This window comes from Myxocyprinus asiaticus, chromosome 9 (assembly GCF_019703515.2).
Source record: "Myxocyprinus asiaticus isolate MX2 ecotype Aquarium Trade chromosome 9, UBuf_Myxa_2, whole genome shotgun sequence".
NCBI classification, from domain to species: Eukaryota; Metazoa; Chordata; class Actinopteri; order Cypriniformes; family Catostomidae; genus Myxocyprinus; species Myxocyprinus asiaticus.
Window position 1 is genome coordinate 33,875,564 of NC_059352.1, and position 56,238 is coordinate 33,931,801.

Sequence of the window (56,238 nt, forward strand, 5' to 3'; positions counted from 1 at the left end):
ATCTCCGTAGACCAGGAGGCTCGACGCTGGCAGTTGTTGAGCCGCGAGCTGGGCTTCCCCGGACAATAGTGGGATCAATCGGGCTGCCCATTGGCCGAGCGGCCAGCCCCAGATCTCGGCGGTCCGCTCAAACAAATCCAGGAAAGCCTCGGGGTCGTCCGCCGCCCACATTTTCTGTAATGCTGGTGGGGGTAACGGCGTGGGTGTGTCTGGGGTCGCGGCTGAGGATGCCCCCTGGCTGAGGAGGCTCCGGATCGCCTGCCGGTCCTCGGCTTGAGCATGCATGAGCTCGACAAACCGGCGGTCTTGATCTTGTCGGAGCTCAAGCAGCGTTTGTTGGTGGTTCTGATGTAGGCTGGCGAGGGCTTGGAGGATCTCCGCCAACTGGGAGGACTCTACGGGACAACCTCCATCCATCTTCGACCCAAACTTCAATCCCGGGTTTTGGCACCAGTGTAAAAGATGACGTGAGAAGCAGTTTTCCTTCTTCAGGTGAGGCTTTATTTCCCCTCTTCCTCGACACCACTTTACAGTTTACCTTTATACACTGTCTAAACACTAACACACACTGCTTCCACAAATAAACTCTCACTACTAGGAAATCCTTGCTCTGGCTCGGCTCTGTCATATCCAGTCTCTCTCTCAACCGAGTGTTGTGTCGCTCTATTTATGCCGCTCTCCCCGTGCTCACTGAAATTAGAGACATGTGTTAGACATAATTTAGCTCAGGTGTAAGCGCCCTTACCGCTTTCTCTCTCCGGAGAGATGCTTGACCACATCCCCGCTGCCACATAGCTATTTTTAGTTATTTTTAAAATAAATGTGATTTTTTTATGATTGAAAGTTTACTTTTCTAACTCCTCATACACTGTTCATCAGACTCGGATAATTATTCTCTGTGCATATAAAAATAGAAAGAATGCTTTCCTAACAGCATTGAGATTGTAATGAAAACAAACATTTGTCAAAACAAACACGAAGGACCTCTAAATATAAGAATATGGATGATGGGAATATTTTCAGTTGAGAATTCCTAAAGTATGATTCTTACCATGCATTTAATCATACTTTGAAGCTCACTGGCTGTTATAGTTGTTAATGATAGATATTATGTAGGACTAACACTGCAACTGAGTAATGTAGTAAGTGTATAATTTGCCATCTCTAAATCAATACACATAACAAAGGGGAAACAAAGCCTATATGAATGTGTTAGGCAGTCACTGCCCATGTCTGAATAGAGGGTAGGGTGCGAGACTGAAACAAGACACTTCTAGAATGGTAAATAAAATCTGTGCTCCAATTATCAGTCAAAAGAGTCTCCTGTACAAACGCCATTATACAACATGCACACTCCAACTGGAGCAAAAAAATAAATAAAATTCTCCAACTTCCTTGTGAAAATGTAGGATACAGTAAACGTTGGTGATGAAAATGTTGAAAAGAGATTTTATTTAGGATACTCCATCAGAAAGCTGCAAATATGGCTGCAGCAACTGTTTACTCTGATACAAGAAAGTTGCAATATAAATGATCTTTCTTGGTGTAGCTAAACAGTGAAGTTCCTGGTTGTTACCATATTTCTTGAATGTCAACTCACCTCTTCACAAAAGAGCACAGGCCCTCGAGACTTCTCATAAATCTCTCTCTCTCTCTCCCACCCTCTCTTTATTTATCATCTAATAAACCACACCGATCATACTGATTAAGATTCCTATGACTCTCAAAAACATGTATATACATACATGCATCATGCATGTCTTGTATTATATGTAATATATATTTCTGTAGTCACTAGTTGTCCTGAAGTCCATGGTTAGTATATGTGTTCTGCCAGTGTGAGGTTGATCCTGTGGAGGGCGCTGTGGTGCTCAGGGTGTTTTTGAGTCAAATGCTGAAGAACAGAGTAGATCTGAGATCAGAGCACAGAGATATATACTGATGGTATTAGCATGATTAATCTTGTTTATTGATTCCTAAAATCACTAGCTTCTGCTTTTCTCTTCTTTGCCCAACTGGTTTCAGTTCAGCTACTAATGATAATACGAAACTAGCAATGTTGTCATAAGCTGCTCATTTATTGTCATTTAACTTTCAGTTTTATTTCCACAGTTCAGAAGCTATTACAGCCATATAGATGCCTCTCAACCCTCATCATCATTTTCAGTAACTGAAGTGCTTGTGAAGTGAATATTGGGTCTGCAGCAAACTTTGCATACAAGCCAAAGGCCATATAAACATAACATAATATATACACATATATATATATATATATATATATATATGTGTGTGTGTGTGTGTGTAAATGCTTTACTTGTGTGCCAAAATAATGTAATGCATTTTAATTATCTGTATTATTATTTTTTAGAACATGTATAATTTATAATTTAAATATAAATATTTATCATTATTTAATCATTATATAATGAATTATTGTTATTTGAGGGGCTTTCTAAGCAACTATTTATGTATGCGATTAATTGTGATTAATTTGATTAATTAATCAGCATACCATGTAATTAATTCGATTAAACATTTTTATCGATTGACAGCCCTAATATACTGTATATATATATATATAAGACATTATTTCTTGGCTGTTTTTTTTTTTTCTAGCATTGTTTTGTACTCTGCTTAAAGGTGCTGTAAGCAATTGTTTCATGGAAAAGTATGCAAAAAAATGTCCTACTCCCTGAAAGATATTAATGAAATACTTGTCATAAGAAATCTCACCTGTCTCTGTGACAGCTCTAGACTCTGTAAACAGCTAGTAAAAATGTGTCAGCGGGCTGCAGACAATGGCACTTTCGACCCGTCAATCATTTTGCGCGTTCTTATAGTATTGTAGTTGCAGTGAATTATTAAGGCTTACTGCCATTTTTAAGCCATGTTGTTCATAACAGTTGTCTTTTGAGGGTGCTATTTTGCTGCTGTTGTTTTAGACAACCGTTTCTGCATGATGCCAGTCTCAACAAAGCACATTTGTTATCTTTGGAGTGCAGGGTTTTGGAAAGAGGGGGCATGGCTCAGTCTCGTGGAAGCAGAACGGCTGAAATTGCTTACAGCACCTTTAATCACATTTATCAGAGGATCTTAAGTGGAAGTTATGCTGACCATTTTCAATCGTTCCCCTTGTTTCTGTTTAGCCAGCTCCAGTGCTGCATCTCCACTTGCCACAGAACTGTACTGTCCCTCCTTAAAAGCCTGCAGATGTTTGGCCCGAGACTGCAGGGTGATCAGACGAGACAAGTTCTGCAGGAGAAGGGCAGAGTACCACTGTTGATTCCACAACATCGGTGCACAGTTACAAAACACACACTAAACTCAGATGATTGGAATGTATTTCTTATTTCTAGATGTAGAGGTGTGGAATTAAATCAGGGTGTGGAACAAGTTTATGTGTGTGTGTGGCATTTTGTCCACTATTGAAGGAAGCATCTGTGTGGTGTATGCTGTGATGTAGAGTATGTGTGTGTGTGTGTGTGTGTGTGTACTGACTCTCTTTTGTCTCCTGTAGTGTACTGAGGTCCTGGGTGAGAATATCTCTGGAATTCTGCATGTCACTGAGATGCATCTGTTTGTCTCTGAGACTGGAGGTCAAAGAACGCTGCTTTTCCTCCAGCTGAGCTATGACACTATCACACTCTTCTGCTTGCTAAACACACTCACACACACACACACACACACACATGTTGGTACGGTTATTCTTATGAGGACTCTCCATAGACATAATGATTTTTATCCTGTACGAACTATAGATTCTATACCCTAACCCTACCCCTAAACCTAACCCTCACAAAAAAAATTCTGCATTTTTAAGTTTTCAAAAAAACATTGTTTAGTATGTTTTTTAAGTGATTTTAATTAGGGGGACACCAGAAATGTCCTCATAAACCACATTTATAGCATAATACCCTTGTAATTACCAGTTTGTAACCTAAAAAAATGTCCTCGTAAACCACCCAAACCCCCCCCCCACCACCACCACCACCCACACACATGCAATTACAGTATTCACACACAGCATAAGCTTTAAAACTGCAAGTGTGTTAATTATACTGGCCACAAAGATCTACATAGTGACAGCTTTTAAGTATGGACACCCCCTTTATTGTGCAAATGTCTCCAAAATATATAAATCGCAACAGTTTAGTGCCAGAAGTAAAAATTAGAGGTCGACTGATAATGGATTTTGTATATACTGATAACTAAGGTGGTGGAAAAGGCTGATAACTGATTAATTGGCCAATAGTTTGTTACAACAGTCCAAAATGAATACAATTTCAGATGTAGTTTATTTTTCAACCAAAATCCCAATAATAATCAGAAAAATAGAAGATTGGGTGCATAATGTGAGACTTTTAACACTAAACAAGCCTGAAACACACCAGGGACTCTTATTTTGAAATTATGGAGATTTGGCTCCGTTACAATGCTCTATATTTAATATTTACCAGATTAAGCTTTTTATAGCCTATATATTATTATTATTCACACAATATATGAAGTTAGGGGCACGATGTACACTCACTAAACACTTTATTAGCAACACCTGTACAACTACTTTATTCATGTGATTATCTAATCAACCTATCGTGTGCCAGCAGTGCAATGCATAAAATCATGCAGATACGGGTCAGGAGTTTCAGTTAATGTTAACATTAACCATCTGAATGGGAAAAAATGTGATCTCGTGATTTCAACCGTGGCATGATTGTTGTTTGATTATTATCATAACTGCTGATCTCCTGGGATTTTCATGAACAACAGTCTCTAGAGTTTACTTAGAATGGTGCCAAAAACATCCAGTGAGTGTCAGTTCTGTGGACAGAAACACCTTGTTGATGAGAGAGATCAACAGAGAATGGCCAGACTGGTTGAGGTGACAAAGGCTTCTTTAACTCAGGTAACCACTCTGTACAATTGTAGTGAGCAGAATAGCATCTCAGAATGCACAAACATGTCAATATCGCACCTTGAGGCGGATGGGCTACAGCAGAAGACTACGTTATTAGGACCATAGTGTTCCTAATAAAGTGCTCAGTGAGTGTATGTGCTGACGAGGGATGTTTTAATATAGTCTCATTTTTCTTTGCATGCCCTCACTTCAATTTAAAAAACCTAATTATCAGAGGAACACAGGGGAATAAAAAAGTTCCAAAAAGCAACTATCGGCACCGTTTAATTGGTCAAACCGATATATCGGTCTACCTCTAGTAAAAATCCCATTTATTTTCTCCTAAAAAACTGCTTTTTGATAACAACATTTTTATATACAGACCTACTGTCTGCTACAAAGTTGTAAATCAATGGTACTGTCATCAGACTGCATTATTTCAACAAAAAAAATTTAAAAACCATTTAATAGCGTAATTCCTGGTTAAGAACTACACTACCCATGATACTGAGGGGGCAAATTCACCCATCTGAGAGTCGCAGCAAACAAACCGCAGCAAAAGACCCAAGCAGCGGCCGGCCACTCCCATGATGCAGTGTGAATGACGTAATCGAGTGTCCCTACAACTACTTATATATTTGTATATTAATATTTTGTAGTAAAATTATAATATGCTTTTATACTTATTTTCAACAACTTTAAATCAATAGTTTAATATTTTTTCATCGTTTTTTAATTTGATTGCTTCATTCGCAATGCTTCATAAAATTGTAGTTCATGCCCTCAATAAAGACGTTAAGTACATGGTTGTAATGATGGAGCAGGTGTGGTATGATTAGGATTCATGTGCAGATTTATTGTAAACAACAGAGTATATATATATATATATATATATATTAATAACAGTCCAGGGTAATAATCCAAAACAGTAGAAACATGCATAGGTCGGTACACAGGAAAATCAGTCCAAAGGGGTTTATAATCCAATATCGGAAAACAGCCGAGAGATCAAAGCACAGAGAGATCAGTCCAATAAATACATCAAAACCAAATCGCAAGGCCGAATAAACTGAATCCAAAACACAGCAGGGTCAAACACAGAAGATATAAGTCATATACTAAATGCTCAGAATGCTTGCCAGGGCAGAACAATACTTCGCACTGATCCTATAGTGTTCAGTGCTTAAATAGTCCACAGGTGATTAAACTAAGGAGAAACAGGTCTGACAGTTTTAGAATTCGTGTGAAGGAGCCCTCTGGTGGCATTCAGGAGAAGCGACTCGTTCCAAGGGTGTAACAGAGCCCCCCCCCGCTGCGAGCGGCTCCTGACGCGAGGAAGCTGTCTGCGTTGAGGTCTACCTCGAGCTCAGGGAGCAGGACAATCAGGATGATCTCGGTGGAATTCCATGATGAGGGTTGGATCCAGGATATCCTCGGTGGTGACCCAAGAACGCTCCTCCGGTCCATAACCCTCCCAGTCCACCAGATATTGCAAAACACGACCCCAACGTCTCGAGTCTAGATGCTTGTGAACTTTGAATGCCTTCTCGACATCAGTCATCAGGGGGAGTGGTCTCTGGTTGTGAGTCTCGTCGTTCCCCCTCGGACCACCAGCAGGTTTAAGCAAGGACACATGAAACGTAGGAGAAACATGATAATTAGTCGGGAGCTGAAGTCTATAGGAAACTGGAGTAATCTGTTTTATAATTTTGAATGGACCAACATACCTTGGACTCAGTTTTGTACATGGGAGACGAAGACGAAGATCCCAAGTAGAGAGCCAAACCCATTGTCCAGGTTGGTAATCGGGGTTTGGTCGACGACGGCGATCGACCTGTAACTTTTGGCGACGTACAGCCCTTTGAAGGTGAACATGAGCTAAATCCCATACAGCCTCACTGTGATGCATCTACAGTGCATTCGGAAAGTATTCACAGCGCTTCACTTTTTCCACATTTTGTTATTTTACAGCCTTATTCCAAAATGGATTAAATTCATTATTTTCCTCAAAATTCTACAAACAATACCCCATAATGACAACGTGAAAGAGGTTTGTTTGAAATCTTTGCAAATGTATTAAAAATAAAAAACGGAAAAAAAAATCACATGTACATAAGTATTCACAGCCTTTGCTCAATACTTTGTTGAAGCACCTTTGGCACCAATTACAGCCTGAAGTCTTTTTGAGTATGATGCTACAAGCTTGGCACACCAATTCTTGGGCAGTTTCTTCCATTCTTCTTTGCAGGACCTCTCAAGCTCTATCAGGTTGGGTGGGGAGCGTTGGTGCACAGTCATTTCCAGATCTCTCCAGAGATATTCACTCGGGTTCAAGTCTGGGCTCTGGCTGGGCCACTCAAGGACATTCACAGAGTTGTCCCGTAGCCACTCCTTTGTTATCTTGGCTGTGTGCTTAGGGTCGTTGTCTTGTTGGAAGATGAACCTTCACCCCAGTCTGAGGTCCAGAGCGCTCTGTAGCAGGTTTTCATCAAGGATGTCTCTGTACATTGCTGTATTCATCTTTCCCTCGATCCTGACTAGTCTCCCAGACATGACGCTTGCCATTCAGGCCAAAGAGTTCAATCTTTGTTTCTCATGGTCTGAGAGTCCTTCAGGTGCCTTTTGGCAAACTCCAGGCAGGCTGTCATGTGCCTTTTACTGAGGAGTGGCTTCCGTCTGACCACTCTACCATACAGGCCTGATTGGTGAAGTGCTGCAGAGATGGTTGTTCTTCTGGAAGGTTCTCCTCTCTCCACAGAGAAACGCTGGAGCTCTGTCAGAGTGACCATTGGGTTCTTGGTCACCTCGCTGACTAAGGCCCTTCTCCCCCGATCGCTCAGTTTGGCCAGGCGGCCAGCTCTAGGAAGAGTCCTGTTGGTTCCAAACTTCTTCCATTTATGGATGATGGAGGCCACTGTGCTCATTGGGACCTTAAATGCTGCAGAAACTTTTCTGTACCCTTCCCCATATCTGTGCCTCGATACAATCCTGTCTCGGAGGACTACAGACAATTCCTTGGACTTCATGCCTTGGTTTGTGCTCTGACATGCACTGTTAACTGTGGGACCTTATATAGACAGGTTTGTGCCTTTCCAAATCATGTCCAATCAACTGAATTTACCACAGGTGGACTCCAATCAAGTTGTAGAAACATCTCAAGGATGATCAGTGGAAACAGGATGCACCTGAGCTCAATTTTGAGTGTCATGGCAAAGGCTGTGAATACTTATGTATGTGGCCACTGTGCTAATTGGGACCATCAATGCTGCAGAAATTTTTCTGTACCCTTCCCCAGATCTGTGCCTCGATACAATCCTGTCTCGGAGGTCTACAGACAATTCCTTGGACTTCATGCCTTGGTTTGTGCTCTGACATGCACTGTTAACTGTGGGACCTTATATAGACAGGTGTGTGCCTTTCCAAATCATGTCCAATCAACTGAATTTATCACAGGTGGACTCCAATCAAGTTGTAGAAACATCTCAAGGATGATCAGTGGAAACAGGATGCACCTGAGCTTAATTTTGAGTGTCATGGCAAAGGCTGTGAATACTTATGTACGATATTTTTTTTTTTTTTTTTTTATAAATTTGCAAAGATTTCAAACAAACTTCTTTCACGTTGTCATTATGGGGTATTGTTTGTAGAATTTTGAGGAAAATAATTAATTTAATCCATTTTGGAATAAGGCTGTAACATAACAAAATGTGGAAAAAGTGAAGCGCTGTGAATACTTTCCGGATGCACTGTAATCATCCACCGCAGGAACATCTGAAGGTTCACCAGCCCATGGAAATAATGGAGGTTGAAAACCCAAAATACATTTAAAGGGAGTTGTGCCAGTAGAAGGTTTGTGGAGGGAATTCTGGGCATACTCTGCCCAAGGTAGATATTGACTCCATTCAGACTGACTGTGATGACAGTAAGAGCGTAGAAATCTTTCTAGTTCCTGATTGAGACATTCCGTCTGACCATTTGACTGAGGGTGATACCCAGAAGTGAGACTCACATTGACATTTAACTGTTTGAAAATAAGTGGGATGTGAATTGTGAACCTCGGTCCGAAACAATGTCTTCAAGTAGTCCATACAATCTGAATACAAATTGGAATAATAACTCTGCAGGCCTTGGAAAAACGATCAACCACTGTAAGTATGACAGTGTTTCCTTGAGACATGGGTAGGTCTATAACAAAGTCTAAAGCTATATGAGACCAAGGGCATTGAGGTATCGGTAGAGGTTGAAGCAGACCAGCAGGTGCTGACTTAGATGATTTTGAGATAGCACATACCTCACAGCTGTGGACGAAAGTACTTGTATCCTGCACCAGAGTGTTCCACCAGAACTGATTCTGAAGAAGTTTGATGGTGGCCTGAATGCCAGGATGGCTGGAACACAGGGAAGAATGGACCCAGTGTATCACACGAGGTCATACGATCACTGGTACATAGATCTTGTGAGAAGGACAATCGTTTGGGGGTGGGTGTGTGGTATTGTCTCATGAAATCTCCATGATCTTCCATCGAACAGGAGCAACCATGACTGAGGAAGGAAGAATCGTCTCACTGGTATGAACTTCGTTGGCTTTCTCATGAATTCAAGAAAGTGCATCCACTTTAATATTCTTGGATCCAGGACGGTAAGAAATGCTGAAATCAAATCTTGTGAAAAATAATGCCCACCTAGCTTGGCGAGGGTTCAGTCTTTTGGCTACATGGATGTATTCCAGGTTGCGGTGATCCGTGAGAACTTGGAAGGGTTGTCTTGCTCCCTCTAACCAATGGCGCCATTCCTCGAAGGCTGCCTTCATGGCCAATAATTCTCGATTGCCCACATCATAGTTCCGTTCTGCAGATGAGAGTTTGCGAGAAAAGAATGCACATGGAAAAAACTTGGCTGGAGAGCCATGGCGTTGAGAAAGTATCGCTCCTATGCCTGTATCCAAGGCATCTACTTCTAAAACAAAAGGTAGAGATGGATCGGGATGCCGGAGAATGGGAGCTATAGTGAAACATTTCTTTAATTCCTTGAAAGCCCTCTCAGCCTCTGCATTCCATTTTAGCTTCTTAGTAGCCCTCCGGAGGATCAACGTGAGAGGTGCTGCTATAGAACTGAAATTTCTGATAAATTGTCTGTAAAAGTTGGAGAATCCAAGAAATCTTTGAAGTTATTTTACTGTAGTTGGTAGTGGCCAATCAAGAACAGCTTGGACTTTAGATTCTTCCATAGCTACCCCATCTGGACTTAGAATATACCCTAGAAAGGCAATGGTTGTCTTGTGGAACTCACACTTCTCTGCTTTGGCGTAGAGCTGATGTTGAATCAGACGTTGTAGTACCGCTAGGACATGTTTGATGTGTTCCTCCAATGTTGATGAAAAAATTCTAAATATCATCCATGTAGACAATGACCCACCTGTATAGCATGTCTCTAAAGACCTCATTAACAAAAGTTTGGAATACTGAAGGACAGCTGGATAGCCCAAAGGGCATTACCTGGTACTCATAGTGTCCGGTATTGGTAGAGAACGCAGTTTTCCACTCGTCTCCCTCCCGGATTCGAATGAGATTATAGGCGTTACATAAGTCTAGTTTGGTGTAGATCTTTGCTAAATGAAGCAATTCAAGAGCTGCGGGTACTAGCGGAAGAGGGTATCGAAACTTGACTGTTACATCATTTAATCCACGGTAATCAATACAGGGTCGAAGTCCTCCATCTTTTTTTTTCACAAAGAAGAAGCCTGCACTGACAGGGGAAGTGGATGGACGGATTAAACTTTTGCTAATGACTCCTCAGTGTACTCCTCCGTGGCCTTAGATTCTGGTTCTAACAGAGGGTAGATGCGTCCCTGAGGTGGAGTACTGCCAGGCAGAAGATCTATACCACAGTCACAAGAATGGTGAGGTCGAAGTTGAGTGGCCTTGATTTTGCTAAATACCTCAGTGAGATCATTGTATTCAGCAAGAAGTCCAGGCAAAGTATTATGTAATGATGGAGCAGAAGTGGTATGATTAGGATCCATGTGCAGATTATTGTAAACAACAGAGGATATATATATAAATAACATTCCAGGGTAATAATCCAAAACAGCAGAAACATGTATAGGTCAGTACACAGGAAAATCAGTCCAAAGTGGTTTATAATCCAATATCGGAAAATAGGCAAGAGATCAAAGCACAGATTGATCAGTCCAATAAATACATCAAATCCAAATCGCAAGGCCGAATAAACTGAATCCAAAACACAGCAGGGTCAAACACAGAAGATATAAGTCATATAATAAATGCTCAGAATGCTTGCCAGGGCAGAACAATACTTCGCTGATCCTATAGTGTTCAGTGCTTAAATAATCCACAGGTGATTAAACTAAGGAGAAACTTTTAGGAGAGAGTTTTAGAATTTGGGTGAAGGAGCCCTCTGGTGAAGTTCAGAAGAAGCGACTCGTTCCAAGGGTTTAACAACGGTCTTGTACCTTTGTCTTTTTGTCCGATTTTGAAAAATGTATTTGCTTCAAAACTCGGAGCTGGTTGAACTGGATTATGGCTTAGAAGTATTTTATCAAGGATTCTATGAAATCCCTATGGAAAAAAATTAATGGGAAAAATACTTCCTGAACCAAGGCTCTGAAGCACTGAAAAATGTGGAGGGCAGTGTTGCGCTCTATTGCTCTAGTTACATCAACTACCTCCCTCCAGCCATTTTAAACCTGTGAAAATCACTGTAAATGCCCAATTCATCTTTCTCCATTGCTTACAATGTTTACACAAGGATGTTTTTTTAATGCTTACTTCATCTGTTGTTTGTATATATAGTATATATATATATATATATATATATATATATATATATATATATATATATATATATGTATTCATTATCCCTCATGTCTATTTATTGTCTAACATTGTGCTGCTGTGTTGTTGTAAATATTACGTATGTTTCTTAACCCTTAAATGCATGGGTGTTTCACCAAACATACCTTGGGTCTTTAGCGACCAGGCACGTTTATCTATCACAAATAGATCTGCAAAATGCCCAGATAGTATAAATATAATATAAAAATATAAATAAAAGACAAATGGAAAATTATTGAACAGAATATATTCTGATACATTTTGATATCTAATTTTTCATATATCAAAGAGATGATGCAACAAATCACAGAACAATTCAAGATTAAAATCCACACTGAAATTTCATGAGATGCAACTGGCTGTCAAACACATATTGAGCTACACATAACATATAAGCTATACACAAAAGCTACACATATTTATTTTCTCAGGCACTTATTGAGTGTAAATAGATGCACAACTTACATAATTTTGGTAGTACACCCAAATGACAATAGCCAAATCATACTGTTCATGTGTTGTACTTGCTATAGTTTACTTTCCACATAGCCTCTTCATCAAGTAGCAATGCAAAATGTAAATCAAGTCATACACTGAAACAACAGAGCCGCCTTTAATAAGAAATAGTATGTTTAATATGTATGTGTATGCGCATATGGGATACAGATATCGTGCAGAAAATCAAACTGATATAATAGTAATTTGTATGAATATAGTACTCATTTGTCTTGTAATAAACCAAAAAATAGATATCCTGTGGTAGTAACTTATATGCATATGAAATAATCAAAAATATGATTTATGAAGCGCAATTTTAAAACATATATTTTTTGCATTTTTGGCTTCTTTTTTGTTTGTTACACTATTCATAAAAGAAAGGTTGAGGAATACTAAAGAGGTGTGGGCATTACTCTACAAAATGGATGAGGTATGATGTCCCGGGTCACTAAAGACCTGAAGTATGCATTTAAGGATTATATCTTAAATGAAGCACCATGGTTTATTGGTAAGGGCATTTTGTTTTTGTCTCTGCTAAGAGAAAAATGACAATAAAACTGACTTTGACTTAAATCCTAAGCTATTTAAACCAGTGATAATTGGTATGCATACATACATACACACAAACCTTCTTAGTTTGGAGAATCTTTCGGCGGAGGCTCTGGAGAGTGTTGTAGTAGTCATTGTGTGTGGGCTGCTTACGGTCGGACCGTGCTAGAGCCTCACTCCAAACAACGATTGTCTCACGCCTGGCAACCACTGACTCCATGTCTCTCAACAACCGCTCTTGTTGCTTCATCAGTTGAGCATAACGAACCTGCACACACACACACACAAACACACAAATAATGGCCATTTAGTTTAAAACCACAGCTGGATCTACTTCCACAAACACACTTTATATATCCTGCACAAAGACACACACCTCCTTGCAGTGAATCTCTGCTCTCATGGTCCGTATGTCTCCTTATCCGATGTCTGAGTCTATGGCAGAGCGAGTCTCTCTCATCAACTGGGTTCTCGTCTCCCACAGCATGATCTGACGCCTTGACCACATCATGATTACACACACACACACACACACACACACACACACACAAAACAACAAAAGCAGCAAAACAGCCCCATCCATTAACTCCAAATAGTTAATATTAATATTAGCTGTTATATTGATTAATTAAGGTACAATACATTACATCAATACATTATTGTACAGTACTGGGTTGTATATATATATATATATATATATATATATATATATATATATATATATATATATATATATATATATGAGTGTGCATGTGTGTATACAGCTGGATCTCCAAAACTAGTGACTCACCTCTCTAGACAGCAATTTTAAAGTTTTAGGTACTGGCTGAAAATTGCTGTCTAGGTATGCAAAAATTCAAAAGGGTCTTTGTAAGGATTAGGTTCAGTTTCATTAGCTAAGTATAAAAACAACATAAGTCAATGATAAGTTATCTCTGTGTGTGTGTGTGTGTGTGTGTGTGTGTGTGTGTATCTGGGCAGGTTTGGGTGGTTTACGAGGAAATTATTTTAGGTTACAAACTGGTAATTACAAGGGTATTATGCTATAAATGTGGTTTATGAGGACATTTCTAGAGTCCCCATTATTCAAATAGCTTAAAAAACATACTAAACAATGTTTTTTTGATAATTAAAAAATGTAGAAAGTATTTTATGAGGGTTAGGTTTAGGGGTGGGGTTAGAGGATAGAATCTATAGTTCATACAGTATAAAAAGCATTATGTCTATGGAGAGTCCTCATAAAGACAGCCGCACCAACATGTGTGTAGGCCTGTCACGATAACTACTTTTGTTGGACGATATATTGTCCCAGAAATAATTGCGATAAAACATAGTCATTTTAAGACCAATTTATGCCTCTGATATAATGATAATATAATAGAATAATGCAAGTACACCCTTTCAAAGAACAATGAACTTTTAATTCTTTTTTATGATTAACATTTTTATTGATTCCACAAAGACAAAGAAAAACAAAACATATATACATTGAATCAACATTTAACTCCCACTACTACCACTCCCCCTCACCAATCAAGAACCCCACCCCGACCCCAAACGAACAACCCAGTTGTCTTACATAAGTACACACACACACACACACACACACACACACACACACACACACACACACACACACAGAGAGAGAGAGAATAAAAATAACTAAATAATAATAATTATATATATATATATATATATATATATATATATATATATATATATATATATATATATATATATAGATAGATAGATATTTGTTGAAGGTCACCTCACAATCCACTCTGACCAGCAGAAAGGGAACTTATCAATACATAATTTTGGGTTCAGCCATATGCTCGAGGCAGCATTCAAATAAATGTCCGAATTAAACACTCTGGACACTTTTGTCCATACCGAGTGCAAATGCGAGATAACGGGGTGTAACTTAGCTTTTCCGGTTTCTTTGATAGAAAGGCTTTGCAATGGCGAAATAGGGGCAAGAACTTCCTGTTCAATACAAAACCAGGGAGGGGCTCTCTCAGGTGGAAGTAACCAATGAGCCAAATGTCTGAGACCGAATGCATAATAATAAAACAAAATCTTGGGTAGGCCTAGACCACTTTGTCAATCGGCCTATGTAATTTGTTGAAACGCAATCTGGGACGTTTACCATTCCAAATGAAGGACTTCACTATACTATCAAATTGCTTGAAATAAGAGAGGGGGACATCTACAGGGACAGACTGTAGCAGGTAGTTGAATTTTGGAATACAATTCATTTTAATAACATTAAACTTCCCTAACATAGATAAATGTAATGAAGCCCACCTGTCCACATCGTTCGAAAAACTTTTTATTAAAAGGTCAAAATTAACTCTTAACTAAATAGCACAAATTTACCGGGAATAAAATGCCCAAATACTTGATGCCCTGTTTGGGCCACTGGAAGGTGCCCGGTTGAAAAGCCATTACTGGGCAGTACGTTGTCAGAGCCAAAGCTTCGGATTTAGACCAACTGACTCTGTATCCTGAGAACTTAGAGAAGGAATTAATAATCCTGTGGAGGCAAGGCATAGATCTAATGGGGTCGGAGACAAATAATAAAATATAATCTGCGTAGAGCAAAAGCTTATGCGCCACCCCTCCCACCATCACCCTTGGAAAATCATCAAACCTTTCTTATCGCTGCTGCGGTTGCCCCTACCCAGAGTAAAATAATCTGAAATTAATCCATTTGTTTGTACCGCCGCTACCGGGTGTCTATAAAGTAACTTAATCCATTCAATAAAAGTATTTCCGAACCCGTATATTTCTAAAATCTTAAAAACATAATCCCATTTTACCATATCAAACACCACCTCCACGTGACGCGTGACCTTACCAAAGAGCTTACGTCATCCCTCTCATGAGCGCGCGTCACAGAGATGTACGGAAGCGAACATTTGTAGTTAAAAAGTATACAACTATTGTTTTGTTTCTAAAAATAATACATTTTTTATATGACAAATTGTATTTGTCGACTGGAGTCATGTGGATTATTCTGATGCACCCTAAATATGCATTTTGGACCATCAAAAAATGGAGTACATTCAATTGCATTGTTTAAAGGAGGAGGCTTGAAATAAAATCCTAAAAATCTTAAATTCTGTTTTGATGAAGAAAGAAACTCAGATACATCTTGGATGACCTGAGGGTAAATTATCAGCAAATTTAAATTTTTGGGTGAACTATTCCTTTAAGCATTGTAATGTGCTTCATTCACTTGTCTGAGTAAAAAAGTTACTTGTCCAGAAAGAAAAAAGACATTTTTTTTTTTTTTTTTTGCTGTTGTGTTTTCTAAAATTAGCAGTAAAAATGAATTTTGAATGTTAACAAAATGCATTAAAATTCTAACGAATCCTGAGAAAGTACCCTGTTTATTTAATACTGTATGTGGGTCATTGACAAATAACATAACTGTGAACTTTAATCAAGATTGAAGATTTATCAACATTTGAAAATTAATCAACAACACCACACCTTTATACTTAACATGTCCTCTCTAGAAACATGTCTTACATCCCTGAAAAAACATAGAGACATTTGGCATGTCCCAGCAGGGTATCAAATGTCAGACGGAACATCCCACCAAAGAAATCATAATATTCATGACATAAAAATTATTAGTATTTGTTAAAATTACTTTTACCTCAACAAATATATATATTTTAAATATTTAAATAATAAAATTGAATCAGGTGAAAGGAAAATATGTTACTACTTTTTACTTGATGGTTGTATGACCTGACATTTTAGTTATTAAATAAAAAAATTGGATGTGTTCAAAATCTTTGGTTTGTTCAAAACCACATGAAACAAACAGAAATATAGTATAGTATTACAGTTCTAAGATTTTTTTTTTTATTTTTAGATTATGCAGATTTTCCATTTTCATTATGGAGAACCTTATTTTTGACTGACCCATGTATTTTAAAGACAGATAATATATTTTCATTTTATGTATATTGTTTATATTATAGTGTTTATATTACCATTTTATTTTTATGTTAGTATATTATTACACATTAAAATTGACTGATTCACATGGCAGAGAATACCTGTATAGGTCAGAAAGAGCTCCAGAGAGATGAAGATGAGAGATGTAACAGGTGTTTAAACGTTTCTCTTCATCCTGCAGCAGGTAGCATTACACAAAGCATTTTTGCTATTTCTGCAGTTCTTGTCAAAGGTGTTGTATTATGACTTATGACAGAGGCTGCAAACCTGGATCGTTCCGACGTTACGCGCTTGCAACATTGACAGCTTTGTTGTTTATAAATATCGCATCGCTCTCTTAACACAGGCGCCGTACAATGACATTCACATGTCGGAAAAATGCGTCCACTTCGCGCGCTCACACAAAATTCAACAAGTGCTGCTGCACGAGAGAGAGAGAGACAGAGAAGGATGCGCAAAAGCGGATTTCCTATATGGAAATGTTTTTTAAATAAGCGATACAGGCATACGCTAAATCACAAATAAACCCGGTATTTTTTTTATCATTATTAAGGTTTCAATCAGGTAACTTGTCCAGTCGGGCAAGTCAAATTCAATTTGCGCTTGCAAAAATCCATTTGTCCCGGACGAGTCCTGAGTTGTATTGCCACTTTTTGTTGTCACTGTTTTTAAACAAAGTCGACATACCAGCTCATTCACGTTAATGGGCTCTCCTCTCTCATTCGGCTTAAAGCCAAAATGTTCCCACACAGGAGCTCTGGAATGCGGCTTTGACACCAAGTCTATTTGGACTTGTTCTTCCAAACTTTCTGGCTGGAATTACGCAGTCGTCGGGAAAAACACCTATTAAAACACCTATTAGCCTCGAGTAACACGTAATCTTCACCTGTCTGCTGTGTGTGTGTGTGTGTGTGGGGGGGGGGGGGGGGAGCTGCCTGAACCCCTCCTTCGACACAGATTGGACGAGAGCACAGACGCAGCGCAACTGGCTAAAACGTTGGTGACATTCATTCTTATGTAAACAAACACGCAAGTAAACACAATGGGCAACATCGAGGTCAGCAAAAACTATCAAGGTCGTGTCCATATATCATACGATAAGTCGATAGCGTAATTATCGAGACAGGCCTATCATGTGTATGTGTGTTTGAAGTATTTGACTCACTCTGCTTCCACTAGGCTGTTGATGAGTCTCTCTTTCTCTTCGTTAACCCTCTCCAGCCTCAGCTGAGTCGCAACCAACTCTCTCTCAGCCTCCTACAAACATGTACACATACACACACATGCACGGGCACACACATAGAACAATATGTATTTTAACCAATACATAATGAAAGTGAGAGAGGGAATTAATACATGTCTGGTTGTGTCTAGACTGTATTTGGTACTTCTACCCTGGATATCTGCTTAAAACAAACAACAGTAAGCTGAAAGATTGATATATTAGCCTTTAGAATGTTCATTGATAAATATTCTATCATATTGTATCCATAATATCCATAAATGTATATCAGGGTTCCCACTCTTATGAAGGCACAATTTTCCAGGACATTTCCAGGACATTTTATGTGCCCAACAGGTGTAATATTTCAGCAAAAACACATGCGTCTATTTCAATTGAGCTTTTAGTTAGGCATTTCTGATGGTAGTTTCTCACATCCAGATAAGCAATTTGCTATATGGCCCAGCGTGATTATTAATCCCCGTAAAGCTGTGATTTAATTAAATAAATACATAGTCTGTATGTGCTGCTCACTTCAGAATGCTCTGCTCTTTGTCATCTCAAACACACAAAAGAGCGCATGTGAAATTCATGATGAGGTGTTTTCAGTGTATGAACGGCCAGTTTAACACATTAATTTTGAAGCATGCATCACTTTTTTTTAAAGAATTTAGCAGTTTAATTATAACACTAGGACATATCCCAATTTCAATTGGATTAATTGTGCATTCAAACATTAATTTTTGTCCAAATATGTCATATTTGCAATTCCTGCATTTTAAAGCTAATTTTTATGACTAGATTCCATGATTCAATCCTTGTTTTCCACATACTACAAGTGGTAACTGTAGTGTAAGCAGACTCCAATTGTTGAATTATTGAATTCACATCCCAAGGTGTGAAGGCCGAATCACCACGATACCAATTTAGGATGTGAATTCGTTAAAAAATAATCAGTGGTCCAACCATCAACATTGTCTAAAGTTTATAACTCAAATGTTTTTGTGGTAAACACAACAGCAATGTTGGAACAAAAAAAAATGTATACTTAAACTATTTAATCGGAGCAAAGCAGAGATGACAGCAGATGAGCAGAGAATGTCTGTGACAGGGATTCGTTCATGACAGTTGTTTCACAATGCGTAGCCGCCAGCAGTGACAAAACACTACGAATTTGTGTATTTGACTCCTATTCCGAGTCACGATCATTACCACAGTTTTTGTACCTTGTTAGCAAAACAGTCAAACAGTTCTATTATATTAAAATATTTTCCAGGACAAGTATTTTTTCCATGTACTTTTCTATGTCTGTAAAACTGCATTGCAAAATTCCAGGATTTCCAAGATGTGTGGGAACCCTGGTATATAACTTAATTTTTGGTGTTATAGTGTAGGATACATAGTACTGTTCATAATATGTTGTATTTTGCATTACTATCTATACTATCATTATACTATCTACACACAGAAAGACGGAAAGGGATATAAACCACCCTCTGTGGAAAAAACATGCATCAAAAAATGTAAAAATGCACATTAAAAATGAAAAATGAACCTTAGAACAAATAAAGAAAGAAAGAAAGAAAGAATATTTTAAAATATATGTGGATAAGTACAAACCCTTATCTCTACACTATTAAGCTACAAAGTGTTTAGTGCCTCACCTTGAGTCTCTGTCTAAACTCGGTCTCCATCAGACTGTTGCTCTGCTGCATTGCTTGATTCAGATCACTGTTCTTATTGAGCAGAGAGTTCAGTTTCACCATGTCTGCCATAAGAACCCTGGTCTGTTTATCCAGATCTGCCTGTTCACGCTGATCCTGCTCCATCTCATCTGATACAAACATACAAAAACATGGAACACAGACACACAAAGAGTATATGCACAGAAAGTTATCAGTATTTCATATATTAGTCATCTGCAAAGTAATTGTCATCGTATAGCTAGATTAATTTTATTATGTAAAAAGGGGAAAACGACTTGGCAGATGAATTGCACTTAAAGCTGCTGTAAGCAATTTTTTGAAATACCACACATAAAATGTCCTGTCTACCAGAGAGATATCACTAAAATAGTTGTCCAGAGAAAACATTTGTGACACCTCTTGGCCCTGTAAACAGTATAAAAGAATCTGAGCGTGACTCTTTGGTGTGAGTTTGGGGTGGGACTGCCAGTTTGAAAGAACAATGGAAGACAGTCATAAACAGCCATTATTTTTTTGGTGTCACTAGTGGCACCTTTGAGTACATCCAAAAAACTATCAGAGTGTGTGTATATGTGTGATGTGTGGTACATACTCTCTCTTCTGATCTTGCTCTGTTGCAGTATTGTGAGTTCTGTGCGTAGGGTCTGTGCAGAGGAGCTGTGGGCCTGTTTTTCCTGGGTGAATCTCACTAGCTCCGCAAAATAGCCACAACTGCTGCTGCTCTTTAATCTCAGCACCAACTTCCTCTAGCTCCTTGGACAGAGTGGCGGCATGGATTTCCAGAGGACCCAGGTCTTCATCCTACTCTCAAACACACACAAACACATTTGAAACAGCCAAACCAGTTTAAGCTTTTAAATCTTGATGTATGATACTTTGAATATAATACTGATAGATAGAATTACTAACTGGCATCATGAGAGATAAGGGATGTTTATTTTTTTACTCAAACCATCCATACATAAAAGATGAACTCAGTACTTTTTTTGGTTTATGTTGCGCTGGCACCTAGTGGTGTAGATTCAGCATCAGGCAAGCAAAAGTTCTCAGTTTTGCAGTCTAATTTGTAGTCAGGCCTGATTCATTTATTCCATTAGTAAAAGCATCCAAATAAAAGGGATTATCAAGACAAAGCCTGTAATATTCAGCTGGTCATATGATATCAACATGCCACGCTCATGAAGCAGGTGTTGTTGGCTTGTTTCTTGCTCAAGTTCAGCATGTGGCGGAGCCAGGGACTTCAGATGTGTTGCCACCTCTTGGCCTTCCAGGGTTACTCCATTGATCTCATTGTCCAACTTAGTTAACTGTGCCTCCTGAGAAATCAAATACAAACACACTCTTCTTTATCCTTAGGAAACGATTATAACCTATAATTCTGACAACAATTTGTATTGAGTTGTTGTTAGGGTAACCACTATTGTTAATTATTATGTAATTTTTTGGTGATTAATCCTGACTATTTCATCGATAACTGAGAGCATCCCACCTTTTCTCTCCTGTGTGCTGCAGTTTTATCAGTCAGTCATCATGAGTACTTTGCTGCATTATTGTGTGTAAGCTGTTCTCGTAGTTTGTTCATGATCTGATCTTCCAAGTCCAAACACACTGCAGACTCCATCTCCATCTTCTTCCTGAGAGTCTTAAGCTCAGACTGACGCACCTCACACTCCTGAAAGAAAGAGAGAAAAAGACACCTCATATGGGTGAATGTGGGACTAGTTCTGTTAGGGTGCTTTTACACTATAGAAATTGGTGTGGACTACTGGAGTCTAGCTTTGTTCACACAACAGGGAAAATTAGATTTTTTCTCAAATCTGAGTATTAAACTTGCTGTTCAAACGGCAAGTATGGCCAGATCAGATTTTTTTTCTGTTCAGACTGCAGTCGCTTTTGCTAGTTGTCAAAGTAACTATGCAAACTTGCATATGTTCATCATGCGTGAGAGTTTAGCAATGGAAGTTTTGCCATTGATTATGTTTTTCATTTAGGCAGTATTAAAAAATAAGCACATTTGTCAGAATCAGTGGCTTAAATAAAGGGAGAGGTGGCTTATGCTATGTTTGATGCTGCTATGGGTTGACAACTGTCCCGTTTTAGCCTGGAAATTAAGACTATGGGCAGCGAAACATCCAGTATTGAAGCGCTCAAAATGCTCAAGCATCCTGTATTTGCATGAGACATACACAACCTTATCGCGTTATGATGGCTCACAACCAGTGTGGGTTACTGTACCTTACGGATCTCTTTGGGTGGGTGACGCGAATGTCTGTGTGTTTTTTTAAGAGGTTTGCACTGCTTTGGCTGTCCTGTAACTTTTCAGCTGTCCTTTTCGCCTTCCCCCTCGATTGTCGATTTTTATTTTTATAACGATCCTACAATGTGACCATCATTATTGTTTTCCCTTTAAAGTGTCCTGTTAAAGCATAATTTTTGCCGTTAGGAATGCAGTAGATGTCTTACGTCGCAAAACCTGATATAACAACCCGTCAGACTACGAAAACCTAAACGGATTTGAGTTTTTTCTGCCTGTGTGAACATAGCCTTTGACATCAGATCTGGTTCATTTGCTTGGTGTAAAAGTGCTTTTCTGAACTCAGGTAAGCACCAGCGAACCACACCTGAGTCCACTAGAAAAGCTTCATGTGAACTCCAGTATGGTTCACAATAAGTATGAAAGAAATCGGCCTAACTTGCGAAAGTGAACCACTATTCTGCCCAGCAAAGCAAAACTCATTTTGTCAAAATGTAGTTATGACCATAGTGAGGTGTTCTGAATATGATCTGTATTCTGACAGACAGGTGTATACTCAAAATCAGAGAAAAGGAGTGAGATTATTTTTTAATCCACATTTGGCTGGACAATAAAAAAGCACATTTTCTCAATTCCAGGCATAATAAAAAAAAATTGCATGCTTTTGGTCTTAATTGTTATAGTATTATGCATTTCTCATTGTTGATTGTTTTAGCATAATTGTCTTGTCTTAGAATAATTTGACCAAGGAAGTTGTTCCTTGTGGTTAAAATGTACTTGTTTAACCACACCTGAGTAGTGCATTTATACTACACACCTGCATACCTAAAGAACATATTATTAACATATTAATAACTTTATTCATGGTTGAGAAGTGTGATCCTTATCCAATTGAGTATATGCTGAATTGGTATAAAAAATATGGGAATTTGGATGCAGCAAACATGAAAAGAAACCCCTGGGGGAAGGGAGGTGGAATCAAACTCGCGTTCGGTTCAAGCAATCGAACCAAGTATGAAAGCAGTCTTAGATCTTTGAAACCCAGAGTAGCCACTCAGGGAAATTACCCATGACTGGCTCATTAACCTGCACAAAGATCAGCTATGAACAATAAAATAAATGAAAAATTTTGAAATATTTATCCAGTAAGCTGATGTAAATGAGGTACCACATGCAGTGTGCTGAGGGTTTTCTCCGTCTCCTGCAACATTCGGGTGTATGTGCTGTATTGGGCCTGCAGGACCTCCCGATGGTTCTGGGATTGTGTGATGAGTTGGCGTGAAGTGATACAGTCAGTCTGGGCCCAGTTCAAATGCAGAGTCAGATGCTCATTCTGCTCCTCCTCCTGTGTGATGGACTTTTTATAGCCCTCAATCTCTGTTTCCAAAGAGCACATCTGATCATTGGCCAATCAATACAAGTCAATATTGCTGTCTGTGTTAAACATATACACACACACAAGCACACACACACACACACACACACTATGAGCATCATATTCACCTTAGCTCCTCCTGCAAGGCAGTGTAAGCTTCGTCCCATCATCAACAGGCTACTGTTCCACTGCTGAAGTAACTGTTTACGCTCGACAGACACTGAGTCCAGTTCTAGATGTGCCTACACACACACACACAGAGACATGGGTGCCACATGTATATTGGTATGATGGCATCTTCTGTGTGATGGTAGAAATGTGTCAACCAGTAGAGGTTTCACTGCACTGTTTATACTGTGTGGTAGATACATTTACGTTGTACAAAGGGCATAACTGCTTTACCTTATTTACATGTTTGAGTGACAAAGAACCTTGGAGTAATGCAAAAATACAGAGCGGGATGTCTCCCAAACAAATGAGGTCAAGAAACATATTATGGGGTGTTGTTAGACACAATGTGAATTGGAGTTTAGTTGTTTACAGCTGCCGAGCAATATTGAAACTTGCCATATTAACACAGAATTCAACTAATTGAATATATATGGACAGTGCAGTCACAGGTGTGCATAAATCTCCTATGTTACAATGCATTCAAATGTGGCTCATCTAATCAGAATTTAGAATAGGAAGTATGTGTTATATAATATTAGTTTTACTGTTTTGAGTATTTTCTTTTTAACAGTCAGACTCTTCCATGAAAGACATACAGTATTATTCATTTTCTATATATAATCTCATCTTTTGGTTTATGTCCATCAAGTTCCAAATAAAATAAAAAATAATCAAATAATGTGAAGTGCCTTTCATTAGAAAAGTATTACATTTTGGAGTGACTATTTGCACTAGGTGTAAATAGCACTTGCCACACAACAGGGCTATTTGTACTCCAATAGTCTGGTGGAAACACAAATTAAAGTTAAACTGCGCCCCCAAGTGTCGCTGCAATAGCGCAGTGTCTATAGACCTGTGGATGAGATTCACTTCTCCCCTTTGTTCCACTTTTTCCCATCCTGTCTCCTCTCTCCACTCTTAATATTTCCTTTAATACTACTTATAATAATAAATAAAAATTAATTTAAAGGTTTATTTTTTTATTTTATTTTTTATTTTGGACATGATGGAGAGTAGAGAGAAAGGTTTGATGAGGGTAAAATAAACCATGCTTTTACTATATTAATATTTGTAGTAACTATGCTTTTTGGTCATAGTTTTAATGCAATTAACCATGGTGTTACCACAGTAATATGGTGTTAATATAATAACCATATTTAATTGTGTGGTTTACAATGATTTTATGGTTACTGTGTTAAAAACACAGTAAATGTTTGTAAGGTAAGGTTAGGTTTAGGGGTAGGGGTAGGGGTTGGTGTAGGGTGTCTTTGGGACTCTTAATTAACACAATAAACACACTGCAGTGATGCCCCATATACTGTATGTTAGTATTTAATTTGGAGTGTAAACAGCATCTATCGCTATTTGCACTTATTGTCTATATTAACTGGAATATCCAAAAATAGGCATTACATGTGGTTATTTAATATACAAGCCATTTTTTCATTTAATTACAGACTAAAATAACTATCGTAATTTATGCTGTAACCCTGATATTAAATTACTCATTCCGTTATAAGATTTTGTTTATACCATTAATTCCTACAAGCCATTATTATTATTAGGAGCCAAGGAATTATTTAAAATCTGACTCCTTTTAATGTGAATTCACATTGAAAAATTGAAAAGTGTCAGTGCATAGTTGATGGTTAGACATGAGTGTTCAGTAGAGGCTTCTAACCTCCAAAAGACCTTCCTTTGCAGCCTTTGTCTCCTCAGTCTGAGCGATGATCTGAACTTCATAAAGAGAGATCCGCTCTGAGAGCTTCTCCACGTGCTTGGTCAAGCGCACCACATAAAGATCCTGAGAAAGAGTTGAATGAATATGAATATTAGAATAAGATTCATGGCACTGGGGAGAATTGATTTGACTGATTTGATAATTTCCTTGAAAATGTTCCACATTAAATTAGCAAAACTAGCATTTTCTGGTTTAATTAATCATACCAGAATGCATAAAATCATGAATGTAAGCTAAAATATCAAAACACATTGCTACATTTGACCATACAGTATATAGACCACATAGCTCCACCTGCTGGTGTGTATGCTCCTCTGCCTGTGTTCTCTCCCTTTGGGCCTTTTGTGATGCGTTTATAACGGCTTTGATGTCTGAGCGCAGGTCAGTGTTGGCCTCCAGCATGTAGAGCAGATTCAAGGCCAGGCTGTCCACCTAAGACTGTAATTCCGAAACTATAAAGAGAGCACAGGTGGTCATGGCAAGAAACAGTGAATTCCTCAGCTCTCTTAATCTTGGTCATTGTCTACTTTCATTTTTGCAGATTTTCTGATAGACAGATGGAGCAGCATAGCTATTTGAGAGATCAGCACTAATGAAAACAGGGGATGAAGGAGTAAAAATTTAGTTACGTTTGACAGCACCTAATGTGGCCGAAACATACTGAATGGCTGCAGCTATCATTCAGTAAACACATGAATACCTTGAAAGCTTTAGGCCTTATTCAGGGTCTGATGCTGTTTGCGAGAGGTTCATCCTCTCTTCTGTATGGTTCCCACACTTTCTGACCTATACATTTTTTTTAAAGAGGCCCTATTATGCTTTTTGGGATTTTACATTTCCTTTAGTGTGTAATATAGCTGTTTGTGCATGTAAAAGGTCTGCAAAGTTACAAAGAACAAAGTCCACGCCAAAGGGAGTTACACTCTCCCACAGAAAACACTGCTCCTGAACTGCCTGAAATGCCTGGTTTGCAGTCCAGCCATTACTTCTGTGACTTAGCTATGTCACTATGTAACACATTTGCATAATGCCCACCTAAGGGCTACTTCGGTTATGGTAAGGGGCATTACATTTCCGACACATGCTCTAAGTGGTTGACCAATCACAACAGACTGGGCCAGCTGACCAATCAGAGCAGACTGGGCTTTTTGGAAAGGGGGGCTTTAAAGAGACAGGACCTAAAACAGAGCATTTCAGACAGAGGGTGAAAAGAGGTGCTGCCGCAACGTACAATATGACAAAATGAATGTGTTTTCTGAACATTAAAGCATGTAAACCTATTCTAGTAGACCCCCAAAATAAAATTATGAACCTGTAAATGAGCATAATATGGGCTCTTTAAAAAAATGCATACACTATAAAAAAAATTCTAACTTTTCTGTGACTTTTTAAGATTACCAAGCCTGGAAATCACAATTTTAAAACAGTGTAGTTCTCACCTTGTGTACATTGTTTGTTGGCCTGACTTGCAGTGGCTTGGTACTGATTCTTCACCCCATCAAGTTGACCTTGGGCCTGTCTCCACTGGGCAGCAGCCTGGGCACTGGCCTCCTGACTGGCCTCCAGAGAGGCCTGAAGTCTAGCCAACATCTCCTGCACCATGTACACATCTTCAGCAAGTTCCTGACGCCTCTGGAACTCAGCCTTCTCTACTACCATCTGCGGCAGAGCAGCTATGATCAGTACCCTTTACATCTGTTTGTGTGTGGGTGTGATGTGTCTTTTCAATGCAGACTGGAATCTCTTCATTAAAGGCTGATGGGTACAAAATGGTAAAAAGAACATCGGGTCTGGGTCCATACATCAAACCAAGGTATTGTTAATATTACCTGTGATGGTAAATACTAAACTGTCAAAAAAAAACAAAAAACAAAAAAAAAACAAAACAAAAAAACACTGAAAATAAAGGTATTAAGTCACTGCTTTAGATAAAGTACATTTAACAGGTTTACACACATACTCGGGATCCAGCACCACAAGTTCTTCCTCATTCTCCTCTTCTTCTCTGACTCTCACTTCTGCATCACTGCTGCTGAGCTCCAGATGTAGGCAGTGTTGGGGTAGCACAGATAACCTCCTGTTGTCTAAAGGCAAATTTAAAGTATAATAAGTGAATATTTGGAGTAAATCCTTCCACGTGCCTTATTTACAAATTCTCTTCGACTGAAAGAATGAATGAGTGTGTGAAGCTGATATTCTGTGATGATAAAGAAAAACTGAAACCTTAAAAGGCACAAAATGTGGTTATGATTTACAACAGACTAAATGTTTAGGATCTGTAACAGACAAAAACAGTATTGCCATGTGATTCTGAATTTTAATCCAAACTGACAAGTTACTCTATTTTATTCTCAGTTGTACATGACACACACTAGAGTTGACCAACAGCACTGGTCCACTGGTCCCAGTCCGATCAATGCCTCCGCCAGTCTGATGACTCCATCGATCCAGCCTATGAGAAAATCATTAAAAACAAACACTCTCAAACTTAAATCTTTAATAAAACACTTCAGTTCATATGGTCTGCCCTTATTGTTTATAAAAAGGGAAAAGCACTGAAATCAACTTTGAAACCATATACATGAAAGGCTATAGTATTATAATTAGCACTATACAGTATGTAGTTTTAAACGTTTGAAAATGAAATGTTCGGGTGAAGCTCTAGACCTCTTGAGGCACAGTGAGTTCAGTATCTTCATCAGGAAGGTGAGGAGTCTCTTCCTGCCTGTTCATCTGATCCTCATGCAGACCTCCATTACTCTCCATCTCTCTAAAATAAATAAATGAAAATAAATAAATACACAGATTTTTAAAATAAACGTAAGTAAACCAAACAAGATAAAACATTATTAAATTGTTGACATTATCACCTGTCTCTCTCGCCTTCGCGTCAGAGCTGTAATGAACCAATGTTTTTCCCTCTTTCTCAGTTCTCGTTGAATTAGCAAATCACACAAGAAAGTTCGTCAACTCAATCAATTTACACTATTATATGTCATTAAACAAACTTTTCTGTGTTATTTCTTCAACCTTACCGCAGCGCGAGAACTGCGGTGTTTTCTTCGCTTCTCTTTTGCTAGGAGACGCCACTCTTCCGCACGCGCTCCGCTGTACAAGACAAAATACACAAAATGAAAAATCTAGTTATACATATAATATTATTTTAAAGGAACTGAGAATTCTTTATTGTTTTCGTTAAGGTTTTTAAATATATTTTTTTAAAGATAGGAGAAGCGTTTAAAGATATATTTAGCTGCGCGTCCTACCACACAGTAGATGGCGATGTTGTGCTTGTAGTGGGCTTCAGCGCGCGTGTGGAAGAAGCTGAAGCAGGTTTGCGCGAATCAAATGGAGGATGTGATTATAATTCTGGGGGTCAGTATGTTTAAACATAGATTAATTTTCTTTTTTCTTCCACTCAATACCTTATGTTTACATTTATTTTGTTTTCGGGTTTACAGACCATTTGCTTTTCTTTTTTTTTTTTTGCTTTTTTAATTGGTCTGAGTGCTTGAATATGTTTAGAGAGCTGCTTCATCAGTGTTTTTAAAGCTCTGTTGTGCTGCATATTTTTAAATACTCAGAAAATCATATGACACGTGAAGATGTAGTGTGTATAGCCTATGTCACCGTGTTGTAGGACACCATGACGCTTCATGCTACTCTAACAAAAAGTAGTGTTTTTGGACATGGTACCTTAGTAGTGCAATGCACCATATTGATTATTTGTTTTCTTTTTTTAAACATGTATCCTGATAATTCCATTTAAGTATTAATACTATGGTATATGAATATGGTACTCATTCAATGCCATGTTATTACCAGCTAATACCAGCAACGTAGTCTGTACCATGGTATAGCCATATTACGTTTTTGTCAGGGTATGATTTTTGTTTTTGAAAAAAGTGCATTTTCTTTCTTGTGTTTTTGTTAATCTCCAGAGAAGATGAAGGTAAAAATTAAGCAGTGGAATGGTGTGGCATCCTGGTTGTGGGTGGCCAATGATGAAAACTGTGGCATTTGCCGAGCACCATTCAACGGCTGCTGCCCAGACTGTGAGTGACCTGATCTGACTTTATCATGGAAAAAGACAAGACTTCCATCTGCACCTGAACATCTTTCTAATCTAATGAAACCCTAATTCTCTTGCCACTGCCATATTCACCGATCAGCCACAACATTAAAACCACCTGCCTAATATTGTGTAGGTCCCTCTCCTGCTGCCAAAACAGCGCCAACCCGCATCTCAGACTAGCATTTTGATATTATATTCTTCTCACCACAATTGTACAGAGTATCTGAGATACCGTAGACTTTGTCAGTTCGAACCAGTCTGGCCATTCTCTGTTGACCTCTCATCAACAAGGCATTTCCATCCACAGAACTGCACAGAACCATCCTGAGTAAATTCTAGAGACTGTTGTGCGTGAAAATCCCGGGAGATCAGCAGTTACAGAAATACTCAAATCAACCTATCTGCCACCAACAATCATACATGCAATTATCTAATCAGCCAGCAGTGCAGTGCATAAAATCGTGCAGTGCATAAAATCATGCAGATACGGGTCAGGAGCTTCAGTTAATGTTCATATCAGAATGGGGGGAAAATGTGATCTCTGTGATTTGGAGAATGGCATGATTGTTGGTGGCAGATGGGCTGATTTGAGTATTTCTGTAACTGCTGATCTCCTGGGATTTTCACACACAACAGTCTCTAGAATTTACTCCAAATGGTGCCAAAAGCAAAAAACATCCAGTGAGCGGCAGTTCTGCAGACAGAAATGCCTTGTTGATGAGAGAGGTCAACAGAGGATGGCCAGACTGGTTTGAACTGACAAAAACTACGGTAACTCAGATACTCTGTACAATTGTGGTGAGAAGAATATAATATCAAAATGCTAGTCTGAGATGCGGGTTGGCGCTGTTTTGGCAGCAGGAGAGGGACCTACACAATATTAGGCAGGTGGTTTTAATGTTGTGGCTGATCGGTGTATATACTATATGTATGTTTTGTTTTCCAGAGTGTTTGTACACATACTCTCTGGTTTTATTAGGTAAGGTCCCAGGAGACGACTGTCCGCTAGTCTGGGGTCAGTGCTCTCATTGTTTCCACATGCACTGTATCCTGAAGTGGCTGAACTCCCAGCAGGTGCAGCAGCAGTGCCCCATGTGCCGTCAGGAGTGGAAGTTTAAAGAGTAAGCTCAGTTGTCAGGCACCACACTCAGATTTTCACAATTAAGTTAGTTTTTAAAATGTATCTGGATGATTTATAATAATTGATGTTCTTTCATTCAGGGGAGACACTTCTTGAAGAGGTTAAATAAGTACACAATCAGCTTTTATTTGTCTTGTTTTTACACAATAAAATGTGACATCCTAATAAAAGTACAGCTTCATGATTACATATACTAAAAAATGAAATACAATTTAAAAAAAAATGACATGGTAAGGTTTTGTGCTAAATTGCTAACTATAGAAATAACATAACTGCTCTACATTCCAAAGGACACTATTTTTAGTTATTAACACTGCAAAGAATGACAGGTTACTGGACATTGTCCATGCTCAGCATTTGTGCATATCTTAAATTAGGGACTATACTGTCATGAACATGAAACTCAAGCTTAATCATTAAGTTTATCAAACCATTTAAAAATTAGATTTAAAATAGATAATCCACTAAATCCTTTACATTCATTACTAACATGGCAGGTATGACTAGTCTTTTAGCTTTGAAGTCTGAAATGTAATTAACTTTCTAAATGTGATATGCATATTTATCAAGATATATTAATATTTCATTGATTTGCCTTGATTGTCTATAAGTCATATGGGAATTCTTGATGAGGTTTGTTAACGTATTAAACGTATTAATTCCAACACCAAAATTGTTGCTGGTGTTGAAGTCAATGCTAATTTTAAATTAAAATTTTGACTACTGTTTATAAATTAATCCCTAACAGAGGCACCACTCATTCCTAAACAGTGTATTACCAATTTAAAAAAAGACATTTAAATTCTTACCTATCAGACATGTGTAGGTTGCAACCATCTGACAAACTACAAAAACAAGATTGGTAGAACTATGTAATATTTGGATATGTAGTTTATGCAACCATCTGAGAGAGTGGGGTAAAATGAGCCATCTTGTATTTCAGTTGTCCTCTAGGCAAAGTGAAATGAAATTACTTTTTTTTTTATTTATTTTTTTTTGGCCAGGCAGTGTATATATCTAGGATAAATTAAAACACTTTAAATATACAGCTCAACCTACCCATGGGCACATCTTACCCCACTCTCCCCTTTACTGTATGTTTTCTGCATCAAAGGCCTGCAACATCTGAAACTAACGTACTGCAGGAAAATACTGCGTTATTTTTTTTTGGCTGTTACATTAATCATTTTGATGGGCTGGTTTAAAAAAAAAAATGTCCCATCACATGCATTTCGACATGCATATGCTGAGTTAAGTATGCCGTAAGAGAAAAGTATGGAATTAATAATAATAATAAAAATAAAAAAAAAAAACCTTTCTAAATTTGGAACATCATTTGTCCTTAACTGAAGCAAAGTTGGCATCAGTGAACAATGCTGATCACTTGAATATAGATAAGGATCAGTGGCAAGTAAAAGGACTTTACCCGTTAATAACAAGTGCACCAGGCAAGAGGTTAATGCTGTATAAGTCTATATGTTGGATAGCAAAGCTCTGATCCACTGGTTTCATAAAGACTTTTTGGAGTCTTGTGTGTTTTTCCTCTTGACATCATTCAAGTCCACTGCTGTAAAAGCTGAAAGATGGAAACATACTGAATTATAAAGCACGCATTCATATTTTTTTCCCAACACTGTTTCAGGTGAGTCTTTAAGAAAATGACTTTCAGAAAATGTAAACCTACAAGTTTTTAGTTTACCCAAACACAATGTTTATTATTTTTCTCTCTAAACTGTACCTATTCTGAGAAAGGTAAGTTGAACATACAGGTCAGTGCAGGGTTTGGTGTCCTCTCCACATACTTCTGAGGTCCCTGGTTACTGTTTTCATTTCCCTGGCAGGTTTGCATTTCTCTCATGACACACTGCCAAGCTGTAAACCAAGACAATAAAAACTAAATTATAATTTCCAACTTAAAACCTCTTAAAAACAGGATATTTATTAATTCCCTGATTTAATGCTGTTTTAAATCAAGTAGGCTTTTCAGTGACATTACAGGAAAGATTTCCTGTGTTAATTAAGCACATTACTTACTGTAATGAATAAATCGCACATTTTCCTTATGTGCTGGTGTGAGTAGTTCCTCAGTGTTTGTTGGGGAACAGGCTCCAGAGGTCTGCTTGTAATTCTGAACCATCCTTCAGACTGGAGAACTGCACACAACAACTTAAAATACACATGCAATACTTTACTCTGATTTATCATTATGATGACATTTAGGTGACAGAATAAGCAATCGGAGAAATAATGAGAGATGCCAGTTAATCTTAATTATGTGTTGTTGTTTACTAGTACACTGCTCTCGAGGAAGCCTTTTCAAGCACAAACTTTTGACAATTGGTTTAGCTAAAAACTTGAAAATGTAGCAGTTAAGTTTTCTTAAAACTTTTTTAAGTCTATTTTTAAGTGGAATATGAAAACTCTTATCTTCAGGACTTATTCAAATATTTAATTAGTCGAGCTGCTCGGCTATAACAGCCAACTGGGTAGTTATCTAAAACTATTCGTCGAACGCTGTTTGTAAGATACTCACACAAACAAAAACATATTTTCCCGTCATACAGCAAATATTATTTCATACTGTCTTTCAACATGGCGAAATAGTTTCGCGAAAGCAATCCGGCTAGCTTGGCAAGCTAACGTCAATAACAGAAACCCATGCGGTTAAACAAACCACAACAGAACTACAGCAAAACTGACGTAAATTTATTGTTACTAAAATATATTTTGAACCATATTAGTTAAACATTTCCAGAATTTTGGGACTTACAAAGTGGCCTTGAAATCCTTTGTGCTAACCCGATTGAGGCTCAGCAAAACTGTTCACAAGAGCGAGCAGAGCCAGCTGTGTTTTGCTACGCCTTGTGTAAAGGATTTCACTGGGCAGTGTTTATGTTCTATAAGAAATATGTGTATGGAGATGGAATTGTTGCATATTAACAAACAAATGGAAAGAGATTCACAAATAGAAAGCTGGTACATAAATAAAGTGAATTCACAAATAAATAAAATAAGATTTGCAAATGTAAAAAATATTTACAAATATATTTTGAACTCATAAACAACTCTGTCCAGCATTCATTTGTGAATTGCTTCCTGTGCATTTGCGGATCGCTATACAGCTTTATAGATTTTGAAACAAATCTAGCGTCAAGACATGCACACAAATCTACAAATAGGTGGACTCCACCCATCCTCTACTCAAGCTAATCAGATAACAGCCACATTACTTGGACCAATCATAGCACATTCTATCTTCAACCAATCACGCTTCGTTTTACTATTAGGGCAGGACCAGAGTCACAGCTCTCATGAGCATGGAATCAAGCACACACAGGCTGTCTCGTTTGGAAGGCTGCATACTCTGGAGGTCGCATTTGTCAGCCGCATACGTCATTGAGGCTGTCTCGTTTCATAAAAGGGAGTAGGACACTTCGAATGCAGCCTTCGAATGCGACCTTCTTTCACGGGAATTAGGAGGATGCATGAGGTGTATCCTTCATGGGCTCTCACAACCCACAATTCTTTGCTTCAACGGAAATGTCTAAAAAAAAAAAATAACACCAATTTGCCTGTAAATATGATGTTCAAACTCAAGTAATGTTAATTCTCAAATTGAAGTACCTCAGAAGATGGGTGCAGAGTATATTTATAATTATATTAATATATAATTAAAATAAAGTATTAAACTAAAAGTACACCGGTAAAATCTATTTTCTTTTCTTTCTACATCATTATAACTCTCCAAAAATGTACCTCATGCATTCCCTTCCAGAGGGACTTTGTTCCCTTCTTACTCAAAGCAGTTGCACTTGTTAAAGAGACCGTCGGAGGTCATTTACTCACCCTCATGTTTTTTTTTTTTGTTGTTGTTTTTTTTTTGTTTTTTTTGAACCTGTACTATTTAGTTTCTTCTGTGGAATATGAGAATACATTGTAAAATGTAGATGCTGCTAATGAGGCTGAAATGAAAGCGAGGCTGTCAGTCCCTATCATTACTCCTGACATCTCCTTTTGAGTTCCTCTCACAGAAGAAAGTCAGTCATTTGGGTTTGGAACAACATGCAAATGAGTATAAATGATGACATCTCATTTGACAAAATATGTTATGTCATTTAGTTGACAAATGATTTTATTGAGTTCTATCAAGGCATTTTGGGGTAAATAGGTTCCCTTACGACTCAGTCCACTTGACATTGCGTAGTTACGTATATGGGAGTGCCTTCATATACAACCTATTTGAAACCTCTCTACAATAACGCCAATATTCTAATATTGGCTATGGTGTTTGAGCTCCGCCTGTTTTGGCGTGAAACTGACCTCTATAAAAACAGGTGCACAGACACCATTTCCTCAGAATTTCTTCCTTCAAGACAGCGATCATCTCTTGTCTAGAAGCCCTCTACCTTCGCCGTCGATATACGAGTCAGCGGGCGGAATCTTCGCGGGAAAACTTTCCGCTCCCCTGCAGTGTTCCGGCGAACATCACACCGCCTTGCCGATTGACGCTTCGCTGGTGAACGGGCCTCAGCATCCTGATTCCCCGCAGCGCTTCGGCAGGGTTTGTGTATCCTTACAAAGCAATTGTATATTGTGTATTGTATAATGTGTGATATAAATATAAATATATATTAATTTATATATTTATATATCTAAAAGAGTCACTTACGTGTTCGCGTCTTTTTAAAGATGTTGTTCCATAAGTGTTCCTTGTGCGAGAAGCACATCCCGCCGTCAGATCAGCATGAGAGCTGCGTTTACTGTCTGGGCCGCGCCCATGCAGAGTCAGCTCTCATGGAAACAGACTGCCCTCACTGTGAGAGCATGAGTCTCAAGACGCTTCGCTCGTGAATCACACGAGGAGGCACGGCGGGGCCGCGAGGTCGAGCAGGATGACTTTGAGATGGTCCTTGTGGCGGCACACGCCCCGCGAGCCCCTCAATCTCTCCGAAGCGCATGTTTTCTGATACGGTATGTGCGAGACAAGCTCCGGCCTTCTGAAAGAGCGGGCGGCCTTGTCTCGTGCAGCGGTTCTGACACTGGGGATAATAATGACAATGTCATTATGTCTCTCGCTACATCAGGCGAGTGGTCAGTGGATGATGCTGCCGCCCCTCCCCCCAGCGAGGGAGAGGAGCGTGCACGCGCCACTGACAGGGAGATGCTCCACGTCCTTACAAGGGCGGTCGAAGAGCTTCATCTTGAGTGGTCTTCCCCAGAGGAACCAGAACAGTCTCACCTGGATGAATGGTTCCAGCAGTCCGGACGCCGTCATACAGCAGCGTCCCGCAAATCTTCCCCATTCTTCTCCGAAGTTCATAACGAACTATCCAAGTCCTGGCGCGTGACCTTATACGGCGCGCCTGTGCAGTGACTCCATCCTCTTTAATGTGGATCACGGGGAAGAAAACGGTTATTAAAGCGGCACACCTCTGCCCAGTGAGTAACAGGGCGTGGAAATCATGCCCCATACATCCTTTCAAACCATGCCGACAAACATACCCACTGGCGGGAAGAGCTTACTCAGCAGCAGAACAAGCTGGATCAGCACTCCACACAAGGGCGGTGCTCCAGGAATTTCAAGCCAAGCTCCTCAGGCAAATGGATGAGCATGGCTTCGATCCAGAGATATTCAAAGAGCTCCGCACAGCTACAGATTTAGCGCTGCATACCACGAAAATCACTGCGCAGGCCATCGGCAAGTCCATGGTCAACCTGGCAGTTCTGGATCAACGTATATGGCTGACCCTCACAGAAATGAGTGATAAGGAAAAAGTCACTCTTTTGGATGCTCTAGTGTCTCCAGCCGGCCTCTTTGGCGGCTCTGTGAATAAGTTTGCTGAGCGTTACGTCGCGATTCAGCAGCAGTTACAGGCTATGAGACACTTTATGCCCAAACAGAGTATATCACAGCCGGTTCGCCCTTGCTCTGTTTCGAGCCAGCGCCTGACTAAAAGCCCCATACTTGCTGCCTCACCGGCACCTGCATATCAGCATGTGCAGCAAAAGCACTCCTGACAGGCACAACCCTTTGAAGCGGAAAGCAGGGCCCGCGGTTCCCTCTGGGTCTGCTCCAAAAAAGGCTCGATTGGAGACACAAAACACTGTTCCCCATCTCTCCACTATTGTTTGTCGGGAAAGGAATATTGTTGTTCACAATATTGTTCAAAATGTTCTTTCTGTGTCTTGCACTCAAATAAATGCAATAAGAAATGCAATAAGTGCAAAAAAGAATACAGCATTCATTGCAAATGCACGAGATGCTCACACATTCTCAATAAAGAGCCCCTTTTTCCTCTTCAAAGCACACACATTATGCGCAACCGCTTCCCTATCGTGAGCGTGAGAGTATATCATACAGTGAGCAAACCAAATTGCCCTCTGTCCTATTATGCAGAAGCGTGGCGAGCCCTAACGGGTATTTCAGAATGGGTGCGAAAACGATCAAACATGGTTATACGATCCAATTTGCACGCGGCCACCCCGTTTCGACGGCGTTCTGTCTTCCACGGTTTCATCCGAAGACGCGCCCGTGTTACGAGCAAAAAGGTTTTTACAGCCGTAATATTCTTGTTCCAACGAAAGATGGTGGACTTCGGCCAATCCTGGATCTGAGACATTTAAATCACACACATAAAGCGCCCATTCAAAATGATTACTAAGAAACGGATCTTATCGCATGTACGCCCACACGATTGGTTTGCGTCGATAGATCTGAAGGATGCGTACTTTCATATACAAATTGTACGACATCACAGGATGTTTTTGAGATTTGCGTTCAAGGTAACAGCGTATCAATTCAAAGTCCTGCCCTTCGGACTGTCTCTGGCTCCTCGCACATTCACAAAGTGTATTGATGCGGTTCTCGCCCCTCTGAGACTGAGCGGCATATGCATCTTGAACTACCTCGACGATTGGCTGTTACTGGTGCAGTCAGAGGCTTTGTAATGCCAGCACAGACTTACTGCTTCAGCCATTCCACAGTGTCTGTCTCAGTTCAAACTGGGGAGAACACTTCCACTGAAACTGTTTCAGAAAGCATTGGGATTTATGGCGGCGGCATCCGTCATTCCATTAGGTCTCTTACACATGAGACCTCTTCAGTGCTGGCTGAAGCGCCATGTGCCACGACATGCTTGGCACCAAGGGCGCATGTGCATCACTATATCCCGCCGCTGTATAGCTGCTTTAGCACCATGGACAGCTCCTGCGTTTTACCAGCGAGGTGTCGCACTGGGGCAAGTTGTCGCACCCAAGTTGTAAGGCGGAAAATAGTGACCACAGATGCTTCCAACACAAGTTGGGGGGCAGTGTGCGATGGACGCTCGATCTCTCCCTGAGAGCGACATATGTCCCAGGCCACCTGAATTACAGCACGGGCCTACTGTCACGCTAAGGGGTGATACCGGGTGAATGGAGACTTCATCCTCAAATTGTACTGAGGATTTGGGAAATATTCAGCAAAGCAGAAATCGATCTATTTGCCTCAGTGGAGAATGCCCAATGTCCCTTCTGTTATTCGAAGTCCCAAGCCCCGCTAGGAACGGATGCAATGGTACACAAATGGCCGGCGAAATGCAAATATACATTTCCCCCGGTATGCCTTATTCACTCTGTCATATGCAAAGTCCAAAAGGACAAGGAAACGGTTCTATTAGTTGCAAAGAAATGGCCCAACCAGCCATGGTTTCCGGAAATGATGGAGATGCTGTACCACTGAGGAGGGATCTCCTCTCTCAGGCGCAAGGCACTATCTGGCATCCCCAGCTGTGGAACCTGCATGTGTGGTCCCTGAACGGGGCACACTACACACGCCAGCACTGACGCGTTCTGTCATGAACACCATTTTACAGGCCAGAGCACCGTCCTCGAGACGCCTCTATACACTAAAATGGAATGTGTTCACTGATTGGTGTCTCTCACATAGCAAGGACCCAGTAAACTGCCCCATACATGAAATTCTAATATTTCTTCAAAAGCGATTAGATGCAGGACTCACCCCGTCAACGCTCAAAGTGTATGTGGCAACTATGTCTGCGTATCACGCACATAAAACCGGCACCTCTATAGGCAAGCATGATTTAATCATAAAGTTCCTTAAAGGAGCAAGGCGATTAAACCTACTTCGGCCAGCTACAGTCCCGACTTGGGACTTAACTTTAGTCCTAAAAGCTCTTGCAGGGCCCCCCTTCGAGCCTTTGGCCTCTGTTGATTTGCGCATGCTCTCCGTTAAGACCGCACTACTGCTGGCTCTGGCCTCAGTAAAACGGGTCTGTGACCTGCATGCACTATCAGTCGAAAATTCATGTCTGGAGTTTGGTCCTGGTCTTTCAAGAGCCACTGTCAAACCCAGGAAAGGCTATGTACCCAAGGTCCTGACCACACCCTTCAAAGCGCAGGTGGTTCACCTTCAGGCCTTCTTCCCTCCTCCATTTAATTCAGATGAGGAACAATCATTGTATTTGTTATGCCCTGTGCGGGCGCTACAAGCATACATTGAGCGTACTTGCCAGTTCAGACTGTCTGATCAGCTCTTTATATGCTATGGAGGATGCACAAAAGGAATGTCCGTCTCCAAGCGAAGACTTTCACACTGGATTGTCGATGCAATTACCCTTACAAGACATATGTTTTGCAGCAGGATGATCCTCTCAAAAAACATTCGCAAGGTTTTACAACCTAGACGTAACGTCTCTTTCTTCACAAGTCCTCTCTGTTTAGAGCACTTGCTATTCATTGACCATATATATATAAAGTATATATACTGTGTATATATGTGTATATATATATATATATATATATATATATATATATATATATATATATATATATATATATATATATATATACTTATGCCCTTCCCTTTAAGTATAAAATCACAAGCACTTTCATTATAAATAAACTCCCTTCCCGACTGGGTTCATAAGGAGTTAATTCATACTGTATGACTATAGTTCATATATTCGTTATGAGTGCTCTCCTCCTGGCCATCACGAGGGTCACTCACTGCGGCATGCTCATGTCGGTCGCCGTCCCATGAGACTGCGCCGCCATGTTTCCTTTCTGGGAGGTTATGTTGTGTAGTGCGGCGTGATGGGATTCTGTTCCCCATATGTGTAACTACGCAATGTCAAGTGGACTCAGTCGTAAGGGAAAGTCTCTGTTACGTACGTAACCTCGGTTCCATGAAACGAAGGGAACGAGACATTGCGAATGCTAGCCGCACTACAAGACTCATAGTTCTTGAGGCACAAGCGATGCACTCCTTGTTCTCAGTCAGAAATTCTGAGGAAATAGTGTCTGTGCACCTGTTTTTATAGCGGTCAGTTTCGCGCCAAAACAGGCGGGGCTCAAACACCATAGCCAATATTAGAATATTGTCGTTATTGTAGAGAGGTTTCAAATAGGTCATGTATGAAGGCACTCCCATATGCGTAACTACGCAATGTCTCGTTCCCTTCGTCTCAGAGAACCAAGGTTACATACGTAACCGAGACGTTTTAAAGAGTGTCTGTTTTTTGTTTTTTTTTACTTTAAAGCAAGTCTGTTGGCTAAAAGGTATGATTTTTTGGTTAAAAATTACAGGTTGTCATGCATGTAACTACAAAAGACAACAAATTTGAGTACATGTATTTACACACACACACAAACACTGGAATTGAACATTATAACTGGAGTGCTGGTATTTTGCTCGATTTTGTTGTACATGAAGATCCTCATTGCCACATCATGGTATTGTATCAGTTGTCTGGGACGGATACTCCTAGTCAGGGTAAGAGTATTCTGCACAAATGATTGGAAAAAATAACAGTTACATGTTAAAAACAAGTCTATTACTGTATAGAAAAGAACATGTTACACAAACAAGATTGGGCCATGGAGCTTTGTGATGTCTTACCACCAGTAGCACAGAAGTCCCACAACTGTTTCCATCTTTTAGTGATGTGGAGCAGAGAGCACCAGTTCTCCAGTATCCTTGCAATTCTTTTATTATTAGGAGTCCAAGCACTGAAGGTGCAGGAACACTATTGTATTTGTAATGATTTTCTTATTATTTTTCTTCTTCTTCTTCTTATTATTATTATTATTATTATTAGGGGTCCAAGCACTGAAGGTGCAGGAACCCTATTGTATTTGTACTGATTTTCTGTTTATTCTTATTATTAGGGGTCCAAGCACCAAAATTGCAGGAACCCTATTGTATTCGTACTGATTTTCCATTTATTATTAGGGGTTCAAGCTCGAAGGGCTGAAACCCTATTGTAATTGTAAGGAATTTTTTAGGGGATCAAGTGCTTACCGCTGAAACCCTGTTGTAATTGTTAAGATTTTTATTATTAGGGGTTCAAGCGCTTAGCACTGAAACCCTATTGTAATTGTTAAGATTTTTATTAGGGGTTCAAGCGCTTAGCGCTGAAACCCTATTGTAATTGTTAAGATTTTGATTAGGGGTTCAAGCCCGAAGGGATGAAACCCTATTGTAATTGTAAGGATTTTTTTAGGGGTTCAAGCGCTTAGCGCTGAAACTCTATTGTAATTGTTATGATTTTTATTATTAGGGGTTCAAGCGCTTAGCACTGAAACCCTTTTGTAATTGTTAAGATTTTGAGTAGTGGTTCAAGCCCGAAGGGCTGAAACCCTATTGTAATTGTACAGATTTTTTTAGGGGTTCAAGCGCTTACCACTGAAACCCTATTGTAATTGTTAAGGTTTTGATTAGGGGTTCAAGCCCGAAGGGCTGAAACCCTATTGTAATTGTACAGATTGTTTTAGGGGTTCAAGCGCGTACTGCTGAAACCCTATTGTAATTGTTAAGATTTTTAGGGGTTCAAGCGCTTAGCGGAAACCCTATTGTAATTGTTACGATTTTTATTTGGGGTTCAAGCGCTTAGTGCTGAAACCCTATTGTAATTGTTAAGATTTTGATTAGGGGTTCAAGCCCGAAGGGCTGAAACCCTATTGTCATTGTTACGATTTTTAGGGGTTCAAGCGCTTAATGCTGAAACCCTATTGTAATTGTTAAGATTTTTATTAGGGGTTCAAGTGCTGAAACCCTATTGTAATAGTTTTTTTTTTGTTGTTGTTGTTTTTCACCCAATTTAGAATGCCCAATTCCCAATGTGCTTTTTTAAGGCCTCGTGGTCACGTAGTGATTCACCTCAATCCAGGTGGTGTAGGACAAAACCGTCCTCAGTTCCCTCCGCATCTGAGACCGTCAACCCGTGCATCTTATCACGTGGCTTGTTGAGCGCATCGCTACGGAGACATAGCACATGTGGAGGCTTCACGCAATCCACCGCGGCATCCACGCTCAACTCACCACGCACCCCACCGAAAACGAACCACATTATAGCGACCATGAGGAGGTTACCCCATGTGACTCTACCCTCCCTAGCAACTGGGCCAATTTGGTTGCTTAGGAGACCTGGCTGGAGTCACTCAGCACGCCCTGGGATTTGAACTAGTGAGCTAGCGAACTCCAGGGGTGGTAGCCAGTGTCATTGTTTACCACTGAGCTACCTAGGCCCCCCCTCCACCCAATGTAATTGTTAAGATTTTTAGGGGTTCAAGTGCTTAGCGCTGAAACCCTATTGTAGTTGTTAAGATTTTTATTATTATTATTATTATTAGGGGTTCAAGCGCTTAGCGCTGAAACCCTATTGTAATTGTTAAGATTTTTATTATTATTAGGGGTTCAAGCGCTTAGTATTGAAACCCTATTGTAATTGTTAAGATTTGTATTATTATTAGGGGTTCAAGTGCTTAGCGCTGAAACCCTGTTGAAATTGTTAAGATTTTTATTACTATTATTATTATTATTATTATTATTAGGGGTTCAAGCGCTTAGCGCTGAAACCCTATTGTAATTAAGATTTTTAGGGGTTCAAGCGCTTAGCGCTGAAACCCTATTGTAATTGTTAAGATTTTTATTATTATTATTATTATTATTATTATTAGGGGTTCAAGCGCTTAGCGCTGAAACCCTATTGTAATTTTTACGATTTTATTATTAGGGGTTCAAGCGCTTAGCGCTGAAACCCTATTGTAATTATTAAGATTTTTATTATTATTATTAGGGGTACAAGCGCTTAGCGTTTAAACCCTATTGTAATTGTTAAGATTTGTATTATTATTAGGGGTTCAAGCGCTTAGCGTTGAAACCCTATTGTAATTGTTAAGATTTGTATTATTATTAGGGGTTCAAGTGCTTAGCGCTGAAACCCTATTGAAATTGTTACGATTTTTATTACTATTATTATTATTATTATTATTATTATTATTATTATTATTATTAGGGGTTCAAACCCTATTGTAATTGTTAAGATTTTTAGGGGTTCAAGCGCTTAGCGCTGAAACCCTATTGTAATTGTTAAGATTTTTATTATTATTATTATTATTATTATTATTATTAGGGGTTCAAGCGCTTAGCGCTGAAACCCTATTGTAATTTTTACGATTTTTATTATTAGGGGTTCAAGCGCTTAGCGCTGAAACCCTATTGTAATTATTAAGATTTTTATTATTATTATTAGGGGTACAAGCGCTTAGCGTTTAAACCCTATTATAATTGTTAAGATTTTTATTATTATTAGGGGTTCAAGCGCTTAGCGTTGAAACCCTATTGTAATTGTTAAGATTTGTATTATTATTAGGGGTTCAAATGCTTAGCGCTGAAACCCTATTGAAATTGTTAAGATTTTTATTACTATTATTATTATTATTATTATTATTATTAGGGGTTCAAACCCTATTGTAATTGTTAAGATTTTTAGGGGTTCAAGCGCTTAGCGCTGAAACCCTATTGTAATTGTTACGATTTTTATTATTAATAGGGGTTCAAGTGCTTAGCGCTGAAACCCTATTGTAATTGTTACGATTATTATTATTATTATTATTATTATTATTAGGGGTTCAGGCGCTTAGCGCTGAAACCCTATTGTAATTGTTACGATTTTATTAGGGGTTCAAGCGCTTAGTGCTGAAACCTATTGTAATTGTTAAGATTTTTATTATTAAGGGTTGAAGTGCTTAGCGCTGAAACCCTATTGTAATTGTTAAGATTTTTAGGGGTTCAAGTGCTTAGCACTGAAACACTATTGTAATTTTTAAGATTTTTATTAGTATTATTATTAGGGGTTCAAGTGCTTAGCGCTGAAACCCTGTTGTAATTGATATGATTTTTATTATTATTAGGGGTTCAAGCGCTTAGCGCTGAAACCCTATTGTAATTGTTAAGATTTTTATTATTATTATTATTATTATTATTATTAGGGGTTCAAGTGCTTAGCGTTGAAAACCTATTGTAATTGTTACAATTTTTAGGGGTTCAAGCGCTTAGCGCTGAAACCCTATTGTAATTGTTACGATTTTTATTAGGGGTTCAAGCGCATAACTCCTAGAATGTATATCTCCGATTTCATTTCCACCAATAAAAATGTTCCGCTTTCTTGGATTTTTCATAAAACCTACTTTTGCGCACTAGTCCTAGGTTTTTCGTCCGATCGCGACCAAACTAGTGCCAAACGATTCTATGGAGTCTCAATATCAAAAAGTTTGAACTTTCGACTAGAGCTAGCTACGGTATGCGAAAACATCAGGAGTAGGAGTGGCCAATTTTACGTAAATGGCTATAACTCTTGAAGGAAATTAGATGTCTTCACCAAACTTGACATGCTTATGTAAGAGGTCAATCTTTGGTCGCCCAGAAAAGTTGGCGCGGTTTTGCCACATGGTGGCACTATAATACCAAAAACACATGAAACTGGCTGTAACTATGAAACCGTTAATCCTATTGACTTCAAAAGTTGCATACATTGTCTTTGTCTAAGCTGCCATCATTGTATATATAGACATTCACGTATGTTGAAAAACACTGCCAACATGCAAAGTTTTTAAAAAATCAGCCACTAGGTGGTGCTATCACGATTTTGTAGGTGTTAATGGTTGTATATAATGCAGTGTTGTGAAAAAACACAAGTAATATATATCACCTGGTAGCTCTTCTCATTCTAAACAACTTTGCCTCAAGAAGCATTGGTGTCTGACAAACCATTCGGTAAATATTTCAGATAATGTTAAAAACCTACTTTTGTGAACTAGTTCTAGGTTTTTCAGCCGATCGGAAGCAAATCAGTGCAGAAATATACTCTGGAGTCTGATTATCAATAATTATCAAATAAAAGTTGACATTTCGACTCACGGTCGCTAAGGGGTGCCAAAACGTTCGAAAAGGGTTGGCCATTTTTACTAAAATGGCTATAACGCCCGAGCGAAATGAGATATTTTCCACCAAACTCAGTACACATGTGTATGAGCTCAATCTGAGGTCACAGTAAAAAAAACATGGAGTTTGGCCACTTGGTAGTGCTATAACAGGAAAAAAACATGAAAACAGCTCTAACTACGCAACCCTTAGTCTGATTGAGTTGAAAATCGGCATGCAGTGTCTTTGTCCAAGGTGCCATGACTGTCTATGAGGACCTTGGCGTATCTCAAAAAACATGGCTGCCATCGGCCAGTGAAGTTTGAGCACCTACTAGACAACGTTAACGGAGGCCGATCAATACAAAACTCAGTGGGCCTGTTCGACTCCTGGCCCTAGAGGTCTGTGAGAAATTTAAAAGAAATCGGACACAGAGTGGCACTAACAAGTTTTACGCCTCAGTAATCATGCTGAGTTTCACACATACACACAATATGCATATCATATGTTAGATCTCCTCATTGTGAACAACTTTGCGAAATTTGAAAGAAATCGGACACCCTTTACCCTTTGGTAGCTATAACAGAGTCATTTAGACAATGGCCGTGGTTTAGTGTACAAATAAGCCCATAATTCCTAAACAGAAACTCAGAACTTCACGAAATTATCTGAGAACATGCGACATATGATTCTAAACAAGCATGCAGACTTTTATGGAGATCGGACCATAGATGGCGCTATGAGCTTTAAAAAGCTTTAAAAACCATGTATTTCCTTGGTAAATTGCTTGTATTGGCTGTAAATGGTTTATTCCATCTATGATCTAGGTGGTTACATGCTTGCTAAATAAAATATAATACCTTTTTACGCATGTACTTAAAGGCCTTAAACCGCTTGAACCCCTTTAATTGCTGCTCGCAGCTATATTTATTATTATTATCATTATTATTTTTATTATTATTATTATTCTGCCATAAAACTGATCGGACAGAGCAAACCGTAAGGCCTAGAGACTTGAAACTTGGTCAGATGGTAGTAGTATTGCTCGCTACTCAGAAACACAGACTCAGCCAATTCGGTCAATAGGGGGCGCTACAGAGATCAAAAAGCAAAACTGCTCATAACTCCCTAGAATGTTTGTCATAGACTCAAGTGCTTTATACCATTGGAATCCTTGGCTCAAACCTTGGCTCATTTCGTTCGTGCGTTATAGCCATTTTAGTAAAAATGGCCCCCCCTTGTCGAACGTTTTGGCACCCCTTAGCGACCGTGAGAAATTTGAAAGAAATTGGCCAATGGATGGCGCTAACGAGTTTTACGCCTCTGTAATCACGTGGTGTTTCACACATACAGACAATGGATGTGTCCCAATTCAAAGGCTGCATCCTTCGAAGGACTCAGACTTCAAAGACCACGCCTGTGAAGGCCGCGAAGGTTGGACTGAGCATTGTTAATTGGGACAGTCTAGCCTACGGAGGACTGTTCTTGTCGCCTAACAACTTTGACAGCTGCCGAGTGGCTGTAACATTTGTACTGGACTTTTTTGAAAGTTATATTAAACTGTCTTAAAACAGGGTTCACAAACTGTCTAAATATTTTCACCATGGTCCATTTCTGTATATAATAAAGAGTATAAACTATATATAATCGCATCTTAGTAAGATATAAGTCAACATTTGAACCACTTTAAAGTTTTTTTTTGTTTTTTTTTTACATTTGTATCATTAGATATTTGAGTAAGTTGAAACACAATACTTACGTCTAAAAGTGTAATTCGGCAATTTCTCGGAAAAAAAATCCTAAAAAAAAAAATTACATTTCGACTCACAGTCGCTAAGTGGTGCCAAAACGTTCGAAAAAGACGGCCCATTTTTACTAAAATGGCTATAACGCCCGAGTGAAATTAGATATTTTCACCAAACTTGGTACACATGTGTATGAGCTCAATCTGAGGTCACGGTAAAACAAACGCGGAGTTTGGCCACTTGGTGGCGCTGTAACATGAAGAAAACATGAAAACAGCTCTAACTACACAACCATTAGTCTGATTGAGTTGAAAATCGGCATGCAGTGTCTTTGTCCAAGGTGCCATGACTGTCTATGAGGACCTTGGCGTATCTCAAAAAACATGGCTGCCATCGGCCAATGAAGTTTGAGCACCTATTAGACAAGGTTAACAGAGGCCAATCAGCACAAAACTCGGTGGGTCTGTTCGACTCCTGGCCCTAGAGGTCTGTGAGAAATTTAAAAGAAATCGGACACAGAGTGGCACAAACAAGTTTTACACCTCAGTAATCATGCTGAGTTTCACACATACACACAATATGCATATCATATGTTAGATCTCCTCATTGTGAACAACTTTGCCTCAATAACTATTGCTGTCAATTAAATCGTTCATTAAATATTCATGATTATGTAAAAAACCTACTTTTGTGAACTAGTCCTAGGTTTTTCGCTCAACCTCAATAAAATCAATGCAGTACCATTCTCTGGACTCTCTAGGTCAATAATTATTAAAAAAAAAACAAATGTGAACTTTACCCTTTGGGTAGCTTAAGTGTACAAATAAGCCCATAATTCCTAAACAAAAACTCAGAACTTCACAAAATTAGGTGAGCACATACCACATATGTTTCTAAACAAGCATGCAGACCTTTATGGAGATCGGACCATTGGTGGCGCTCTGAGCTTTAAAAAGCTTTAAAAACCATGTATTTCCTTAGTAAATTCAAATCAGATCACTTTTATTGTCACACAACCATATACACAAGTGCAATAGTGGGTGAAAGTCTTGGGTGCAGTTCCGAGCAACATAGCAGTCATGACACATTGCATTTACACAACACAATTTACATATCTAATATACACATTATTACACACAACACAATATACAAATAGTAATATACAATGTACAGTATACAATACACACAATATAGAATACACATACACACAATACAGAATACACATTATACATTAAAAATAGTATATATAGTATATATAAAATATACAGTAGGTTGTATTGTACTGTATTGACATTCAGGCTGTTGGTTGATAGTCAGTTGCCAGTGTGTTGTAAGGGAGAATATAATTTATGACAGTCCAGTGTGAGATAATAAGATTAATAAAGTGCAGTGCTGATGTATTTTGATCGTGAGAGATCAAGAGTTCAAAAGTCTGATTGCTTGAGGGAAGAAGCTGTCATGAAGTCGGCTGGTGTGGGTCCTGATGCTGCAATACCGCCTGCCTGATGGTAGCAGTGAGAGCAGCCCATGGCTCGGGTGGCTGGAGTCTCTGATGATCCTCCAAGATTTTTCCCACACCGACTAGTATATATATGTCCTGGAGGAAGGGAAGCTCACCTCCGATATTTGGCATTTCGCACCACCCTTTGCAGATCTTTGCGGTTGTGGGCGGTGCTATTGCCGTACCAGGCAGTGATGCAGCCAGTTAGGATGCTCTCTACAGTGCTGGTGTAGAACCATTTGAGGATGTGGTGGTTCATTCCAAACTTCCTCAGCCGTCTGAGGAAGAAGAGGCACTAATGAGCCTTCTTCACAACAGCCTCAGTGTGGACGGACCATGTGAGTTCCTCAGTGATGTGGACACCGAGGAACTTGAAGCTGCTGACTCTCTCCACTGGTGCTCCATTGATGATGATGGGACTGTGTTCTCTGTCTTTTCTCCTGAAGTCCACCACAAGCTCCTTTGTCTTGCTGACGTTGAGGGAGAGGTTGTGCTCCTGACACCAGCGTGTCAGAGTGTGCACCTCCTCTCTGTAGGCCGTTTCATCATTGTCAGTGATCAGACCATCCACCGTCGTATCGTCAGCAAACTTAATGATGGCATTGGAGCTATGTGTTGCCACACAGTCATGTGTGTACAGGGAATACAGGAGTGGGCTAAGAACACAGCCCTGCGGGGCTCCAGTGTTGAGGGTCAATGATGAGGAGATGTTACTGCCCATTCTAACCACCTGGCGTCTGCTTGACAGGAAGTCCAGGATCCAGCTGCACAGCGAGCTGTTTAAGCCCAGAGCCCAGAGTTTCACATCAAGCTTGGAGGGCACTATGGTGTTGAATGCTGAGCTGTAGTCTACAAACAGTATTCTCACATGAGTGTTCCTTTTTTCCAGGTGGGAGAGAACAGTGTGTAGTGTAGATGCAATGGTATCATCAGTGGAGTGGTTGTTGCGGTATGCAAACTGCAATGGGTCCAGTGAGGGAGGCAGCACAGAGCAGATGTAATCTCTGATTAGTCTCTCAAAGCATTTGCTGATGATGGGGGTCAGAGCAAAAGGACGGCAGTCATTTAAGCAAGTGATTTTGGATTGCTTTGGTACAGGCACAATGGTGGACGTTTTAAAGCATGTGGCGACCACAGACAAGGAGAGGGAAAGGTTGAAAATGTCCGTAAAAACACCAGCCAGTTGGTTCACGCACGCTCTGATGATGCAGCCCGAAATGCCGTCTGGACCCACGGGTTTATGGACATTCACCCTTTGGAAGGATTGGGTATCAGCGTAGACCTCGATGTCGTCATCAGAGGCGTACTGGAACATCTCCCAGTCAGCGTGATCAAAACAGTCTTGTAGCGTAGAATCTGATTGGTCCGACCAGTACTGGATCGTTTTGAGGGTGGGTGCTTCCTTTTTCAGTTTCTGCCTGTAAACAGGCTGAAGCAGAATGGAAGAGTAGTCCGATTTGCCAAATGGTGGGCGGGGGAGGGATTTGTAGCCATCCCGGAAGGGAGTAGCAATGGTCCAAAACCCGGACCCTCTTGTGTTGAAACTGATGTGTTGGTGGTATTTTGGTGCGATTGATTTGAAATTGGCTTTGTTAAAGTCCCCGGTCACAATGAATGTGGCCTCAGGGTGTGCAGTTTCCTGCTCACTTATACTCCCATACAGTTCCTTGAGTGCCCGGTCTGTGTCGGCTTGTGGCGGGATGTACACAGCAGTGATAATGACCGATGTGAATTCCCTCAGTAGCCAGAATGAGAAATGAGAAATTCCAGATCAGGAGAGCAGAAAGACTTGATAGAATGTACGTTCCTCTGATCACACCAGGATTTGTTGATCATAAAACATACACCACCACCTCTGCTTTTACCTGAGAGGTCTTTCGCTCTGTCCGCTCAGTCCATGGAGAACCCCGCGGATTCGATGGCTGAATCTGGAATCTCAGCAGACATACAAGTTTCTTTAAGGTAGATAATACAGCAGTCCCTCATTGGAAAGAGATCCGCGCTCTCAGCTCGCAGAGCTTGTTGTCCAGAGACTGAACATTTGCCAGTAGAATACTGGGTAGCGGGGGTCGATTTACGCGACGTCTTACTCTGATGAGAACGCTGGCTCTCCTTCCCCTTTTCCTTCTGCGTTTCTGCGGCCGGGCTGCCCAGACAAAGGGCTCAACTGCCGTGTTTGTAAACAGTGGGTCGGCATTGAGGAATTTGAAGTCCGGTTTACAGTGTGCAATTGCAGAACCGCGGCAACCACACTCAACTCATCATGCGCCCCACCGAGAACGAATCACATTATAGCGACCACGAGGAGTTTCCCCCATGTGACTCTAACCTCCCTAGCAACCGGGCCAATTTGGTTGCTTAGGAGACCTGGCTGGAGTCACTCAGCATGCCCTGGGATTTGAAAAAGCGAGCTAGTGAACTCCAGGGGTGGTAGCCAGCGTATTTTACCACTGAGCTACCCAGGCCCCTGCTGGGTGCCATTTTTGTTTCTTTTTGCATTGGCTCCGCCTAGTGGCTGGAGTTTGTTTTATGGCATAACTCCAAGAAACTTTTGCATTGACGGAAGATTTTTTTCACACTGAAGTTCCCGGCCAGATCGAGAATGGACACTATGGATGACCGCAAAATATCTACATGCTCACATAAAGGACGTCTTTTATAAAGTTGAAGGGCTGAGTAAGTTATGGTGTATTTTTTTTTTTTTTTCGTGGCCTCTGAGTTAGTTTGGCTCTTGATCATCAGAGGAACCGGGAAGCCGGTTTTGTTTTTCGTGCTGGCTCCGCCTAGGCTGTTTTGTGGAATTATACTACTTCGGGACAGTTGTGGATAAATCTGTTCGTTCTTTGTGCTTATGCCTCCTGTTGGCTGGAGTTTGTTTTTGTAGAGTATTTTTAAGGGACAGTAGAATGATTATGTCATCTGCTGCACTCATAACAGCCGGCTCACTGAACAACTGTTTGTCTGTCCGAGGAAACTGAATGGCTTTATATCAGCTGGAGTTTGTTTTGTGGAGGAACACACCTTCGAGACAGTTCTGTAAATGAATCTACATGTTTTTTTCTGTTATTCTGCCTGTTGGCTGGGGTCTGTTTTACAAAGTATTTTCTGTTATGTAATTCTGCCTCATAAAATTTGTGCAGAAACACCAGACTTGAATAATCCGATGGCAAAGTTGTTGCGGGGGTTCTCGTAGGTGTACATGGATTCTTTGAGTTTTGAGGGATTGACGCTGGTTGGCGCTGTCATGTGCGGGGTTAATGCGCACGTTTTTCTTTTTTCTGTTTGTTTTATTCGGGGGAAAGTTTGGGGTTTGATTGTTGCATTAATGGGGAATGTGGTCTGTGTAATCTTGTTTTTGATACACAATTTTTTATTTATTATTATATCAATATGTCAAATGTTAATATGAATAAGCTGTCTCTCTCCACATGGAATGTGAATGGGTTGGGGCACCATTCTATAAAAAGAAGGAAGGTTATTTCTTTTCTTAAACATAAGAAATATGATATTGTGTTTCTTCAAGAAACACATCTTTCCCCGCAGGAAGCTGAAGAATTTGGTAAGATATGGGGTGGACATGTTTTCTTTAGTGCTGGTTCAAGTAAGAGCAGGGGAGTCATTACAATGATAAATAAGCATCTACAATTCAAATGTCTCAAACATATTAAAAATAAATTAGGAAGAGTCATTGTTGTTTTAGGAGAAATTCAGGGGCAAAGGTTGATTGGCTAATATTTACGCACCTAACGCTGATGATCAGGGCTTTTTTATAGATCTTGATGGGATGTTGCAAGCTTTTGGCACCACTCATGACTGTAAGGCTGGCACCAGGATGCCTACACCCAAAAGGCGCCATTTCCGATAAAAGTCAAAGAACTCTCTCACAAAAGATTAAACCTACACCTGAATATCACGTGTGATAAATTGCAAATCGCTTTTGCATTGTTTTACAAAGCTGAAATCTTCACCTGAATATCACCATAGCGTGATAAATTGCAAATCACCTTGCTGCCCCCTCTTCTCTCTCCCCCTTCTCCCCTTCAACAGCTCTGGACCAACACAAAGACACAAGATTTATATGTAAAATATAACAAAAAACATGAAAACAAAGAATGCAACTGTATGTGTTTGATATCATTTAAGAGGTCTCTGTGCGACTAGTATAGTGGTCTCTTTCCCATGTTGATAAAACTAATGGTAACAAAGTTATAATGTCTTTGCCAAATACTGCATAATTGTGGAGGTCTATCCCCCTCCTTGACCTACAATTTAAATGATCTCCTGTATGTTAACAAGGTTAAACCCCAGGAAGTCAAGAACCCATTCACCCCCAAATTCTCATTGTTCAAAGGATAATACCATTTGGTGTACAATGTTTATTCTGTCTGGGTATTTAAGGAAAGTTGGCAAGAACCTCTGGGAATCTGTAGACAGATCTCCCGCACGATCGCTGTGTGTAGTTTTCATTGCCAGGTAAATATTCTTAAATTCCTTGATCTCTGAATTGTTGATATTGTATGTGATTGGCTAATGATTTTATTCTTTGAATTGGATTTTGAATTATTGTTTTGTTAACTGTTAATAAACTGTTATGTTTAAAATTATTCTAATTGACCTTGTGTTATTAACTCAAGTAGATTACGTGAAGTCCATAACACCACAAATCTACGCTCAGGTTAGTAACGGACTAAAATACAGCTTCAGTGGAGCAGAGGGGCACACCGACTGATGTTTTAGAGCTCTGACTAACACATTGGCATTAGTCATGTATACTTAGACTGTAGAGGCTAATAATGGGTTTTTCCATTTAGAACAACAAGGTGTTGTCAGACCAATCTAAATAGGGATGAGCCTCAACCTCTGATTATTGTAATATTATTTTAACTAAGCGTACGTGGGAAACCATGGCATGATTATACAAAGTAACCATTAGAAGAAGTTAAGTTGGTCAGCTTAGCTCTATTGTAATGGTCATGACCTCTGGTTAGATATAGTCTTACCTTAATTAAGTGTGTTCAGATCTATGGGGACTAGATAATATATTCTAGAATGAGCAAAGTGGAGTACTGACATCTAGGATATTAGTTACTCGCCTCTGTCTAATGACTAACACTGACGAATTTGTGATTATGAGATCGTATACACGGCCGGTGCGAGACTCAATGTGTTGTAGGAATCCGGATGAACGAGTGTAGAATGTAAAGTAAAGTGTTAAATAGAATAATCGAACATTCACCTAAATTTAATGATTAACAAACATCATTTAAACCTTTTTTCATTATTGGAGTCAGATGAAATAATGTAATACATATAAGGAAATGTATTTAATTTAATCTTGTAGTGTTGCATAAAAGGAAAAACAGTAACATGCAGATACCCTTCTACCGTGCCATTGGCTGCCATCCTTGGACCAGTGGGCGGACCTTACATGACATAATATTGGGAGGAGACTTTAATCTTTTGATGGACTCAGTCCTTGATCATAGTGAAGCAAAAGTGTGCAAGCCCCCTAGAGCAACACTGACACTTCACAGGATGTGTAAAAATCTTGGTCTTGTAGATATCTGGTGACTTTTGAACCCATCTGGTAGGGATTGTACATTTTTTTTCATCAGTTCATAAGATTTACTCTAGAATAGATTTTTTTTAATATTTTTTAAAAAAAGGACAAAGATCCAAATGAGTGTAAAAGTTACCGTCCAATTTCCCTGATCCAGCTAGATGTAAAAATTTTGGCTAAAATTTTGGCTAACCGATTAAGTAAAGTTATGACATCTCTTATACATATAGATCAGGTGGGGTTTATTCGGGGTCATAGCTCTTCTGATAATATTAAGCGTTTCATCAATATCATGTGGTCAGAGGCGAATGATCAGACTCCTGTCGCTGCCATCTCACTTGATGCTGAAAAGGTGTTTGATATGGTAGAGTGGGATTATCTTTTTAAGATTTTGGAAATGTATGGGTTCGGGAGTACGTTTATTGGTTGGATTAAATTACTTTATAGACACCCTGTAGCAGCAGTACAAACAAATGGATTAATTTCAGATTATTTTACTCTGGATAGGGGCACCCGTTAGGGTTGCCCTCTTTCCCCATTATTGTTCTGTCTTGCCCTGGAACCATTAGCAGCCGCAATAAGAAAGGAGGATGATTTTCTAGGGGTGACGGCGGGAGGCGTGGCGCATAAGCTTCTGCTTTATGCAGATTATATTTTATTATTCGTCTCTGACCCTACTAAATCTATGCCTTGCCTCCACAGAATTATTCATTCCTTTTCCAAATTCTTAGGATACAAGTCAACTGGTCTAAATCCGAAGCTTTGGCTTTGACAGCGTACTGTCCAGTAACAGCCTTCCAGCCAGGCGCCTTCCAGTGGCCCAAACAGGGCGTTAAGTATTTGGGCATTTTATTCCCAACAAATTTGTCTGATTTAGTCAGAGTTAATTTTGACGCTTTAATAAAAAGGTTTTCGAGCAATGTAGACAGTTGGGCTTCATTACATTTATCGATGATTCAGAAGGTTAATGTTATTAAAATGAATTGTATTCCAAAATGTAACTACTTGCTACAGTCTCTCCAGGTAGATGTCCCCCTCTTTTATTTCAAGCAGTTTGAGAGCATAGCGAAGTCTTTCATTTGGAGTGGTAAGCACCCCAGATTACATTTCAATAAGTTACATAGGCCAATTGACAAAGGTGGGCTAGGCCTACCCAAGATTTTGTTTTATTATTATGCATTCGGTCTCAGACATTTGGCTCATTGGTTGCTTCCACCTGAAAGAGCCCCTCCCTGGTTCTGCATTGAACAAGAACTTCTTGCCCCTATTTTGCCATTGCAAAGCCTTTCCATCGAACTAAATAGAGAAGTTAAATCACACCCCGTTATTTCACATTTGCACTCAGTATGGACAAAAGTGTCCAGAGTGTTTAATTCAGATATTTATCTATATGTTGCCTCGAGCCTATGGCTAAACCCCAAACTATGCATTAATAAGTCCCCTTTTTGTTGGCCAGAGTGGATTGCGAGGGGGGTTAAATCACTCGGTGATCTTTATGAGAGCGGTGTGATGAGATCCTTTGAAAATTTGGTTCAATATTTTGGGATCCCCAGATCTCAGTTTTTTAGGTATCTTCAGTTACGCCACTTGCTCTTTACTATTATTGGGAATAGCATACACCCCCCTAAAGCAGCAGATACTCTAGGAGAGGTGATTTCTGCTTTTGGAAAGGGCCATGAGGCATCAGTGTATTACTCCTTATTAATTCAGAGTCTGGGGGACGGAGTCTCAACCACTCTCAAGAGATTATGGGAAAAAGATTTAAACCTGGAATTGGAGGAGGGAGAATGGGCTAGGATTTTAAAAAACATAAATACTGCATCGAGAGATGCAAGGGTGCGCCTTATACAATTCAAGATTTTACATCGATTCTACTGGACTCCCTCTAAATTGTATAGGCTTGGTCTTAAAGAGACACCCACCTAAAAAGGGGTCATGACGCCATGCAAGAGCAGACATGTGAGCGACGAGCTCTGCGCACTTTGCTGAATTTTCGATTATTCTCATGTTATAATCTGGTGAAATTTGATACACCCAGTTACACATTTGCCCTTTGTTGCAAAACATGGCAAAGAAGTCAAAATCCTCGGGCTCTGGAGACATTAAAAGACACTTACGTGTTCAGGATGAAAGCCCCGACAGGCCTACAGACCGGGAACTCGATTTGGATGGCGCGGCGGGAGAAGGAATCCAGCGTCAGTTGTCCAACATGTCGGTGATGTTGACGAAGATTCTTGCTGACTTGGAGGATCTCGCTGTAATACGTCGATCGATTACGGTGATGGAAATAAAATTCTCTGAGTTAGGTACAAGAGTGACTGATGTTGAAAAACGAATCGATTTTTTGGAATCTTCGGAGAGGGACTTAACCGCTAATCCACCTGTGACCAAAGTTGATTTGGAACATCTCCTTGAAAAGCTTGAAGATCTTGACAATAGAAGCTGTAGGAATAACGTTCGAATTGTTGGAATTCCTGAGCATGAGGAGGGCAGAGATATGGTGAAATTCCTAGACAAGTTTTTCCTGAGTCTGCTCAACATAACAGGCCACAAGCTGGAAATCGAGCAAGCTCACAGAATCCCAGCTTACAGATCTGCTGAGGGAGACAGGCCCCAACCGATTCTGGCCAGATTTCTGAGATCATCCGATAAAGATCTTGTGTTGCACCAGGCGAGGAGCAAAGGAAAGCTTTCTTGGAAGAACCATAATATTTTCTTGTTCTCGGACTTTGCGAGTTCGACAAGAGAGAAACGCGATCTGTTCAAGGAAT

General features: G+C 39.6%; 2 protein-coding genes, 1 long non-coding RNA gene and 1 pseudogene across 4 annotated transcripts; 1 reads left to right on the top strand and 3 right to left on the bottom strand.

Moving 5' to 3' along the window:
* Positions 1-700: 700 nt before the first annotated feature.
* Positions 701-26,991, bottom strand: LOC127445675 (coiled-coil domain-containing protein 40-like; annotated as a pseudogene).
* LOC127446534 (coiled-coil domain-containing protein 40-like) lies at positions 26,870-28,316 on the bottom strand. The gene is made up of 5 exons (XM_051707518.1): positions 28,113-28,316; positions 27,910-28,012; positions 27,615-27,694; positions 27,203-27,326; positions 26,870-26,997 (listed from the first exon to the last, which is right to left on the bottom strand). The coding sequence occupies exons 2-5, from the start codon at positions 27,939-27,941 to the stop codon at positions 26,991-26,993; spliced, it is 243 nt and encodes an 80-aa protein (XP_051563478.1). The 5' UTR covers positions 27,942-28,012; positions 28,113-28,316; the 3' UTR covers positions 26,870-26,990.
* A 211-nt stretch (positions 28,317-28,527) lies between these two features.
* Positions 28,528-30,631, top strand: LOC127446546 (anaphase-promoting complex subunit 11). 2 transcript variants are annotated; one of them, XM_051707542.1, is made up of 4 exons: positions 28,528-28,617; positions 29,184-29,297; positions 30,297-30,438; positions 30,539-30,631. In XM_051707542.1, the coding sequence occupies exons 2-4, from the start codon at positions 29,189-29,191 to the stop codon at positions 30,552-30,554; spliced, it is 267 nt and encodes an 88-aa protein (XP_051563502.1). In that variant the 5' UTR covers positions 28,528-28,617; positions 29,184-29,188; the 3' UTR covers positions 30,555-30,631. The 2 variants fall into 2 exon arrangements, with proteins under 2 accessions (XP_051563502.1, XP_051563503.1); XM_051707543.1 differs by lacking the exon at positions 30,539-30,631 and having other exon boundaries at positions 30,297-30,442.
* Positions 30,632-31,615: 984 nt separating this feature from the next.
* On the bottom strand, positions 31,616-33,377 carry LOC127446547 (uncharacterized). Its single transcript, XR_007898223.1, has 4 exons — positions 33,229-33,377; positions 32,493-32,624; positions 32,226-32,330; positions 31,616-32,034 (listed from the first exon to the last, which is right to left on the bottom strand). It is a non-coding gene; the product is annotated as an uncharacterized LOC127446547 (long non-coding RNA).
* Between the last annotated feature and the right edge of the window lie 22,861 nt (positions 33,378-56,238).

Coding starts and splice junctions, on each gene's coding strand:
- LOC127446534 (XM_051707518.1), bottom strand. CDS start 27,941: ATGAAGATACTGAACTCACTGTGCCTCAAGAG. Junction 27,695..27,909: donor AACTCACTGTGCCTCAAGAG/GTCTAGAGCTTC, acceptor ATTTTCTCATAG/GCTGGATCGATGGAGTCATC. Junction 27,327..27,614: donor AGTGCTGTTGGTCAACTCTA/GTGTGTGTCATG, acceptor ATTTGCCTTTAG/ACAACAGGAGGTTATCTGTG.
- LOC127446546 (XM_051707542.1), top strand. CDS start 29,189: ATGAAGGTAAAAATTAAGCAGTGGAATGGTGTGGCATCCTGGTTGTGG. Junction 29,298..30,296: donor CAACGGCTGCTGCCCAGACT/GTGAGTGACCTG, acceptor TGGTTTTATTAG/GTAAGGTCCCAGGAGACGAC.